Below are 72,089 nucleotides of genomic sequence, written 5' to 3' on the forward strand. Positions count from 1 at the left end.
ATGGCAGGTGACAGTGGCCTGGGCTATGCCCCAGATTCTGATGTATATCTAGGCCACCAATGAAAGTAACTTTGCAATTACCTAGAAAAAACTAATGACAATTACAGATAGATTAGATAGAATAGATAGATTAGATAGATTAGATAGATTAGATAGATTAGATAGATTAGATAGATTAGATAGATTAGATAGATTAGATAGATTAGATAGATTAGATAGAATAGATAGAATAGATAGATAGATAGATAGATAGATAGATAGATAGATAGATAGATAGATAGATAGATAGATAGATAGATAGATATTTTAAATCTAATGCCTTAGTATTCCAAGTTCCACTCATTGATAGGTCATACGTTTAAAAAAATAAATAAATAAAACAGAAATAAGGAATGGATGCGTACAAGGGAATATGTAGCATGCAAACCAGATGCTTTAGGAGGTTCTCTTGCTTACCTGGGGAAAGAATTGAACAGTTTTATAACTTCAGGGCTCACATGAAAAAAAGAGAATGCCAAAGTAACCTTCAACTACAGTTAGTGACATCTGAGGGTATGTTGGGTATCTTGATAGTTACAACCAAATAATATTGCTAAATGTATTTCTTGGTTTTTATATAGAAGTTTTTTTTTTCATGGCTAATTAAGTGTGGTTATGATTTAACTTGCATTCCAGGCATTAAAAAAGGCACATTTAGAACAGAACAATTAATTATAGTATTGACTAGGGTCAATTCGTGGGGCTTGGACTGTCTGCTGAATATCTTATTTTTCAATAGAAAAACTATGATATGCATTATTATGCAAGCATTCTCCATTAGTCTTTTGTATTATATGAGAAGTTTCTAGTAACATCTGAACTGTAGGCTAATGAAAACTGAATAGGAACCTTTGTAAAAACATGTTCTCCTCTAACTGGCCTTGCATTTCATTCTCACTAAAGCTGACCACAGATGGATTGAAATTCGGTCATTTCATCAAGGACCAGTGTCACGAAAATGCATGCATGCCTGTGGTGGCTAGCTAACTATGGGCGTGGTCCCTGACTTGAGAAAGAGAATGATGGGGAACTTATTCTAAGCAAGTAAGACTGGCCATGATACAGTTTCACAGACCACACTACCTCTGGCCACCACTAGAGGGAGACTCCACTCCAATCCAGCTGGATGACCACATACAGGCAGATGCAAATCTTACATACAATCTGGTGCACTCTAAGGTTTGAGGAGCAGTCTAGCAATTAGCACACACTACTAGGATTCTTTACAGCTATACTGCAAGTTAGAACCCTGGTGTGAATCGCTCTTCCCACTGTCCAAACACCTGACACACAGCAAATGGTAGCTGGTCACCACCCAACAGTTTGTCCACAGACTGGTCTGCTAGGCAACCACACACACACACACACAGATCTCTGTGTGGCAGATCTGCTAGTTTACAATCTGCATACAATCTGCTAACACACAGTGCAATTGCACACAGATTGTTACATTTTAGTGCCTTTGAACTTGGTTCTTAGTTCATTGACAATCTCACCAGGGATATGAGCCCTAGCTTAGCACACAAAAGTCACTTATTAATTTTATAATTTAATATCCCAAAAGTGGGCAGTGCATAAAATATATACAAAGAGAAATAATTACAAAAAAAGACAAAAAGACAGACATACACAATTGGCTAAAAGAATTTTGGATTCCCCTAATGGGGCTTTAAAGCAGCAAAGTACACCATTACAAAGGTAATTAATAAAACAATTTATTGACAAAATGTCCAATATCATATGTTCATGTGGAATCTAATCCAATGATGAATTCATATTCCATAAAACGGCAAAATGCATAACACATCATTACATTACATAGTGTAGTAAAATGCTGAAGCCCCGACGCGTTTCGACCTGTATGCGGTCTCTTCAGGGGGCACATCTGAATCTATAAAGCAATACAAATATTGAGAATTGTGGATAATTTTCTAAAAAGGATCACATTAGATAAATCATAATGATGGGTTTTACCGTTAAAGTGAAGTAGACGTGTCTAATAGGGGCATTGGGGAGCCATTGAGAGGTCCGGGCGGCGCGCAGGCCATCCCCACCCCCCCATCTGGGGAAAGAGCCAGCCCCAAGGGCTTGCAAGGAGCCACACTGATGCACGTCCCCCCGGGGGAGCGAAAGAGTGAACACCTGCAACAGACATCCATGAGTAGCCATTAAAGAAGTAATATATTAGTATATAAGTCATCGTTGTAAGTATTGATTTAGATTGTATATAGAGACTGAAAATGTGTATATATTTTTAGGGATGGTAGTTGAATCACATGAATTAAACGAATAATCAAATTGAATTAATATTGCTAACAAACCCGATGCAATGTGCAAGTAGTGCCTGGTGTGTGAGTGAAAATATGTGCTGTGAGTGGAAAAAGAGAGTCCTTGAGAAAGTGCGTAATAAGGGAAGTCATGGTGTGATAATGTGATGGACCAAGTGTTGGCGAAAAAGTGAAGGGTAAAAAACAAAAAACGAACCAACCAAATAAAGTGAAGAAAAGGAAAAATGAAGAGCCAACCAAAATGGCAGTGTGTGAAAGGAAGAGGGATGTGAAATGAGATAGTATAACTAAAAAACCATATTAATTTACCTTGTACTATGTAGAATTGTATGAGGTATGTGAAGCTAGTTGGCTTGGCAGAAACCGAGCTGCAGTTACTGAGAGAACAGATACCATCTGTCCTGGCCAGCATGGAAGTACTATTGACTGGTAAACATTTTGGTCTCCTATATATAGCTAGGCTGAGGCTAATGGGATAATCCCATGCAGGTGCCCAACTCCCCCACCCACCCAGGATCATGGCGTGTGGGCCGCCAGCTGCAGCCCACGTGTGGCTTCCTCGGCGTCCCGGAAGACCGAACGGTCCCGACCACCGTCGTCATCTCCGTCGCAAAACGCATGACGTCATGACGGCGTGCGCGTGCCGGGCCCCCGCGCACCGCGCACACCGCCATAGACACTCCGGAGGTGAACACGGGACGCCGCCGGCAGGGTGAAGCTCGCCACGGCGCCTGGTGACAGACGCCAAGCGGAGCAAGCATAGGGGCGTGCGGAATATCCACATGCCCCCACCCTGCCGGGAAGTCTCAAAGGAGCCAGGCTCCACCCAGAGGAGGGGGGGGAAATGAAACTGCACCCACCGGGACCTACAACGATCCCCATCATGACGTCATGCGTTTTGCGACGGAGATGACGACGGGACCATTCGGTCTTCCGGGACGCCGAGGGAGCCACACGTGGGCTGCAGCTGGCGGCCCACACGCCATGATCCTGGGTGGGTGGGGGAGTTGGGCACCTGCATGGGATTATCCCATTAGCCTCAGCCTAGCTATATATAGGAGACCAAAATGTCTACCAGTCAATAGTACTTCCATGCTGGCCAGGACAGACGGTATCTGTTCTCTCAGTAACTGCAGCTCGGTTTCTGCCAAGCCAACTAGCTTCACATACCTCATACAATTCTACATAGTACAAGGTAAATTAATATGGTTTTTTAGTTACACTATCTCATTTCACATCCCTCTTCCTTTCACACACTGCCATTTTGGTTGGCTCTTCATTTTTCCTTTTCTTCACTTTATTTGGTTGGTTCGTTTTTTGTTTTTTACCCTTCACTTTTTCGCCAACACTTGGTCCATCACATTATCACACCATGACTTCCCCTATTACGCACTTTCTCAAGGACTCTCTTTTTCCACTCACAGCACATATTTTCACTCACACACCAGGCACTACTTGCACATTGCATCGGGTTTGTTAGCAATATTAATTCAATTTGATTATTCGTTTAATTCATGTGATTCAACTACCATCCCTAAAAATATATACACATTTTCAGTCTCTATATACAATCTAAATCAATACTTACAACGATGACTTATATACTAATATATTACTTCTTTAATGGCTACTCATGGATGTCTGTTGCAGGTGTTCACTCTTTCGCTCCCCCGGGGGGACGTGCATCAGTGTGGCTCCTTGCAAGCCCTTGGGGCTGGCTCTTTCCCCAGATGGGGGGGTGGGGATGGCCTGCGCGCCGCCCGGACCTCTCAATGGCTCCCCAATGCCCCTATTAGACACGTCTACTTCACTTTAACGGTAAAACCCATCATTATGATTTATTTAATGTGATCCTTTTTAGAAAATTATCCACAATTCTCAATATTTGTATTGCTTTATAGATTCAGATGTGCCCCCTGAAGAGACCGCATACAGGTCAAAATGCGTCGGGGCTTCGGCATTTTACTACACTATGTAATGTAATGATGTGTTATGCATTTTGCCGTTTTATGGAATATGAATTCATCATTGGACTAGATTCCACATGAACATATGATATTGGACATTTTGTCAATAAATTGTTTTATTAATTACCTTTGTAATGGTGTACTTTGCTGCTTTAAAGCCCCATTAGGGGAATCCAAAATTCTTTTATCAATTTCTGGGTGCGCAGCTCCCTTGTTCTCTCTTATGTATGTCTCCCCTTAGCTACACAATTGGCTATTCACCATGAAAATAAAAACAGAAATAAACTTTACCAAAATGTATCCTTTGACAGAAGCATGTCAGAAACCGTCTGTAATTTTCCAGTCAGATGGACCGGCTTCATAGGAATCACCTCGTCCATTTCCATTTCTCAATTTATTGGAATATGTATGTGGGCTGGACTTTAACCCTGGGGGATTTTCCCTTCTCAGCCCACGGGATTTTCCATGTTGTAAAGTGACCAGGATTAAATGGGCTCTGGACAGTTCCGATGGCTGGGTCACAGATAGGGTGTCGGAAACCAGCGTGTCCATCCGATCGCAACAGTAGTTATTACTGCTTGGCTGCTGAACTCTCCAGGATTCTACATATGCTATAAATACAGGTTTACATGTGTATGTAGCCCAAAATGTGTACAATCAGAAAGAATTATTTTATCTCTCTGCAACTAATATTTTAGCTTTTATGAGAGATAAAAATAGATTCCTCAGATCTGTTGATATAAATCAAAGCTGGCAGACAGTTCTGGCCCTCCTGGCTGTCCCCTGCTGATTCTTGTAGAAAAAATGACTAGGACTTTCTTTGAGGCTTCAGGAAGGTGAGAAATCTATGTCTACTTGGAACGTATAATTTTATTGGCATCTAGGTGTCGACTCTAGCCTAGAAGCTTGCTCTGTTCTTTCAAATGCTAATTAAAGAATATATGTCTATGCCTGATTACTGATTTATACCACAGAATTAAACTACATCTACAATTACACTACTTCTTCCGATCACGTCAACTTCCAGCTATTATCAAAAAAAGAAAAAGAGAAGGGACTTTTGGACTTTTTAGGCACCACAAAATTGTAGATAAAACTTATTTTATTGATATCAAAAGACACGTAACAAAAGACAAAAAATATTATTAAAAACACAACATATGCCTATGCTTAGATAATTGCTATACAACACCATCTACAATAGAAGATTCTCCAGACACATAAGGAATAGCTTCAAATGTGGATCAGTCCGAAGAGGTGGCTAGATAGCAATTTCATAGTCAATTCACATGTTGAAATTGTTCGATGCTCGACATGTTTCGCGTATGGGCTACGCTTCCTCAAGAGCGATAGTGATATATGTTGTAGCTATTAAAGTATATAACATTACAGTTAATAATTAATATATATATACAAGTAAAGATCAGGCGTCTACAATGGCGCCATATATTTTGTACAGAAAAAACAATTGTGTGCTTGCTACAAACAGGGCGGTAGTGGGCGTTAGTGCCCGAGCGGTGCTAAAGGACTGCTATGGGGGCGTGCACAACATAGTTCCAGATAATGTTTAAGTAGCAATAGGATAGATTTGTGACCCAGATCAGATTTTTAGTAGCCTAGACTTGTAGGAGAAAGAGAAGGGGAGGGGAAGGGGGAGGGGGGGGGAAAGGGGGGGCGGGGGATAAAAGAAGAGAGGAAAAGGGAAGGGGGGGGGAAGAGGGAGATCGGGGAAGGGGAAATAGGGAAGGAAAGAAAGATGGGAGAAGGGGGGAAGGGAGAGGGGACGGGGGGGAAAGCAAAAGAAAAGGTGTGGATCGAGGGAGGGGGGGGGAAAGGGGGAGGGGGGGGGAAAGAAGGGGGGGGGAGGGAAATGGAAATGAGGAATACAAAGACCATCCCCAGATAGGACAGAAAAACAGTGGAAACATAATATAAAGAAAAATACTCACATTTAAAACAAATATGAAATCGTAAAGAAAGGTAATAGTCCACTAGTAAGGAGGAACCAGACAACTGGCAATATAATAATATTAAAATATGCGCATCAGGGTAAGTATATTCTTGGTATTAAGCTATTTTCTTATATAATGGACCTGTTCCTAGAAAAAGGAAAATAATGGATTTTTAGGAGAGAGGGAAGTTTTTTTAAAAAAGCATAAAGCATGTACGTTTTTAAGTAATCCTGTTCCTTCCTGTAATCTGGAACACTTACCACTATTTAACTTACAGATCGGGGTTTATAGTCTGTGTGCCTCTGAGTTCCACCATGGGATACAGGCAAACATAGACCACAGCATCAGTATTGTATTATCCAATATGGACTTCAAACACTCTCTCCTAGAGTATAAATAAATAAAGTCAAAAGAAAAAGGAGGGGGAGGGAGGGAAAAAAAGGAGGAGAAAGGGAGGAGAATAAAGCTTAGGTTAAAACTGGGAAGCTAACATCCAACAGTATACATCATATTGATAGTTGATACTGTGGCGAAAAAGTACCTGAGTGTAGTAGAAAAGAAGCCTGTGGCATGTAATGTCCTCCTAGATCTGGAGCGGAACGCACAATGTATTAGGACGCTGTCCTATTTGTGTGCCTGTCCCGTCCGTCATCGTCCAATCGGCGGCCGCCGACGTGACGTCATCCGGACCGGCCAAGTACTCGCCGTGCGCATGCGCCCCGACCAGGCGGAAGAGCCGTCAATCCAGACGGCGCTTCCAGCAGGAGGGCGGCGCACGCCCACCGTGAGCTACATCCGCTGGCTAGAATAGCCAGCCGATGCGCGCGCCACATCAGGAAAAACCGATGCGGCGCTGGGCGGCCGCATAGCAATCGAGAGTGCACCATCAGGTGGCGCCAACACAAACCGCACCTGTAGAGCTCAGCACACAAAGGAAATCATATGCATATACTTAAAAAGGATTTTAAACACACATTTATATACAATAAGGCAATACAGATATTTCTATTATTGCATGTAAATACCTCCATATCTATATTAATGATATATTTACTGTGTATAGAAGTATATATGGACCTAAACTCTAATCTATATATTTATAAGTGGACCTAAAGAAAATGTAGACCCACCTAGATTATCCTCAGAGCCTGTACCTCTAGCCTATAGCCCAGTAGTAGTCACAGAAAAGGTTTATAGGATTGCGACTCGTTAATGCCAGGGGCCCGAGTCGCATTCAACCGCTCTATCCACAAAGTTTCCTGCCTTAAAATTTGTTTGTCCCAGTCGCCACCCCGGGGACTCCTTGGAATGACTGCAAGGGCAAAAAAGGAGACCACCGAGGTGTCGAATCTGTGGTAAAGGTCCAAGTGTCTACTAACAGATGTGATCATTTTTCCTCCTCCAGAATAGTACACGTGGTCCTTAATGCGTGAACGGAAATGTCGGATAGTTTTTCCGACGTAAAAGGCTTGACATTCACATGTCATAAGGTAAACTAGGCCCTGAGTTTCACAGTCAGCATGAAAATGAGGAGTGAATATCTCACCATTGGGAAGTAAAGGTGGTCCCTGTACGAATCCAGGGGCAGAACGAACATCTTCCACATCTAGTCATTCCTCTCAGATGGAACTGTGTTCTAGAATCATTACAGAAATGACTAGATGTAAGTCTATCCCTAAGGGATCTGCTTCTCCGAAAGGTAATGGTGGGAGTAGGAGTTATGTATTTGGCCAGGATCGGGTCTTCGCGTAGTACCGACCAGTGTGCAGATAGAATATTACGTAATTCAGAATGCTGTTGGGAGTATTTTGTGATGTATCTAACCGTCGTATTTGCTTTAGGAGTACTACGTGTACTATTCTGGAGGAGGAAAAATGATCACATCTGTTAGTAGACACTTGGACCTTTACCACAGATTCGACACCTCGGTGGTCTCCTTTTTTGCCCTTGCAGTCATTCCAAGGAGTCCCCGGGGTGGCGACTGGGACAAACAAATTTTAAGGCAGGAAACTTTGTGGATAGAGCGGTTGAATGCGACTCGGGCCCCTGGCATTAACGAGTCGCAATCCTATAAACCTTTTCTGTGACTACTACTGGGCTATAGGCTAGAGGTACAGGCTCTGAGGATAATCTAGGTGGGTCTACATTTTCTTTAGGTCCACTTATAAATATATAGATTAGAGTTTAGGTCCATATATACTTCTATACACAGTAAATATATCATTACTATAGATATGGAGGTATTTACATGCAATAATAGAAATATCTGTATTGCCTTATTGTATATAAATGTGTGTTTAAAATCCTTTTTAAGTATATGCATATGATTTCCTTTGTGTGCTGAGCTCTACAGGTGCGGTTTGTGTTGGCGCCACCTGATGGTGCACTCTCGATTGCTATGCGGCCGCCCAGCGCCGCATCGGTTTTTCCTGATGTGGCGCGCGCATCGGCTGGCTATTCTAGCCAGCGGATGTAGCTCGCGGTGGGCGTGCGCCGCCCTCCTGCTGGAAGCGCCGTCTGGATTGACGGCTCTTCCGCCTGGTCGGGGCGCATGCGCACGGCGAGTACTTGGCCGGTCCGGATGACGTCACGTCGGCGGCCGCCGATTGGACGATGACGGACGGGATGGGCACACAAATAGGACAGCGTCCTAATACATTGTGCGTTCCGCTCCAGATCTAGGAGGACATTACATGCCACAGGCTTCTTTTCTACTACACTCAGGTACTTTTTCGCCACAGTATCAACTATCAATATGATGTATACTGTTGGATGTTAGCTTCCCAGTTTTAACCTAAGCTTTATTCTCCTCCCTTTCTCCTCCTTTTTTTCCCTCCCTCCCCCTCCTTTTTCTTTTGACTTTATTTATTTATACTCTAGGAGAGAGTGTTTGAAGTCCATATTGGATAATACAATACTGATGCTGTGGTCTATGTTTGCCTGTATCCCATGGTGGAACTCAGAGGCACACAGACTATAAACCCCGATCTGTAAGTTAAATAGTGGTAAGTGTTCCAGATTACAGGAAGGAACAGGATTACTTAAAAACTTACATGCTTTATGCTTTTTTAAAAAAACTTCCCTCTCTCCTAAAAATCCATTATTTTCCTTTTTCTAGGAACAGGTCCATTATATAAGAAAATAGCTTAATACCAAGAATATACTTACCCTGATGCGCATATTTTAATATTATTATATTGCCAGTTGTCTGGTTCCTCCTTACTAGTGGACTATTACCTTTCTTTACGATTTCATATTTGTTTTAAATGTGAGTATTTTTCTTTATATTATGTTTCCACTGTTTTTCTGTCCTATCTGGGGATGGTCTTTGTATCCCTCATTTCCATTTCCCTTCCCCCCCCCCTTCTTCCCCCCCCCCTCCCCCTCCCTCGATCCACACCTTTTCTTTTGCTTCCCCCCCCGTCCCCTCTCCCTTCCCCCCTTCTCCCATCTTTCTTTGCTTCCCTATTTCCCCTTCCCCGATCTCCCTCTTTCCCCCTTCCCTTTTCCTCTCTTCTTTTATCCCCCGCCCCCCCCCCCCCCCTTTTCCTCCCCCCCCTCCCCCTTCCCCTCCCCTTCCCTTTCTCCTACAAGTCTAGACTACTAAAAATCTGATCTGGGTCACAAATCTATCCTATTGCTACTTAAACATTATCTGGAACTATGTTGTGCACGCCCCCATAGCAGTCCTTTAGCACCGCTCGGGCACTAACGCCCACTACCGCCCTGTTTGTAGCAAGCACACAATTGTTTTTTCTGTACAAAATATGTGGCGCCATTGTAGACGCCTGATCTTTACTTGTATATATATATTAATTATTAACTGTAATGTTATATACTTTAATAGCTACAACATATATCACTATCGCTCTTGAGGAAGCGTAGCCCATACGCGAAGCATGTCGAGCATCGAACAATTTCAACATGTGAATTGACTATGAAATTGCTATCTAGCCACCTCTTCGGACTGATCCACATTTGAAGCTATTCCTTATGTGTCTGGAGAATCTTCTATTGTAGATGGTGTTGTATAGCAATTATCTAAGCATAGGCATATGTTGTGTTTTTAATAATATTTTTTGTCTTTTGTTACGTGTCTTTTGATATCAATAAAATAAGAAGTTTTATCTACAATTTTGTGGTGCCTAAAAAGTCCAAAAGTCCCTTCTCTTTTTCTTTTTTTGATATATGCAATTGTTAGGACGTGGCACAGTATTATTTTATGTGTATCCACGGTACCACTCCGTGCGACGATACACTTTCCCTATATTCTTCTTCATGAACTTCCAGCTATTGGCAAAACTACTCTACTTTTATGTTACATTCACATTCATGTATATGTTACAACCAGCTAATTTTTTTATCCATCTATGGCCACTCCTGTTTCAAGAGCAGGCAATCTAATAACCCACTGCACATAATCAGGCTTGTTGGAAAGTTTTGCTTTGATCAGAGCTGTTACCAATCAGCTGCAGCACTGGTTGGTGTATTCTACTGGTGGAGGAGTCCTCGCTGTCAGAATATAATGACACAGCGAGGAAGGATTTTGAGGGAATCTATTCAGCTTTTTTCGATCAGCCCACTGGCTAATCAAAACAATTTGATATGTGTATGACCAGTTTAAGACTAAAGTGCCACTGTTAGACCATGCCTATTTAACCAGGCCCACTCACAGTAAGCCACACTCAGATTTTGATACAGAGAAAGTCTTATTTCCTTTGGTGAGCTCCAGACACTTGAGTCCAACACTGATTTAGACTCTTTAAAGTGTCCATTTCTGACAAGTTATCTTTAACCTAATAGCACAAAATTAATTTCATGTTACACTTCAATATGGTTATAATCTGTAATGTACAGAACCCCACACCATTTGCTGCACAAAAATCTAATCCTAGGACTTGATGGATACTGACTAATCACAGACTATACATATATTTAGAAAGATGGATTCATTAAGGACTTTTTCAAATGTCTATAGGCAGACACTTTCACTTTGGTCCTAGTATTCTTATGCACTCTAAATTAATAAAATTCCAGAATAGAAATAATTTTCTGAAGTGGCTAGTAAAGCAATAACATTATATTTTATTCTGGCCACTCATCTGACCCACAGAATAGCCGAATAACTCAATTTAAATTTTCTAGTGAATTTGTAGAAAGCAATTTTGGTTTAATATTAGCATGAGTTAATCGGAAGTACATGAAACTGATATAAATGCATAGGCTCTTGAATAAATAAGCTGAGAAATGTAGCAGCAATGAATATCTGAATTAGGCTTTTAGTGCACTGAATCCTCAAAATATTTTAAAGATCCATATATCTATTTTAATGCATTTTAAAGACATTTTAAATGATAAATGTTTTCAGAAAGTTAACAGTTCCTAAAATCTTTCAAGATGCCTACAATGCACTGAAAATAGGAAAGATATTAATGTATGTCAAAGTAACCAAATGTTTTTGGAAAACTTCACTTAAGGAATCAGCCATGGTTTTTTTTTGCAAATACAGTATAAAACTCAAACATAGTCTTGTTGATAGTTTGTAATTTTGTCTGTAAGTAAAAGTAATGTGGATCAACTACAATCTTTTATCATAAATCCTTTAAACATTTTTTTCATTAAAGAGGACCAGGACAGTGTAAACTTTGCCAAAAAAACAAGCAGAGGGCATAGCACTAGTCCATAGTATTGCCCATAGGCATCCAGCAGCTGATCTTTCCTCCATTACTGACTTACTATGCATTACTATACTATGCTTCCTGATGTAAGAGTTGTTCCCTGGTGACTGGTGTTCTGATAACTGGTGGGGTAATATTGATGAAGCAGCAGTAGAGGTTCACAAAGCACTGATTCAAAGAATAAATATGATTTAGTGGTAAAAATCACAATGACACTATTAGTGCAACATATATTGCAAATACATGATAAACATAAAATATGTGTTAAAAAAGCAAATATATACAGTGTGTCCTGAGGAAGTCTATTTGTGAGGAAACAAATTGGGCAGGGCTACAGCACTATGAAATAATCACGCCTTGTAGGTAGGCACTTGCACACACAGAGACAGAAATGTGGCCTGTCACAGCTTGAGAAAGATTGAGCTGACATATTTTATTGTTGGGCTTTTGGCCTGTCACAGCTTGAGAAAGATTGAGCTGACATCTCCCTGAGAGAGACACTGAGAGAGACACTGACCCAATCTAACTCCATCCTCCCGCTCCGCCCTCCTCCGTCTATGCTGCTGGATCCATTTACCTTCTTCACCCCTCATAGTGGGTAACAACCGTGTTTAATCATTTGTTCATTCAAATGGTCCATCTTATCTGGTAAGAGTGCATTTTACTGATGGTGGAGGTTTTTTCACTATGAACTTTGACTACAGCATTTGGCTCATTCCATTTTATCACGTGGTGGACAACATATAATGTTGAAGTGTATGGACTTGCATTATTGCGCTGCACCTCTTTTCTTTTTATATCTATATTTTTAGGTGTTGTGGTTTACCTTCAGCTTGCAATTACTATTTTAGTTATATCTTCTTGTTTGTGTGCGCTGATTGATTCCGTTTTATACTTAGCAGAGCTTCACCTTATTCACTAAGCTTGGGGCAAAATGTCCTTGCAAAGTCAACAATCTATCTGCCTTTAGTAAATCAACCCCTTTATTACGTCAAATAAGCTGCCTATTGGTATTGTTGCACAGAATTTGCATTCTGAATTGAATTGCTGTACTGGGAGAGTTGTACCTTCTATTGAAAACTTTTCTCTCAACTAACGTTTAGCCCTGGTTCAGGCGAGGATGCTTATCTGAGCATATCCGAGCGTATCCAAGTATACAGCCCAGCAGGCCAGAAAAGGGGGGGCGGACAAGCGAGCGCCCCTCCCCCTCCTGAACCATACTAGGCCACATGCTGGAGCCATGGAAACATAGAAAAGTGACGGCAGAAAAAGACCAAGTAGTCCATCGAGTTTAAAAAAAAAAAAAATTGTTAACTTTATTGTCTGAATATAGATATATGTTTGTCTCAAGCATGTTTGAAGCCATTTACTGTTGACTGTCTCACTACCTCTGCTAGTAGTTTATTTGAAGCATCAACAACTCTTTCAGTAAAATAATACTTTTTAAGATTAGTTTTGAACTTTCCTCCAGTTAGTTTAAGGTCATGTCCCAGGGTTCTTGATTTTGGTTTCATATTGAAAAAGTTGCCTTCCTGAACCTTATTCACCCCCTTGATGTATTTAAAGGTTTTAATCATGTCTCCCCTTTCCCTTCTTTCCTCCAGACTGTACATATTAAGTTCCTGAAGTCGCTCTCAATATATTTTTTCAACCAAGCCTTTTACTATTTTTGATACTCGTCTCTGGACTCTTTCTATTTTATCAATATGTTTGTGTAAGTGAGGTCTCCAGAACTGGACACAGTATTCTAAATGAGGTCTCACTAAAGATCTATATAGGGGAATCAGGACCTCCTTCCTCCTTCTGGCGATACTTCAAGTGATGCATCCTAGAATTCTATTTGCTTTTCCTACTGCCTGGTCACACTGTTTGCTCATTTTGCAATCATCTGAAATAAGTACCCCCAAATATTTTTCTTCTGTAGTGCTGGCTAACACTGTATCCCCAATGTTGTACTCTCTCAGGGAATTATTTTTCCCTAAATGCATTATTTTACATTTAGAAACATTGAACTGCACTCTCCACCGCTTTGACCAATCTTCCAATAATGCCAAAGCATGTTCTATGTTACAGACACCTCCAGGGATATCAATCCTATTACACACCTCTGTGTCATCAGCAAAAAGACATACCTTGCCCAACAAACCTTTAGTTATATCACTTACATATAGATTAAATAGAACAGGACCCAGTGCAGAGCCTCTGTTCTGGATGAACCCCATTTACAACCACACTCTGATATCTATCCTTTAGCCAACTGCATATCCACTGAACTTCCCAAGTGGTAAGTCCTAGCTTGTACAACTTTTGTATTAAATCATTATGTGGAACTGTATCAAATGCCTTGCTGAATTCAAGATATGCTATGTCCACAGCACCTCCCTGGTCCAAAACATTGACAATATAGTTAAAACATTAAATGAGATGGTATTCTCCCTAAATCATTCAAGTGAGTAAGGAGTGCTTGTATAACATTATGCTGAGTAAGAACCAAAGTTTGAAGTTGGCCCATTGCCTTGGAGTTGGAGGGTATGGCAGACTCAGTCTCCTCTAATTGTATATGGAAAGATTGCAGATTTCTCTGATCTCCTGCATATTACTGCGGTGAGTAGCTTCATACATATTGAACATGGCCTCAATATCTGTCTTAGTGGGTAAGAGAGTGAAGCACTTGCGTAGTGCAAATGGAAGCTGTGGATCCTCTTTTTCACAATCTGAGATTGGGAAGTCAGGATCATGTAGGGTAAGGTAATTGCGGCTTGAGAGGGTCCAGAAGGTGGAGAGCACAAATCGTGTTAAGATCAGGACTGCAAGCCAGTCAAGTTCCTTCACCCCAAACTCGCTCATCCATGTCTTTATGGACCTTGCTTGTGTACTGGTGCACAGTCATGCTGGAACAGGAAGAGGCCATCCCCAAACTGTTCCCACAAAGTTGGGAGCATGAAATTGTTCAAAATGTCTCGGTATGGTATGTCTTGGTATGCTGACGCCTAAAGAATTCCCTTCACTAGAACTAAGGGGCCAAGCCCAACCCCTAAAAAACAACCCCACACCATAATCCCCCTCCACCCGTTTTAAACAATGTCATGCTCCCAAGTTTATGGGAACAGTTTGGGGGTGGCCCCTTCCTATTCCAGCATGACTGTGCACCAGTGCACAAACAAGGTCCATAAAGACATGGATGAGTGAGTTTAGGGTGGAGGAACTTGACTGGCCTGCATGGAGTCCTGACCTCAACCGGTAGAACACCTTTGGGATGAATTAGAGCAGAGACTGCGAGCCAGGCCTTCTCGTCCACATCAGTGCCTGATCTCATAAATGCACTTCTGGAATAATGGTCAAACATTCCCATAAACACTCCTAAACCTTGTGGACAGCCTTCCCAGAAGAGATGAAGCTGTTATAGCTGCAAAGGGTGGGCCTACTCAATATTGAACCCTACAGACTAATGCCCCATACACACGGTCGGATTTTCTGATGGAAAATGTGTGATAGGACCTTGTTGTCGGAAATTACGACCGTGTGTGGGCTCCATCACACATTTTCCATCGGATTTTCCGACACACAAAGTTCGAGAGCAGGATATAAAATTTTCCGACAACAAAATCCGTTGTTGGAAATTCCGATCGTGTGTACACAAATCCAACGGACAAAGTGCCACGCATGCTCAGAATAAATAAAGAGATGAAAGCTATTGGCCACTGCCCCGTTTATAGTCCCAATGTACGTGTTTTACATCACCGCGTTCAGAACGATCGGATTTTCCGACAACTTTGTGTGACCGTGTGTATGCAAGACAAGTTTGAGCCAACATCCGTCGGAAAAAATCCTAGGATTTTGTTGTCAGAATGTCCGAACAAAGTCCGACCATGTGTACGGGGCATAAGACTGGGATGCCATTAACATTCATGTGCATGTAAACACAGGTGTCCCAATACTTTTGGTAATATAGTATGTGTGTATATATATATATATACTGTATATGTATATACACAAGAGTATAATCCAAACTACAGGCTAAGATTGAATTCAAGGAGGATATAGCAGTAAAACTATACAGATACAGACTGACTGAGCCTGTTGGTCAGGCACTAAGTGGAGGTTCTGAGCTACCTTAATAAGTTGTTGACAGGGGTCAGATGTGCAGGTTACAGAGTCAGTCGTTGAAAATGTCAATTGCTGAAGATGCAGAGCAATTCCAGCAACTCAAAATGTCCTACACACCTAGCCATGAGTTATTTGTGACCTAAGGGCAGGCCTGGGCCAATTGTTAACCAGGCATTCTTGAATCAGGGTCACAGCTGGACCTTATGCACTTTAAGATACAACAAAACATTTTCAAAGATTTTTTTTTTCTTTTTTATTAACTTGATGCCCATAACCCCCCTGATCACTGCCCACCAAGTTTTCTGCTTACCTTAAAGTGGATGTAAACCCAAAATTTTTTTTTTTAAATTAAGGCTTGCACATTGTACACTATAGGATTTCATGTCATCTGTGCCCAGTCTTGACACAAAGAGTTAATCCAGCTCTGAGTAATCCTCCTATCTTTTTTCAGTGAGACAAAATGGTTAGACAGAGAAATAGATGTCTGTTTCTCCCCCTTGCTGTGAGTGACAGGTGATTTACATATCTCATGCAGGAGTGTGAGAGAGGCCTTCTGTGTACATTCTGTGTACTTCAGATCCCCTCCTCATTTTCTTCTCCAGTTCTCTCAGGATTGGCTGCTCCACACCTCAGCATGATTGGGCATGCTGAAGTCATGTGGTGACTTTCCTGGTTTTTCACTGTTAGTGATCATGGGGCATAATCCACAAGACCAGCAGAAGTTCGGTGTAAGAAATATTGATGCCTGTTCAAGGGGAGTGTAGAGGTGGGTGGGGAGTATACTGACATCATGACTCCACCCACCGAGCTCCAGACAACAGACCCACCCACAGAATCTGCAGTTTTTCGGGTCTCATAACAGACAGAGGGGAGACATTTGACAGGTAGGGATACATGCCGGAGGCATGTATATCCTTATAGATAACCACTATGGCAGTAGTTTAGAAAGGATGAGATTGGGTTTACATCCACTTTAAAGTGGTTGCAAACCTCAGACATGAAATATGAACAAGCATTTCCTTCTATAGTGTGGACTTGTCTCAACTAAGAGCACTAAGTGTCATTTTTTTCTGCTGCTTTGTTCCTCTGCTATAAGCATGAATCACTTCTGACAATTTTTTCTGACACACAGAGAAAAAAGTGACAGGGGAGGGAGCTCCAGCTGTGTGAAAGGGGTGTGTCCCTTCCTTCCAATCAGCTCTCAGAGCTCTCCTCACTGAGCTCTGCAGAGTGAAACTTCAGCTCTCCGCCCCCTTTTTTCTGACAACTTAAACAAGCTTTATAAATTCTGGAATTTAAACAGATGTAGAGAAGAGAAGAATGCAAATAAACAGGTGACTTGTGTAGGAGGATTTCTCTGTGTATCGCCTGAGCCCAGTCACTTCACTGGGCATATGTAAGGGTTTACAACCACTTTAGGCCCTGACCCAGCAATTTTCATTGTGTGGCCCCGTTTTAAGTCACACAGCCTTTCCAACTAAAAATGCCTGCTTAGCACTCTGCATGTGTTCAGTGGTCTCCTCCATCCCTGTGGAAAAGCTATATTCATGGTAGCTCAGAGTATGGCTCTCCCAAAGAAGTAAATGTAGAAGCCATTTTTTAATAGAAAAGCCACATGGCTCAATGCATGGATGTACAGTGAAGAACACTGGACTGGGGCTGAAGGAAAAAATCCGCTGGACAGCACTCGAAGAGGAAGGGCTTTTAACAAGAAAAAAAAAATCTTCAGTAATTTACAATTGTCCTTTAGGCTGGGTAACACTATTGCAAATTAGATACGGGTTTCTCAGCATCCAATTCGCGTAGCAGGAGATTGTGACCAGCTCTCTATGGAGCTGGTTCACACATCTCTAGAGCAGCTAAATTGTCTCCACTTTCATTAATCTTCTTAGTTATTGCAAGGGATTAAAGTGGGAAAGATTCTTCTGATGCAGGATGAAAAGCTTGAAGCTGAGTTCTACGCTCAATCTAAAATCAAAATGGCATTTAAAATGGGTCATTCCAGCTAATCAGCTAGCTCCCACATCTCTAGAGCGGCTAAATTGTCTCCACTTATGGCTAATTTTCTCATTCTTTCCTACACCATACTTTGCAGAAATACACTGGAGAGAAAAAGAACAAAGACGATGTATGCAAGCCCAAACTAACATTTTTAGGAACCAAAAAAAATGAACATTTTCAATCATATGTTCTTTTTAAGCTAATATTTTTAGGTGAATATTCAAAGCAGATTGTAGAAGCCTGCTTGAAAATCTTACGCTTACTATTAATGATGTAGCTTGTAGATCATATGTTTGACGCATTTGATTATTACCTCAAATACAGCTTTTTAAGGTTTTATTTTCTATCTGAAAGGTTATGAGTACAACATCAGCTGAATATAATTTTTGTGACTAAAAGTATGCCTGTGTTGTTATCACCTTGATGCTTATCTCAGCTGAATGATTCATGCAATCATGAAAGATTGTTGTTAACAGACTGGGTTTCAGGGAATGTAATTAAAATCCATAATAGCACTTTGTTTAAGAAATAAAGGAACAACATGAGCAATGAAAAGGGAAAACAGAGAACAATAGGTGTAAATCACTAAAACCAGTACCAGATCTATCATTTGTTACTCCATAAGGTCACTATGCCCTTGGGAAGCAAGCAAAAACAGTTATGATTCAGTGTTAAAAATAATTAAAAACATCATTATATTCTTACAATGGCATGAATCTATGTGACATTTTTCATTAATCTTCTTAGTTATTGCAAGGGATTAAAGTGAGAAAGATTCTACTGATGCAGGATGAAAAGGTTAAAGCTGAGTTTTACGCTCAATCTAAAATCAAAATGGCATTTAATATGGGTCATTCCAGCTAATCAGCTAATTACAATTAGGAGACAGCTAATACCTTGGTTCTGTAATCTCCTCAAGACAATCTGATGGATATTTGTAGGAGATAATGACCATTTTAAAGCTTAGTTGTGCAGAGGTTTGTGATTGGTGATGAGATAATAAGCGCAGTAGCCGAATTAGAATACAATTTAATCACATTTTTCAAAAAGACAAACTATGGAAACAAAATGGGTTTACATAGATCTAATGATCCCTTATAAGGAATATTAAAAGGGGGATTTGCAAAGAAGCATTTACAACACTGGCACGTGTTGGCTTGTACCTAGGCCAGCAAATTTATAAGATATAAACAAGGCCTGGGGAATGCCCAGGAAAAACTTCCAAGCCTACTTACCACCAGCTCACAGACAACCAAATTAACCTGTCTAACTGTATGCGTTAAAGACAGGGGTTTAGTCCGCACGCATTTGCAAACACATGCGTAAGCCACAGAGCCTTGTCACGGCACCCTGCTATTTGTGGTCCTAACACTAAAATATAAGTGTCCCCACAGTGGAGGCACATGCATTCTGATGGATAAATGAGAGCAGGTGGACTGAAGGGCAGTCCATCCCTTCTTAAAGGTACAGGAGCACACCAGACACCCAGCAAATAGCACAATGGCTGCAAAGATGCTGGTGCTTTGCTGGACCAATACAAACACCAAGGTGATCTCAAAAAACTTGCCACTACCCTCATTTATAGCTGGCTATCGTGGTAAGCAGCATTGGAGGGCTACAAACAGATATAAACAAGGCCTGGGGAATGCCCAGGAAAAAATTCCAAGCCTACTTACCACCAGCTCGCAGACAACCAAATTAACCTGTCTAACAGTATGCGTTAAAAACAGGGGTTTAGTCCGCACGCATTTGCAAATGCATCCGTAAGCCACAGAGCCTTGTTACGGCACCCTGATATCTGTGGTCCTAACACTAAAATATGAGTGTCCCCACAGTGGAGGCACATGCATTCTGATGGATAAATGAGAGCAGGTGGACTGAAGGGCAGCCCATCCCTTCTTAAAGGTACAGGAGCACACCAGACACTCAGCAAATAGCACAATGGCTGCAAAGGTGCTGGTGCATTGCTGGACCAATACAAACACCAAGGTGATCTCAAAAAACTTGCCACCACCCTCATTTATAGCTGGCTATCGCGGTAAGCAGCATTGGAGGGCTACAAACAGATATAAACAAGTCCTGGGGAATGCCCAGGAAAAAATTCCAAGCCTACTTACCACCAGCTCGCAGACAACCAAATTAACCTGTCTAACAGTATGCGTTAAAAACAGGGGTTTAGTCCGCACGCATTTGCAAACGCATGCGTAAGCCACAGAGCCTTGTCATGGCACCCTGATATCTGTGGTCCTAACACTAAAATATGAGTGTCCCCACAGTGGAGGCACATGCATTCTGATGGATAAATGAGAGCAGGTGGACTGAAGGGCAGCCCATCCCTTCTTAAAGGTACAGGAGCACACCAGACACTCAGCAAATAGCACAATGGCTGCAAAGGTGCTGGTGTGTTGCTGGACCAATACACACACCAAGGTGATCTCAAAAAACTTGCCACCACCCTCATTTATAGCTGGCTATCACAGTAAGCGGCATTGGAGGGCTACAAACAGATATAAACAAGGCCTGGGGAATGCCCAGGAAAAAATTCCAAGCCATCGCAGTAAGCGACATTGCAAATTTATAAGGAACGGACACCCAGTTTGACAATTTACATCATTTAATTATATTTTCTTTTCTTTTTTTTTGTTCCCCTCTTCTGTCTATCTGTGGATGTTTGGGCATATATTCAGCAAGAGAACTGTAGGAGAGGCGAGGCATGTTAAGAGGAGTAAAGAGCCTCTTTATGGTTTAGGAAAAGCCTATATACTTGAAAAGTAGTTCTGCCTATAGTACTTGTTAACTCCAATATGGCATCCAATAGTTTTTACTAGGTTGTCATCATGTAGATGTTTTAGAAAATTATAATTTTCTTAAATATTTCAGTTTTTTTCTTTTTTATGCTAAAACTTGTTTAGAAAACCTTTTCTTTATTCTATACTTATTTCCATGAAGCTGTCTTAAAAGCAGGGTATTCCCTCTAGACAATATTCAATATTAGATTATATATTGTATTGCTCCATCCTTGAAGATGGTATTCAATGCTTTCCAATTTTTTTGCAGAATATGTCATGTTACTATTTTCATGAAACTATGTTATGACATTACTTTTGTGTAGAATATGGTAAACCAGGGCGTGGCTTGGACAGGACCCGAGATGGCAGCCTGAAATGAGAGCTCCCGCACACCGAGGACATCAAACACCTTTCTGAGGGACTCACTGGCTCTTCCAAACATGGGTAAACCCAACAGGAGTACCTTGGCACCCTGCATTCTGAAAGACTCCGGAACACAGCTCAGTAAGAACATACCAGAGCCAACAACCATGGAAGCATGAGGCATCACAAGCCTCACAGGTCTCACAGGCCTCGAACCCGGACTCGCCTAACAGTGTCTCTGACACACTAATGGACCGCGACCGATCCCGGGATCAACCCCTGAGCCTCCTAGAACTGCAAAAAGATCTACAAAGAGACGAGATGGACATCAAACATACGCTCACATCAATATCTGACCTGAAATCGGACATTCAAAACATGACCCACCAACTCACAGACAAGGAGCAGACCTCCCAAATACAAGCGAAGGCCATCAGGCAAGTTCAAAAAATGTACAACTCCCAAATACCCTTCATTTTTTACCTCCACCGCCAGGTAGAGGACCTAGACAAGAGGAGATGCAGACATAATATCAGGGTGAGGGGAGTCCCCATGAGAATTGAGACACCAGCACTACCACAGGCAATCTGTTCTATATTTAACAACCCGCTGGAACGCCCAGCAGACTCCCCCATTGAGATGGAACGCCTACACCATGCTCTGAGACCCCCTCCTCGTGACTCTGAACCACCTAGGGTTGTTGTTTGCTGCATTGTAAACTTCCCTTTCAAGGAAGAAATACTACATAAAGCCAGAGAAAGAGGACGCATCCTGTTTAATGGCACAGAAAATAAGTTATTTCAGGATCTTTCTCAAATAACTTTGCAAAATAGGGACACATTACGCCCCCTGCTGGAGGCTCTGCGCGCTCTCAACATCCAATATTGATGAAAGTTCCCATTCTGCCTTTCTGCTTCCACTAGAGGCCGCATCGCACTCCTCCGGACTCTGGAAGATTTGCCTGCTTTCTGCAAGCAACTCGATATACCTCAGATTGATCTCCCTGAATGGAATGCCTTTTACTTCCCCCACAGAGCAGTGGAAACCGGTCTCCCACAACCTTTCACCTAAAGATCCAGATGCCGCAGAATTGACCCCATGTCTCCCAGAGACCGACTCTCCCGCTAAGATCTACCCCTACGCAGTCCAGGGCTGGTCGTCACTCCCCAACGGGAGTGCCATGATGCCTAACCCCATCTGATTCGACTTAAATCAGCGTGCTTGTAAGTGTAACCATCGCCTGTTTCTATTGACTGCTTGTTTGTCTGCACTTATAATTCCATTAAAGCACCTGATCTCCGTGAACTCCGGACGATCCGAGAAAACTTTAACCACACAGGATATTGAATAGGCCTACAGAACTGTTCTTCAGACATCTTCCCCCAGGTAATGCGGTTTCTTAATTAATCATGAAGCCCCATATGACCATCACCCAGAACTGAGACATTAGCTGTCCATGTCACCTCCACATCATATGACAGCAAATCTCCCCTAAGACCACCAAACATTTCCATTCATCCCCCATTTGAATGGGACTGCGGAAACCAGGAGATAGACAATATGAATGCGGGATTGGGCCATATGCAATGTGGGTTCCTCTCCCTGCCCCCCTCCCTTTTTTTTGTTTGTTATGATCACCACTATTTTTATCATTTCTTATTTCATGGTTATATCGCTCATATTGTACCCATACACTTTGAAATGCTTACGAATGTTGCCTGGGAGGGGCCTGTGCCTTAGCCGATCAGAAGACAACTCTATTCTCCTAGATAAGTACCCATATACACACAACATCTGTTATGTTTCATAACTACCGCTACATTGTAATAATTCCCTCTTTAACAATGTGAAAGATGCAAAAGTCTTCTCAGTGTGGGCTGAGGCTGCTCTCAGATTTTTGCCTTATGCCATCTACATCGTTATCTCCATGTGTTGCTAAACCCTTCTACAATAGAGCACACTTATAGTATAACATGGCAAACAAGGATGGCTAATAATGCCGTAGAAAAGGCAAAATCACCCCCCCCCCCCTTGAAGACTTTAGCAAGTAGATCACATTTACCTACTGGTACTGTCTTCTACCCCACTCTCCTTTGCCTCTATTACTTTATTTCCCAACGGAAAGTAAAATTTTCCCCCAATCTTAGGAATACATACACCTGTTCCCTATCTAATAATCATAGCTCTTAGCATATAGAAATAACTACCAGCACTTTCTATTTGATCTGCATTTCTAAGTGAGGATCACTGAGCAATGACAAGCCACAAACTACAATCTGTTAATACTGAATAGTGCCCTAAGGTCCACAATCCTACACGAGGGCCACTTACCAAAAACAAACCTACCTATGTAGTCAAAGACCTGCACCCACTGCAGCATTGCAGTCAGCTAAATCCTCGTTCATGATCCATCACATACGAGATAACCGAGGCATGCGATTTTCCAAAAATTAAGATATAGCCAAATAATTTGAAACCTTTTTCTCTAATCTTTATCATTTGAGGTGAGACAGCACAGTTCCAAATTCCTCAGCTCCCTGTCCCACCCAAATCAAGGATTTCCTAGCCCAATATTGCCCCAAACCAATCACCACACAGCAGGCCGAAGCCATGGAAGGCCCTCTTTCTACAAAGGAACTACAAATTGCCTTGAAACAAATTAAAGTAGGTAAAAGCCCTGACGGTCTCCCTCTTATGTATCATAACTGCTTTATAGATGCTTTAGCACTTAAGATGCTAACAACATTTAATACCCTAGCAAACCCCCAAACCTCTCTGAGTAGAATGTTAGAAGCTCACATAGTTATTCCAAAAAAAGGAAAGGACCCTACACAAGTATCCAACTACAGACCCATTTCCTTGCTCAATGTGGATATTAAACTCTATGCCAAGATGCTAGCTAATAGGTTACTCCCTCTTATACCCAATCTTATCTCATCTGATCAAGTAGGCTTCATACTGGGTGGGGAGGCTAGAGACAATACCATACACGCACTAAACCTACATCACTGGCTTACCTCCTCTGAGACCCAGGGTTTCTTCCTCTCCCTTGATGCTGAGAAGGCGTTCGACAGAGTAGCTTGGGACTACATGCAAGAAGTACTGAAAGGAGTGGGACTCCTACCTCGCATGTTTACACTTTTCAATGCATTATACACTACTCCTCCAGCAAGGGTGAAAGTAAACGGCCAACTGTCGAACATCTTGTCGAACGCTCAGCTCTAATAAAAATGATCATTCTCCCCCACCTACTTTACTTAATGCAGACGGTCCCAATCCACCTTCCCCCCTCTTTTTTTGCGTCTTACAAAAAAGCATGTTCAGCCTTCATTTGGAAGAACAATGCCCCTTGCATCAAATACACATGCCTTGCATGCACCAAAACTAAAAGGTGGAATCGGACTACCAGATCTCCACGAATACTATCTAGCCTGCCACTTGACTAGGATTGTGGACTGGAAAGTTCACAGGGTTGGGAAAGCGTGGGTCACTTTAGAGGATTCTTTCACACACACCCCAACACACATAATCCCCTGGCTGGCACCTTCCTTCTGGCCTCAGACCCTAAGGACACACTCTTTCATCTGTCCCACACTGTTAGCTTTTAGGAAGAGAATGGGCTCTGTCACAGAACGTCCCACACTCCGCTTGAGTGTTTACGTCAGTATACCACTTCCTCTCAGTCTGGATACAGATATCAGATATTCCAACTGCTCCCAAGCACAAAACAAGGCGACACCTGTTTTACTGCTAACATGGACTGTTTTTTTTAGAATCAAAATTACAAGACTTTATATGCCTTTAAAGGAGGTTCCCCCCTCCTGCTCATATTACTCTAACAATACAACTGTAATCTAATTAACATGAGCTAGTTTACTAAATCATTTACCCAGACTAGGTGACTACATCTCCTAGCTCACTGACTATTCAAAACACATTACCATAAACATCAACACAGGGTTAATTAGAACAAACAACAATGCGTGGAATACCCTTAGAACCTGTGATAAGCCAGACTAGACTCATTTACATTAAACACATTATAGCAGAAGCTAATTACAATTAACAATACAAACAGTGATCTCCCCCCCTCCTCAGCCTAGTCATCAACAAACTATAGTAGGAGTAGACTATGCCATTTTAAGCAATCAAAGACATACCCTCCAAGTCACCATATCCCATATGACATACACAGGGTCCACAGAGTCTGTGTGTCCTGGGGGACAAGGACCTAATTCCAAAGTAATACCACCTCAAGGGTCCCCAGGCATACAGCTCACAAAGAGCACCATTCCCCCAAATGTCAGGGCCCATAATCTGTCGGCAAGAGGCTTGCATTCAGTCCCCTCCAAAAGACTCTGTCCTGACTAGGTCTGTCACATTTATCCCCTTTTGGCAGCAGACTAACACAGGAGGAGACCCAAGACGGGTTGACTCCAAAGTTAGTATATAGTTCCAGTCCTCTAATGACTGTACCCACACAGTACCCCAAACAAATTGTTCCAAACAAAGCATTACTCACCCAGCCAACCTCTGCCTCTCTCATAGAACATACCCACTGCTGGGGGGAAGTGCGGACTGGTCCTTCCCCCTGGAGTCCCTTTAGCCACAGGAGAGAAGACAGGGTGGCCAGGCTCAGTCTGTCATGCTGCTGGGCATCTGGGCCGACTGCCCAGCATGCCTGGGGTATACAGGAGGAGACTGAAGTCCCATCCACCTTTACAGGAAATCAATCTTTTGTTAGTGGAGGACAGGGGCCAGCAGCGCGCTGTTCCGTTGCCAGCAGTTCAGCTGGGCGTAGGAGCTTCCCTACATCATCTGCTCCAGCTAACTGTTGGGGAGAGAGGCCAACTGCTCCAGCTCCCTGGAACTCCGCAGTTGTTGCCAGTGCTGGGCAGAGGTTGGTAGCACTCTGCCCAGTTGCCAGCACCTCTGCTGGTTTTCTGTTAGTGGAGGCCACAGGCCCATTCAAGACACCAAATCAAGCTGCAGTTGTGAGGTGATGACTGCATTCTCTCCTTGGATCCTGATCTGCAGCTCACGATAGACTGCCACCTCCTCACCCTGGGCCTCCAGAATTGCTGCAGGTGTGGGGCAGAGGTCTTGAACCCTCTGTCCGGTTGCCAGCACTTCTTCTAGGGGTTTGTTAGTTGGTTCCTCCTCTACAGAAACATCTATTAAGTCCCCAGTCTCTGGAATTGCCAAAAGTGTGGGACAGAGGTATTGGACCCTCTGTTCAGTTACCAGATCTTCAGCTGGGGAAGTTTGAAGTTTGTTGTAACTCCATAGATGCTGCTGGCAGAAAATCACATGTCCCTGTCAGTGTTGTGGGAGAAAGGCTGACTACCTCTTCTCTCAAGAAGGCCGAAGCCACTGTTGGTGCTGGGCAGAGCACAGTGAACTTTGGCTCTGATAGCAGCTCTTTTGCTGGAGGCTCATCAGGTTGTTCTTCCTCAGCAGAAAAGTCTATCAAATACCATGTCTCTGCAACTGATGTCTGGGGATAGAGGTTCACCATCTCCTGTCCATGTAACCCAGAAGATGCTATTAGTGCTGGGCAGAGGTTAGCAGAGCTCTGCTCTGTTGTCAGTACTTCAGGTTTGGGGATGGCAATCTCCGGATTTTCCGCTGCCGATTCTCTGGCATGCTGCTGAACGTGTTCTAGCAGTTTCCTGTATGCCCTTTCCAGATGCTGTTCCTTCCTTAGCAAATGGTCCAGATCAAGTTTGAGCTCTGAGACCCCTGCAAGACCGAGCATAGCCTCTCTATATTCTCGCAGGTCCTCAAGTGCAGGTTCCCCTTCATCACCAAACACAAAATGATCTGTAAGGCTCTCCACAGCAATCCAGGGCCTCCAAAGTCATATCCCTCCGGAGAGCATTCTGTTGTCTCCCCTAAATATCCCTGCTCTGCGTGCCATTGCAGAGCCCGATAATGATTGTTCAGCTCTATTTCCTGCTGGACCAGCCTGTCCCACTCAGTCACCCATTGCTCCTGGGGCCTCTCTCCCAGGAAAGCCATCCGCAATGCCCGTTGGTCACTGGCCCGTTGCTCTTGGGTTGGAAAGCACTTGCCCTGTTTTATACCAGCGAGCTGGAGGGCTCCAATCCAGAGCTCCACCTGAATTTGCTGCCTAAGCTCCAGGTATTCATCCTCAGACACAGTCCTGGTGTATGTTGAAAGGATGATCCGCAGCAGCCCCGGGAACTCTGATGCCAGGTCCATATCTCCGCTGGGGTGACCGAAGTCTGCTATCCTGATCTTGGATCCAGGTGGAGGTTCGGATGTCCCAGACTGCAGGAAGCATCCCGCTACTTGCCACCAATGTCACAGAACGTCCCACACTTCACTTGAGTGTTTCCGTCAGTATACCACTTCCTCTCAGTCTGGATACAGATATCAAATATTCCAACTGCTCCCAAGCACAAAACAAGGCGACACCTGTTTTACTGCTAACATGGACTGTTTTTTTTAGAATCAAAATTACAAGACTTTATATGCTGTTAGAGGAGGTTCCCCCCTCCTGCTCATATTACTCTAACAATACAACTGTAATCTAATTAACATGAGCTAGTTTACTAAATCATTTACCCAGACTAGATGACTACATCTCCTAGCTCACTGATTATTCAAAACACATTACCATAAACATCAACACAGGGTTAATTAGAACAAACAACAATGTGTGGAATACCCTTAGAACCTGTGATAAGCCAGACTAGACTCATTTACATTAAACACATTATAGCAGAAGCTAATTACAATTAACAATACAAACAGTGATCCCCCCCCCCCTCCTCAGCCTAGTCATCAACAAACTATAGTAGGAGTAGACTATCCCATTTTAAGCAATCAAAGACATACCCTCCAAGTCACCATATCCCATATAGCATACACAGGGTCCCCAGAGTCTGTGTGTCCTGGGGGACAAGGACCTAATTCCAAAGTAATACCACCTCAAGGGTCCCCAGGTATACAGCTCACAAAGAGCACCGTTCCCCCAAATGCCAGGGCCCATAATCTGTCGGCAAGAGGCTTGCATTCAGTCCCCTCCAAAAGCCTCTGTCCTGGCTAGGTCTGTCACAGGCTCCTTCAAACTTTCCTCACACCCCGGCCCACTGACATCCCTTATTTCTACAATAAGAATGGCCCCACAAAGATGTACTGGCGCACCAATTTTTCCATAAAGGACGCATACATACTTATGAGGACCTAGTGTCTGTGTCATGCACCAACTCATTCCCCTTTTGGTCATATAGACAGTTGAGAAATTTCCTTATATCACAAGACCCAGCGACCACATGGAACAGGCAACTCACATCATTCGAATCCCTGTGCTCATGCAATTCGCCACAAAGACATCTAATATCATACATATACACCATAAACCAAGAAGATTCCCAGCCCCCTAAAAAAAAGATGTCTCATGTATATCTTGGGGAAGGGACTTACAACTGACACTCACTGATGAAAACTGGGACGATATTTACAAACACACACACAAAGGCTCGCTGAACGTTGCAATTCAAGGAAAATTGCTACAAAATTGCAACTAAATTAAATGGCTACAAAATTGCAACTAAATAGTATAAAACCCCAGCCCGACTCCACAAATTCTCCCCTACAATCCCAAATATCTGCTGGAGGTGCAAAAAAGCAGAAGGCTCCATGCTCCACATCTGGTGGGAATGTGCTTTGCTCCAACCATTTTGGAGGGAAGTACACATCCTAATAACACGAGTCACCACGTACACTCTGGAATACAACCCTGCACAATATCTCTTACACCACACGACTCTACCTAAGCAAGACTATCACAAATCGCTTGCTATACACATGGTCAATGCTGCCAAACCGCATTCCTTTTCACTGGTGATCTACGGACATACCATCAATCAGGGAATGGCTCATCAGGATATCTAAGATAGAAGAGATGGAGGAACTGATCCATAGTTCCCAAGAACGTATACAAAAATTTAGAAACACCTGGGCTTCCTGGACTCATTTCAAGTCTACCAAGAGCCATTGCTCCTAATTTCCTTCTCTGAACACAACTACCCAGATTACCTGACAGAAAGTTCCACACCTTTACCTTAGGTGAGAACATCGGATCAGAGAGCAGCTCCCACCCCCCTGCCCTCTTACTTCACTTCTTCTACTCTACCTCATCTTACCCTCTATCCCCCCACTGTCTTTTCCCCTTTTATAGTCTCTTTATCGCTTCATATCTACATCCCCAAAAAATTTGGCACCCCACTACAATCAGTCAGGAACTCTCTTGCACAAATAAGGGTCGAGTTTAAAGACTCTACTATTACCATGGTTAGACCTGATGATATTGGTCTCAATAGTATTACCACCATTAATAATGATACTTGACTCAAACTAGATTCTGTTATCTAAAGTTGTCATATTGTCGAGTGTTCCTGTAACGTTTAAGTTCTCTTAAAAACTATTATGTTAAACAGTTCTCCACCGTTCTTGATGTCATGACTCATGTTTGACTAACAACCTATGTCATTCTGTTATATAACAATGTCATGGATTCAATTTCAATTGATATGCTGATTGTATTGTAAACACAACCACTATTTTCAATAAAACTTTTTTTATGGAAAAATAAAAAAGAATATGGTAAACCACTATTTTGTGTACTGCCCTGGGGACATGTATCAATGAAAAAAAGTTTGCAAAAAATGTCATTTTTAAATGAGCAGTGATTTATTGATGCTTAAAATGAAAAAAATCCTTTCAATATAGTGCCTGGGGGGTCCCCTTAGTCTACCTGTAAAGTGGCACAACTGTACTGTGTATTGAAGCTGCTGCAGCAATAATTGCATTTATAAAGCCACAAAATGACATTTTCCCTGCAAGCTTTCTTTATTTTTTAAGCAACGATTTGGGGAGCCAGTCTGTATGATGAGGGCACAATGTAGTGCACTGGGAACAAGAGTAGAGATTATTTTGATAGATTCTGGTGTCTCTTTCACAGACTTTGGATAGAAGTAACAGGTGTGGAAAAATTGGTCTTTGGGTGTCGGTGGCACCCTCACACTGTAACCCTATAGAGGTACTCTTGATGAAAGCAAGAATTGGCCTTGCTGTCAAAAATTGCAATGATATGCACCTGTCAGACAGGGGTGGAAAAATTGGTCTTTGGTTGTCGGTGTAAGGCTGGGTTCACACTGGTCTGACAAACGCTCCGACATTGCATGACGTGTGAAATTTAATGTTTCTCTATGGGAGCCGTCCTAACCGGTCCGACACAAGTCGTTCCGACTTTAGAAATGCTCCCTGTACTACTATGGTCCGACTTTGATCCTACTTCAGCCTATTGACTATCATTGAAGTCGGATCAAAGTCAGATCGCCGTCTCGCATGATCCGACTTCGGCACGCAACTTGTGCTCAGATGATCTTGAGGGGGAACTCCGCGCCAAATTTTAAATAAAAAACCAGCATGGGTTCCCCCTCCAAGAGCATACCAGGCCCTTAGGTCTGGTATGGACCTTAAGGGAACCCCCTACGCCGAAAAAACGGCGTGGGGGTCCCCCAAAATCCATACCAGACCCTTATCCGAGCACGCAGCCCGGACGGACAGGAATGGGGGTGGGGACGAGCGAGCGGCCCCCTCCCTCCTAAACCGTACCAGGCCGCATGCCCTCAACATGGGGGGTTGGTGCCTTGGGCCCCCCACCCCAAAGCACCTTGTCCCCATGTTGATGAGGACAAGGGCCTCTTCCCGACAACCCTGGCCGTTGGTTGTCGGGGTCTGCGGGCGGGGGGCTTATCGGAATCCGGGAGCCCCCTGTAATAAGGGGGCCCCCAGATCCCGGCCCCCCCACCCTATGTGAATGAGTATGGGGTACATGGTACCCCTACCCATTCACCTAGGGAAAAAGTGTCAATAAAAAAAACACTACACAGATTTTTAAAGTAATTTATTAGACAGCTCCGGGGGTCTTCTTCCGGCTTCGGGGGTCTTTTTCCGACTTCGGGTGTCTCTCCGGTTCTTCTCCGCGCTCTCCGAGTCTTCTGCCGGGCTCCTCCGCTATCTTCTGCTCTTTTGCCGCTCTTTTGCTATAGCGGAGGAGCCCGGTCTGCTGCCTTCTTCTCTTCGGGGGTCTCTCCGGTTCTTCTCCGCGCTCTCCGGATCTTCTGCCGGGCTCCTTCGCTATCTTCTGCTCTTTGGCCGCTCTTTTGCTATAGCGGAGGAGCCCGGTCTGCTGCCTTCTTCTCTTTGGGGGTCTCTCCGGTTCTTCTCCGCTCTCTCCGGATCTTCTGCCGGGCTCCTTCGCTATCTTCTGCTCTTTTGCCGCTCTTTTGCTATAGTGGAGGAGCCCGGTCTGCTGCCTTCTGCCTTCTTCTCTTCGGGGGTCTCTCCGGTTCTTCTCCGCGCTCTTTCCGGATCTTCTGCCGGGCTCCTTCGCTGTCTTCTGCTCTTTTGCTATAGCGGAGGAGCCTGGTCTTCTGCCTTCTGCCTTCTGCCCTCTTCTCTTCTTCTGATGTTGACACGACGCTCTCTCCGGCTGGAATGCACTCTGGGCGCTCTGCTCTGATTTATATAGGCGGTGACCCCGCCCCCTTATGCCATCACAGTCCCTGGGCATGCTGGGACAGTACCAGCATGCCCAGGGACTGTGATGGCATAAGGGGGCAGGGTCACCACCTATATAAGCCATAGCAGAGCGCACAGAGAGCATTCCAGCCGGAGAGAGTGTCCTGTCAACATTGGAAGAAAAGAAGAAGACAGAAGGCAGAAGGCAGAAGTCCGGGCCACCGCTAGCAATAGAGCTGTAGAAGATAGCGGAGGAGCTGGCAGAAGATCAGGACACTGGGAGGAGACGCCGTAGAGACCCCGAAGTCGGAAGAAGACCGCGGAGCTGTCTAATAAATTACTTTAAAAACCTGTGTACTGTGTTTTTTTATTGACACTTTTTTCCCTAGGAGAATGGGTAGAGGTACGATGTACCCCATATTCATTCACAAAGGGTGGGGGGCCGGGATCTGGGGGCCCCCTTACTAAAGGGGGCTCCCGGATTCCGATAAGCCCCCCACCCGCAGACCCCGACAACCAATGGCTAGGGTTGTTGGGAAGAGGCCCTTGTCCTCATCAACATGGGGACAAGGTGCTTTGGGGTGGGGGGGGCCCGCAGCGTGCCCCCCTCCCCCAAGGCACCAACCCCCCCATGTTGAGGGCATGCGGCCTGGTATGGTTCAGGAGGGAGGGGGCCGCTCGCTCGTCCCCACCCCCATTCCTGATCGGCCGGGCTGCGTGCTCAGATAAGGGTCTGGTATGGATTTAGGGGGACCCCCACGCCATTTTTTCGGTGTAGGGGGTTCCCCTCAAGGTCCATACCAGACCTAAGGGCCTGGTATGCTCTTGGAGGGGGAACCCATGCCGGTTTTTTATTTAAAATTTGGCGCGGAGTTGCCCCTCAAGATTCACACCAAGACATCCGACATTGTGTTATTTCCTGCCCCCTGCTGTAGCCCCTCCCATTGTGTTAGTATACTTGTCCTTTGACCAATTAAAACTATCTGAAAAGTCGGATCAAAGTAGTATCCTGTTCATGAAAGTCGGATGGATGTAGGACCAATGTAGGATCAATGTAGGACCAATGTAGGACTGATGTCGCAGAGCAAAGTAGGATGAAAGTCGTACTACTGTCGTGTAGTATAGTGTGAACCCAGCCTAAACCTATAAGAAGTAATCTTTATGAAAGCAAGAATTGGCCTTGCTGTCAAAAAATGAAATGCACTTGTCAAACAGGTGTGAAAAAATCGGTCTTTGGGTGTCGGTGGCACCTTCACACCATAACCCTATAACGATACTCTTGAGGAAAGCAAGAAATGGCCTTGCTGTCAAAAATTGCAATGATATACACCTGTCAAACAGATGTGGAAAAATTGGTCTTTGGGTGTTAATTGTGCCCATGAAACCTACACCAAAAACATTCTTCCAGATTAAATCAACAAATCAACACCCCCAATGCTAGGCAGCCTAGAAGTCCTGCAAAGATTTCATGTTCCAAAAACACTTAATCAGCAACATCGTCATCAGGGGCTTCATAGCTGCTGGTAATCCTGGACTGATTCATTTTAATAAATGTCAGATGGTCCACGGAGTCTGTGGACAGACGCATTCTATTATCATTAACAAAACCTCCAGCAGCACTGAATGCCTGTTCAGAAAGCACACTGGATGCAGGGCATACTGGGCAAGTTCTGGCCAGTGGTCCATTCTCATGACCCGGTAAGCCAGTGGATAGTCGACTGGAAATCTCTCCATCTCTGTTTTCGCCCCTAAATATTCATACACCATGTGATGCAGATGCTGCCAATGGGATGTGGAAGCTGACATCCCTGAGTGGCGATGACTAAAAAATTGTGAAATGCATCACTTAGGTGGCCACCTTCTCCATCGTTCCTCCCTTGACCAACAGAAGCCTCAAAACTACATTTTACACGACACTGTAACCTATTAGAGTCAGTAAAAGCATTTCAATATCATCCTCTTTAAGGTGTCTTCAAGAGATTTCATCTTCTACACTCTCTGTGGGGACTGGATGAGTTCTGAGACTTTTCCCTTGTAACAGTAATCAAGGAGGGTTGCCAACCAATAGTGATCCTGCTCCTTTGCACCACATATTCTTGGGTCCTTTCGCAGGCTTTAAAGTTTGAGGGAGCCCATGCACTGCAAATTTGCAGAGGCATAAGAAGCAGACTCCTCTGGGTCACTGAGAATTATAGTATCTGGAATGGCCTCCTCCCAGCCACGTACTACTCCCAAGAGTTCTGGGGATGGAAAACCATCTCTTACTGTTTGACGTATGTCTTCCTCTGCTTCAATGCCTCCAAAACTGACAGAATTCTCCTCTTCCTCCTCCTCCCTCTTCTCTTGTGTGTTCTGTGGTGTAGGAACAATGGTGTCTGCATAAAGTGGGCCTTAAGAGGAAAAGAAGTCTTCCTCTTCCTCCCGCTGCTCTGCCTTGAGTGCCCTGTCCATAATGCCATGCAGAGTCTGCTCCAGCAGGAACACAACAGGGATTGTGTCACTGATGCATGCATTGTTATGGCTCACCATCCTTGTGGCCTCCTCAAATGGTGACAGTTCAGTGCATGCATCCTTCCGAGCCGACCTGAGCCTGTTGTGCCATACTCACACAGGTACTCGTTGACAGCCCTATGCTGCATGTGAATCAAAGTCGAGTTCCACCTGGTGGGCATGTCACAAATCAGGCGGTTTGCGGACAGGTGGAGTTCCCTCTGAATTTCAGCCAACCGAGCACTGGCTGTGTATGACCACCTGAATTGGCTACAGACTCTTCTGGCCTGCTTTAGCAGATCTTCCAGTTACCCATTTAGGAAATGCTGCACTACCAAACTGAGGACTTTCCCTGTCTAAGGACAGAAAGGGGGTTTGTGCCATTATCGCACACCACTATTCCTGGCTACAGCTGGCATAGCGTGAACCACTTCTGGGCCTTCCCCCTGCAGAGCTGCAAGAATCTCTGCTCCAGTGTGGTTCCTGTCCCATAGACACACCAGCTGAAGCATTGCATGGCACCTTTTAGCCTGACTCATTGAATAGCTCCTTGAACTATTAGGAGTACTTGTGGTTCATAGGACAACTTAGCAGAGGAGGGCATGGAGGAGGAGGAGGAGGGGGTAGAGCTGACAAATCTTGCATCATCACCACTAACTGTATGGAGACTAGGGATGGTCTGGATGTTTGAGTCAAACGTAAGTTCTACTCGAAGATCTGCTATTCATTTGTTCGCAGAACAAACAAACATATGGGGCATTTACAGAAAATCTGAGCGCCGCGGAGCACCCCATAATGCAGTGCAAGATCACAGTGCATTGACGGCTGTTGATTGGCCAAAGCATGCACCTGACCTGCATGCTTTGGCCAATCACAGCGCGATCTGCTATGAGAGCTATGATTGGCCAAAGGCAGGGTGCCTTTGGCCAACCATGGCTCAGGGGGCTAAGTCCACGCCCCCACATTATATAAGGCTGCTTACACGGCAGCCATATGTAGTGTGAAAATGTGGAAATTGAGAGAACTTGAGCTAGATTAGGCAGGTTAGTTAGTGGCATGCAGGCAGTTTTATATATATATATATATATATATATATATATATATATATATATATATATATATATATATATATATATATATATACATACACACAATACAATATCTCACAGAAGTGAGTACACCCCTCACATTTTTGTAAATATTTTATTATATCTTTTCATGTGACAACACTGAAGAAATTACACTTTGCTACAATGTAAAGTAGTGAGTGTACAGCTTGTATAACAAGTGTAAATTTGCTGTCCCCTCAAAATAACTCAGCACACAGCCATTAATGTCTAAACCCCTGGCAACAAAAGTTGAGTATACCCCTAAGTGAAAATATTCAAATTGGGCCCAAAGTTCAATATTTTGTATGGCCACCATTATTTTCCAGCACTGCCTCAACCCCCTTGGGCATGGAGTTCACCATTGCTTCACAGGTTGCCATTGGAGTCCTCTTCCACTCCTCCATGACAACATCATTGAGCTGGTGGATTTTGGAGACCTTGCGTTCCTCCACCTTCCGTTTGAGGATGCCTCACAGATGCTCAATAGGGTTGGCCAGTCCATCACCTTTACCCTCAGCTTCTTTAGCAAGGCAATGGTCATCTTGGAGGTGTGTTTAGGGTCGTTATGTTGGAATATTGCCTTGCAGCCCAGTCTCTGAAGGGAGGGGGTCATGCTCTGCTTCAGTATGTCACAGTACATGTTGGCATTCGTGGTTCCCTCAATGAACTGTAGCTCCTCAGTGCCGGCAGCACTCATGCAGCCCCAGACCATGACACTCCCACCACCATGCTTGACTGTGGGCAAGACACACTTGTCTTTGTACTCCTCACCTGGTTGCCGCCACACACGCTTGACACCATCTGAACCAAATAAGTTTATCTTGGTCTCATCAGACCACAGGACATGGCTCCAGTAATCCATGTCCTTAGTCTGCTTGTCTTTAGCAAACTGTTTGTGGGCTTTCATATACATCATCTTTAGAAGAGGCCTCCTTCTGGGACGACAGTCATGCAGTCCAATTTGATGCAGTATGCGGCGTATGGTCTGAGCACTGACAGGCTGACCCCCCACCCCTTCAGCCTCTGTAGCAATGCTGGCAGCACTCATACGTCTATTTCCCAAAGACAACCTCTGGATATGATGCTGAGCACGTGCACTCAACTTCTTTGGTCGACCATGGCGAGGCTTGTTCTGAGTGGAACCTGTCCTGTTAAATCACTGTATGGTCTTGGCCACCATGCTGCAGCTCAGTTTCAGGGTCTTTGCAGTCTTCTTATAGCCCAGGCCATCTTTATGTAGAGCAACAATTCTTTTTTTCAGATCCTCAGAGAGCTCTTTGCCTTGAGGTGCCATGTTAAATTTCCAGTGACCAGTATGAGAGAGTGAGAGTGATAACACCAAATTTAACACACCTGCTCCCCATTCACACCTGAGACCTTGTAACACTAATGAGTCACATGACACTGGGAGGGGGGAATATGGCTAATTGGGCCCAATTTGGACATTTTCACTTAGGGGTGTACTCACTTTTGTTGCCAGCAGTTTAGACATTAATGGCTGTATGTTGAGTTATTTTGAGGGGACAGCAAACTTACACTGTTATACAAGCTGTACACTCACTACTTTACATTATAGCAAAGTTCATTTCTTCAGTGTTGTCACATGAAAAGATATAATAAAATATTTAAATGTGAGGGGTGTACTCACTTTTGTGAGATACTGTGTATATATATATATATATATATATATATATATATATATATATATATATATATATAGTGCAGTCAGTGTACGGTATATAATACAGTGCAGTCAGTGTACAGTATATATTACAGTGCAGTCGGTGTACAGTATATAAGTGCAGGCAGTGTACAGTATATAATACATTGCAGTTGGTGTACAGTATATAATACACTTCAGGCGATGTACAGTATAAAATGCAGTGCAGGTGGTGTGCAGTATATAATACAGTGCAGGTGGTGTACACAGTATGTAATACAGTGTGTAGAGTATATAATACATTGCAGTCAGTGTACAGCATATAATACAGTGCAGTCGGTGTACAGTATATAATACACTTCAGGCGGTGTATAGTATATAATACAGTGCAGTCGGTGTACAGTATATTATACATTGCAGGAGGTGTACACAGTATATAATGTAGTGTTTATAGTATATAATACACTATAGGTGTTGTGCAGTATATAATACAATGCAGGCAGTGTACAGTATATAATATAGTGCAGGCGGTCTACACAGCATATAATACAGAATGTACAGTATATATTACACTTCAGGTGGTGTGCAGTATATAATACAGTGCAGTCAGTGTACAGTAAATAATGCAGTGCAGGCAGTGTACAGTATATAATACAGTGTAGGCGGTGTACACAGTATATAATACAGTGTGCACAGTATATAATACACTTCAGGCGGTGTACAGTATAAAATACAGTGCATGCAGTGTACAGTATATAATACAGCGCAGGGGGTGTATACAGTACGTAATACAGTGTGTACAGTATATAATACATTGCAGTCGGGGTACAGTATATAATACAGTGCAGTCGGTGTACAGTATATAATACAGTGCAGATGGTGTACACAGTATATGATACAGTGTGTACAGTATATATTACACTTCAGGCATTGTACAGTATATAATGCAGTGCAATCGGTGTACAGTATATAATACAGTGCAGGCGATGTACACAGTATATAATGCAGTATGTACAGTGCATAATACACTTCAGGCTGTGTACAGTATATAATGCAGTGCAATCGGTATACAGTATATAATGCTGTGCAGTCAGTGTACAGTATATATTAAAGTGCAGTCAGTGTACAGTATATATTACAGTGCAGGCAGTGTACAGTATATAATACAGTGCAGTCGGTGTACAGTATATAAGTGCAGGCAGTGTACAGTATAGAATACATTGCAGTTGGTGTACAGTATATAATACACTTCAGGCGGTGTACAGTATGAACTGCAGTGCAGGCAGTGTACAGTATATAATACAGTGCAGTCAGTGTAAGTAAATAATGCAGTGCAGGCAGTGTAAAGTATATAATACAGTGCAGGTGGTGTACGCAGTGTATAATACAGTGTGTACAGTATATAATACACTTCAAGCAGTGTACAGTATATAATACAGTGCAGTTAGTGTGCATTAAATTATACGGTGCAGTCGGTGTACAGTATATAATACAGAGCAGGGGGTGTACACAGTATATAATACAGTGTGTACAGTATGTAATACATTGCAGTCGGGGTACAGTATATAATACAGTGCAGTCGGTGTACACAGTATATGATACAGTGTTTACAGTATATATTACACTTCGGGCGGTGTACAGTATTTAATGCAGTGCAATCGGTGTACAATATATATTACAGTGCATGTGGTGTGCAGTATATAATACAGTGCAGGCGATGTACACAGTATATAATGCAGTATATACAGTGCATAATACACTTCAGGCAGTGTACAGTTTATAATACAGTGCAGTCGGTGTACAGTATATAATACAGTGCAGGCAGTGTACATTATATAATACAGTGCAGGTGGGGTACAATGTATATAATACAGTGTGTACAATATATAATACACTTCAAACAGTGTACAGTACATAATACAGTGCAGTTGGTGTGCAGTACCTAATACAGTGCAGGTGGTGTACAGTATATAATACAGTGCAGGCGGTGTACACAGTATATAATACAGTGTGTACAGTATATAATACACTTCAGGCAGTGTACAGTATATAATACAGTGCAGGCAGTGTACAGTATATAATACACTGCAGGCGATCTACACAGTGTATAGCACATAATGTACAGTATATATTACATGTCAGGCAGTGTACAGTATATAATACAGTGCAGTCAGTGTACAGTAAATAATACAGTGCAGGCAGTATGCCGTATATAATACAGTGCAGGCTGTGTACACAGTGTATAATACAGTGTGTACAGTATATAATACACTTCAGGCGGTTTACAGTATTAAATACAGTGCAGTTGGTGTACAGTATATAATACAGTGATGGTGGTGTACAGTATATAATACAGTGCAGTCAGTGTGCAGTATATAATACGGTGCAGGCAGTGTACACAGTATATAATACAGTGTGTACAGTATATAATACACTTCAAGTGGTGTACAGTATATAATACAGTGCAGGCTGTGTGCAGTATATAATACAGTGCAGGCAGTGTACACAGTATATAATGCAGTGTGTACAGTACATAATACACTTCAGGTGGTGTACAGTATATAATACAGTGCAGGCAGTGTATAGTGTATAACACAGTGCAGGCGGTGCACACAGTAATTAATACAGTGTGTACAGTACATTACACATTGCAGTTGGTGTACAGTGTATAATACAGTGCAATCAGTGTACAGTATATAATACAGTGCAGTCGGTGTACAGTATATAATACAGTGCAGTCGGTGTACAGTGGATAATAGAGTGTAGTGTGCTGTGAAAAAAAAATCCCCATCATGTCTGGAAGGCCTCTAAGGAAAGGCAGACGCTCACAGGCTTCTAAATAGGGCAAGCAGCCTCTGTGTCTACAGTAAAAAGAGGTGGCCACGGATATGGTGCATCCCCTGCAGGTGGGGCACGCTTGTCCTTTTTTTCTGCTGCTGGCTGTGTTATTGAGCCACAACATGCAGACGAGTTGGTGGAGTGAATAACTAAGCCCTCCTCATTCTCCTCATCCTCTGTCACCCAGGCTCATACTAGTTTGCCTTCCAACACAGCTGCCAAAGCAGACTATTCCACCGGCTCCTTGACCACAGTTACTCCTTCCGTAGCCCCATCATCATGTACAGAGGAGTCACCAGAATGTTTCGATCATAGTGTCAGTTACATGCTGCTGGAGGATGTGCAGCAATTTGAAGGCTCCAATGTTCGTTCCCAGGTTGAGGAAGGGAGCAACGTGAGCCTAGAGAGAGGGGGTGCCACAGAAGGACAAGAAACTATCAGTCATGTTCCCCCAGCTGCAGAATACTGCCAAGTTTGCTCCAGTGATGAGGAGAGAAGGGATGATGAGGTCACTGACTGTACTTGGGTGCCTGAGAGAAGAGAGGATGAAAGTAAGGAGGAGGCACAACTCCAATGAGGCAGGATGTCCTCCAGGGGCCAGTTTAAGGGCAGCCACCCTATTGCATCACACCACAGAGCTCCACAGGTGCAGGGTGCTACTGACTCCCCACTGACTTCCAAAAGTTCATTGGTGTGGGATTTTTTCAACACATGCAGAAGATCGCACCACTGCTGTTTGCAAACTATGTCTGAAGTGACTCAAGCGTGACCAGAACCCCAGCTGCTTGGGCACCACATGCTTGACAAGACATGTGATGACCTGCCATGTAGTCCATTGGCAACAGCACCTGAAAGGCCCACATCATAAAAAAGATGGTCTGCTCCTTGCTCCTCATCTGGGATCTCAACCCCTACTATACCTTAAGTCCTCTCAAAAACCTGCACTGAGAGGAATGAAGGTATAGCAATAGGTACCACAAGTACTTGCAGCCAATCTGCTAGCAGTACACCAGCTGTTGATTTCAGCAGGCAAATTTTTCTACCCCAGTTGCTGAACCGTAAAAATACTGTCCCAGCCATCTACATGCTCAGCGTCTAAATGCTAGCTTGGCCAAATTTCTAACACTACAACTGCTTCATTTTCAGCTGGTAGATTCTGCCCCCTTCGTGAATTTCTGGAATGTGCTATACCACAGTGGCAGGTTCCAAAAAGAAATTTATTTTCATGTAAGGCCATTCCAGCTCTCTACCATTATGTGGAAGGCAATGTTTTGGCCTCGTTGGACAGGGCGGTCAACAGCAAGGTTCATATTCCTGCTGACTCATGGTGCAGCAGGCATGGTCAGGGACGTTAACTTTCCTTCATGGCACACTGGGTAACTCTACTGGCAGCTGGGAAGTATGCAGGACAGGGTTCAGAGTTGGAGCTTGTTCTGCCACCACTCCAAAAAGCTGGTGGTGTTTCTGCCACAACATCTGTCTGCTCCACTCCTTCCTCTTCTTCCTCTATGGCCTCTTCTGCTGAATTCTCCTCTGAAACAGCAGTGCTCCCTAAGCTTTCAAGGGGCTATGCAAGCAGTCAGGCTAAAAGATGCCATGAGGTGATTCAGTTGGTCTGTCTAGGGGACAGGAGCCACCCTTGGGCAGGGATTCTGTCAACTCTGCAGGGGCAGGCATAGAGGTGGTTGACGCCACTGTAGCTTGAGCCAGGAATGGTTGTATGCAATGGCACAACCTTCTCTCCGCCCTCCGACAGGGACACTTGACACATGTTCCATGCTTGGCACATGTCCTGAATTTGGTGGTGCAGCATTACTTGACCAGGTACCCAGGCTTACGAGATTTGCTAAGGCAGGCCAGAAAAGTCTGTGGGCATTTCCGGCAGTCATACAATGCAAGTGCTCGGCTGGCTGTCATTCAATCGGAATTCAACTTGCCCACTAACTGCCTCATTTGTGACATGCCCACCATGAGTAACTCAACCTTGGCAATGCTGCAGCAGCTGCACACACAGCAGAGGGTCATCAATGAGTATCTGTGTGAGTATGGCACCAGGACAGGCTCAAGGGAGCTTGGCTTATTTTTGCCATGCAAATGGCAACTGATAAAGGATGCATGCACTGTCCTGTCACCATTTGAGGAGGCCACAAGGATGGTGAGCATCAATGACACTGTCCCTCTAGTCTTCCTTCTGGAGCACACACTTTGTGGAATCATGGACAGGGCACTTGAGGCAGAACAACGGGAGGAAGAAGAGGACTTCCTTTCCACTCAAGCCCCCCTTTATGCAGATAGTATTCCTGCAGGGCCGCCAAACACTCAGGAAGAAGGGGAGAAGGAAGAGGAGGATTGTGTAAGCATGGATGTAGAGGATAACACGCAGCAGTCTTCAAGGGATGGCTTTCAGTCCCCAGAAATTTAAGGAGTTGTACGATGCTGGGAGGAGGTAGTTACTGACAACGTCATCCTTAGTGACCCAGAGGACTCAGAATCTCATGCATCTGCAAATGCTGCATGGGCTCCCTGATTGTGCAAAGCCTGCGAAAGGACCCTGGGATTCGTGGATTCAAGGAAAGGGATCATTACTGGCCGGCAACCCTTCTTGATCCACGTTACAAGGGTAAAGTTGCAGAGCTTATCTTGCCTTTGCAGAGGGAGCAGAGGATGAAACATCTTCAGGAAGCCTTGTGAAAAGTATGTGTAACACCTTTCCAGACCCTGGGAGGTTACCATTTCCTGGTGCTGAACAGCGTGTTTCTGAGACTTTGGTCAGAGGAAGAGCGTTGGAGAAGGCGGCCAGCTGACCGATGCCTTTAAACAATTCTCTAGTCCTCAGCGCCCAGGGCTGATAGGTTCACGCAACCATCGACAGCATCTGCATTATAAGTGCAGGAATATCTAAGGGCAAGAGCAGACTTGGAGACCTTTCCAACTGAGCATCCACTGGATTACTGGGTCTTCAGGATGGACCACTGGCCAGAACTTGCTCAGTATGCAATCAAGCTACTGGCCTGTCCTGCTTTCAGCATGCTTTCTGATTTAGACATTCAGTGCTGCTGGAGGGTTTGTAATGGATCAAAGAGTGCGCCTGTCCACAGATTCTGTTGATTGGCTCACATTTATAAAAATCCTGGATCAGCAGCTATCAAGCCCCTGATGCTGATGTAACTGATTGAATTTGCTAGGGATCTGGGATCCCTTTTAGACTGAATATGCTGCCTATCCTATTGCTGAATCTTGTTGATGCTAGTTTCCAACAATATTTTTGATTTAGGGCATCACCAACACCCAAGGCCAAATTTTTCTACACCTGTTTAACATGGGCATGCAATTTTAATTTTTTAAATAATTTTTAACAGCAGGGCCTGTTCCTGCACCCAACAAGAGTAACTGTGAGGGGTTACAGTGGCCCCAAGGCCCAATTTTTCTTCACCTGTTTGACTGGGGCATGCAATTTAAATTTTTTGAATAATTTTTTACAGCAGGGCCCATTCCTGCGCCCAACAAGAGTAACTGGTGCAGTGTTCTGGCAATAGTTACTGTGGCACAAGAGTATTCTGGCACCACCATTTTTCTGCAAAGTATATAGTGCAGTCTGTATAGTATACATACTGCAGTTCAGAGTATGTAGTGCAGTCCGTATAGTATATACTGCAGTTCAGAGTATATAGTGCAGTCAGTAAAGTATATATAATACAGTGCAGAGTATATAATACAGTGAATTGAAGTGGTTAAGGGGAACCCTATGACAGAATTAACCACTTCCAGACCAGCCGCTGCAGTTCTACTGCAGCAGGTTGGCTCGGCTGGGCAAATCATTGTTACCTTATGTCGCTTTGCCTTTTGGCCACTAAGGTGCATGCCCCCAGTGTGTACGCATGCCCCCAGCGTGTACCCAGAGCTGCCGGGCACCCGCAATCGCTCATGACAGAGCGAGAACCGGGATCTGTGTGTGTAAACACACAAATCCCGCTCTTTCTGGGCAGTAGAGACAGATTATGTGTTCATACTAAGTATGAACACCAATCTCTCTCTCCTCCTAGACAGTCCCATCCCCCCACAGTTAGAACATACACTAGGGAACACAGTTAACCCCTTGATCACTCCCTAGTGTTAACCCCTTCCCTGCCAGCATTTATACAGTAATCAGTGCATTTTTATAGCAATAAACGCTGTATAATTGTCAGTGGTCCCAAAAATGTGTCAAAAGTGTCCAATTTGTCCGCCACAATATCACAGTCCCAATAAAAATTGCAAATCGCTGCCATTACTAGTAAAAAAAAAATAAGAAGAAGAATGCCATAAATCTATCCCTTATTTTGTAGATGCTATAACTTTTTTGCAAATCAATCAATATACGCTTATTGCGATTTTTTTTTTACCAAAAATATGTAGAAGAAAACATTTTGGCCTAAATGTGTTTTTTTTTTAAATGTGGGATATTTATTACAGCAAAAAGTAAAAGATATTGTGTTTTTTTCAAAATTGTCGCTCTTCTTTTGTTTATAGCGCAAAAAAATAAAAACCGCAGAGGTGATCAAATACCACCAAAAGAAAGCTCTATTTGTGGGAAAAAAGGACGTTGATTTTGTTTGGCTACAGTGTTGACCATGCAATTGTCAGTTAAAGAGCGCCGTATCGCAAAAATGGCCTGGTCATTGAGCAGCCAAATCTTCCGGGGATAAATTAATGAATTAATGAATGAATGACTTGTATAGCGCTGCAATTGCGAACTGAATCGCCTCAAGGAGCTAAGTCCATCCTGTGTTGTCCAGCTTCTTAGAAGAGGTGGGTCTATGAGTTTTTCCTGAAGGCCTGATGGTTTTCTTCCATACGGATGTTGGTCGGTAGAGTGTTCCATAGTCGTGGTCCTTGGACTGCAAATCTTCGTTCTCCCTTTGATTTGTAGCGGGATTTGGGAATGTGGAGGAGGTTTTGGTTGGTTGATCGAAGACTGCGATTAGGTATGTAGCGTTTTATTTTCTTGCAAAGGTATTGAGGGGCATTTCCTTGTAGGCATTTGTGGGTAAGGCAGAGGGTCTTGAATGTGATCCGATCCTTTACGGTTAGCCAATGTAGGCTCCTCAGCGATGGGGAAATGGATTCCCAGGGTTTTTTTCCTGTTATCAGTCTTGCTGCGGTGTTTTGGATGAGTTGTAGGCGTGTAATCTGGTGTTTAGGTAGTCCTGTGTAAAGTGAGTTTGTGTAGTCGAGTCAGGAATTAATGATAGTTCCAACTACTGCTGCTTTGTCCTCTTTTGGAATGAAGGGGAGGCGTAGCAGGCGTAGCAGGCGACAAAGATGGTGAGATCCACTGACTACTGATCCAATTTGTGCATCCATTGACATTTCTGAGTCAAAAATGACTTCAAGACTTTTGGCTTTGGTGCTTGGGGTGATGGTCTGTCCAAAGACGGTGGTCAGTGTCCAAAGGTTCTTGTTTTTTGTATTTTGGTTTGCGTGTAGTAGAAGAAGTTCTATTTTGGATCCGTTGAGTTTGAGGTAGCTAGTGGTCATCCAGTCATCTATCAATGTGAGGCATTTTTCTAGTTGCTGATGATGGTCTTTTTGTCCAGTGATGCGAAAGTAGAGTTGCGTGTCGTCAGTGTGGTGGTAGCAGAGGTCCGATTTTCTGATGAGTTTGAGGAGCGGACAGATGTAGATGTTGAAGAGCACTGGTGATAAAGGTGATCCTTGAGGGACTCCATATGAAATTGTGCAGGTTTCAGAGGTGAAGGCTCCTAGTTTCACTGTCTGAGACCGATTTCTTAAGAAGGATGCGAACCATTGTAGCTCTGAATCTGTGACTCCTGCTACTTCTGTGAGGCGGATGAGTAGGGTGTTGTGGTGCACTGTATTGAATGCTGCACTGAGGTCCAACAGTGCCAGGAGACTTGATTCTCTGTCATCTGCTGCTTCAAGGGCATCGTCCCATACTTTGAGAAGTGCTGTTTCTGTCCCATGGCCTGGACGGAAGCCTGATTGCAGAGAGTCCAAGACTTTGTGTTTGTCCAGGTGGCGTTGTAGCTGTTGTACGACTGCTTTCTCCATAACCTTGGAGATGGTATTTAGGCTTGTTATCAGTCTGCGGAAGTTGGGGTCTTTAGGGTCAAGGTTTCTTTAGAAGGGGTTTGACGATGCCTTGCTTGAGGGCGATCGGAACAGTCCCTTCTTTGAATGACTGATTTATGAGATGTGTTATAGTAGGAGCCAGGATGTCGGAACATTCTTTCAGGAGTTTTGTGGGAATGATGTTGTTTGGTGATGTGCTGTCTCTGAGACTTCTGATGATGTTTTTGGTGATGTCAGTGGTGATTGGGATTAGCGAAAAATTCAGTGCTTGTGTGATGTTTGTATCGATTTCCTCTTTTTGCTTTGGTTGAATGAGGTTGGTTGTTTTTTCTGTTGAATTGTTTTCTGGATGTTGTTGATTTTGTCGATGAAAAAATCTGATAACTCATTGCAGAATTCTTGAGTTTCGTTTGCCTCGGGCTCTAGGCAGGTTGGGTTCATAGTCTGGGCGACTATTTTGAAAAGTTCCCGAGGGCGGTTTAAGGCTGTTGAGATGGTGTTCAAGAAATGTTCTTTTTTTGCTTTAAAGATTGCTTTGTGATATTTCTCGGTGAGTGCTTTGTATTTTGTGTGGTTTTCCTTAGTAGAATGTCTTCTCCAGGCTCTTTCAGCTCTTCTGTGTTCATGCTTCAGTAGAGTAAGTATGCCAGTAAACCATCCCGAGTTTTTTTTGCTTCTATGTTTTGGAGCCACTGAGTCTGCTGTTTGTAGTAATGCCTTGTTTAAGGAGTTGAGTGTTTGTTCAGTTTTTTTTTTTTTTTTCTCCACTTCAGCGAAAATTTTCCGAGAGACATTATTTCAACTTTATGTGTCAAACTTTATCTCTTCTCCTTTTTCACATCATTGTGGATTGTTTCCGTCACATCTTTATTATTTTTCCCTTCTAGGATATTCTTAAATATTTTTAAAAACCGGCGACAAACCGCCTTCTATAATTATAAACCCTATTATTATCTTATTCTCTCTCAGTTCCTCTTATTTCCCCCCACCCCCCCTCCCCTGTGTCTGGTCCGTTCCTTTATGTTATTTATTTATCCACTTGGCTCTGCACCTGTTCTTTCTTTTATCCTATCTAAATAAATATCCGAGACTTTGTAGTTTTTCCAACTTTCCCATCTACTATTATCCCCTTTCTCTCCTCCTTCCATTTTGTAGTGATAATCTATTTCCTTTAGCCAGTTTCTAATGTCTGGTTTTCCACTTTTTAGCCAATTCTTGGGAATTAAGGCCTTGGCCGCATTCAGGAGGTTAGGTATTATTGATTTTCTATATTGTTTCTTAGGTTTATTGTAGATATGGAAGAGGCATGTCCAAATATTTTGTTCTATTTCTTCTCCAGTTATTTCCTTTATGTTGTTTAGCACTTCCTTCCAGTACTCCATTATTATTGGGCATTCCCACCATATGTGTATGATCGTTGCTATTTGGCCACATTTTCTCCAACACAAGGAGGTTCTATCTTGATGGAATCTGTGTATTCTTACTGGGGTCATATACCATCTTGATACTAGTTTATAATTCATTTCTATGGTCTTCATGTCCCAGGCCTTATTATATCCCATTTCTATCATTTTTTCCACTTTTTGGTTATCTATTTTTAAATTCATTTCTTTTTCCCATTGATTTATATATTCTGGTCTTTCTTGTGCTTCCAAATCTGTCAGTATACTATAAATTTTTGATGTTCCGTTTTTTAATGGTGTTTCATTGCTACATAGCTTTTCCAGTGCAGTTAATTTTGTTTCATCTCTCAGTGGGTGTGGTATTGTGCTTACTAGGTGCCTTATTTGAATATAATTCCATTCATTCATCTTCCATCCATTCCTTTCCTCTATTTCTACTCGTGTTCTTATTTTGCCATTTCTAGTGATATCTTTCAGTCGTGGGTTACCTATTCCTTGGATTTCAAATATTTCCCTCCCAGGGGTGAAGAGATTCGATCCTGTGAGTGCTAATAGTGGTGAATTATATTTCCATTCATTCTTTAAGTGAATGGTGTCCCAAATTTTAAATACATTTTTTGTTATTTCGTGCGTGTCGGTGTCCAATATTCTATATTTCCGTGGAATCCAAATATTCTTATGTAGTGTGGCTCCACTTATTGTGTTTTCCATTTCCACCCATTTTTTTTCATTTTTCTCATTTGTCCACTCTAACATTCGTGTTAAAACTATGGCTTTATAGTACCTACTTATATCTGGGACGGCAAGACCCCCATGCTCCTTTTTCCTTGTGATCAGCGTGTATTTAATTCTTGGTTTTTTATTAAGCCATATGTATTTTAGCAGGATTGTTTTAATTATTTTAAAAAAGCTCTGCGGGATTTTTACTGGTAACATCTGTAATCTGTAATTTATTTTAGGTAATATCGTCATCTTAAACATATTTATTCTTCCAATCCATGAAAGTGGCTGTATTCTTAACTTTTTCATTTCTTCTTTGACCTCATTGATCAGTGGAATGAAGTTTGCCTGATAAATTTTTTCGACTCTAGGAGTTATTTTAATTCCAAGGTAATTGAGTTCTTTTACCCAAGTGAATGGGAATTCTTTTTGTAAAAACTGAACTTCCTTTTCCTCTAGACCTATGTTTAATATTTCCGTTTTTATTGGATTAATTTTGAAGTTTGACAGTTCTCCGTATTTTTTAATTTCTTTCAGTATGTTTGGGAGTGACACTCTTGGGTTGGATACGTACATCAAGATGTCGTCCGCGTAGGCAGCGATCTTATGCTCTTTTCCTCCTAGTTTCGCTCCTTCTACCTCTTTGTTATTGCGGAGTGTTACTAATAGTGGTTCTAAGGCCAATACATATAATAGTGGAGACAGTGGACAGCCTTGCCGTGTTCCATTCTGCATCTTAATTTTTGGAGAGAGTCTACCGTTTACTTTTACGACTGCTGTCGGGCCATTATACAAATTTGTTATCCACTTCATCATTTTTGTCCCAATACCCAAGTGCCGCAATGTATCCATCATGAAACCCCAGTCTACCCTGTCAAATGCTTTTTCTGCATCCAATGACAGGAATAGAACTGGGGTCTCATTCTGCACCTTCTTGTGCAACATCAATAATGATTTTAGGCTGTTGTCCCGCCCCTCTCTCCCCGGGACAAAACCAGTTTGGTCCGGGTTGATCCACAGTGGGATTAGTTTTTTTATCCTAGTGGCCAGGATCTTGGAGTACAGCTTCGTATCAGCGTTCAATAGGGCTATTGGCCTGTAGCTTGAGCAGTTAACTTTGTCTTTCCCTTCTTTTGGTAGTATTGTAATATGAGCTAATAACGATTCACTTCTTATTTCTTCATCTTCCCCTAAGGAATTCATATATTCTAATAGTTTTGGAGTCAGCTGTTCTTCAAATTTTTTATAGTATTTGACCGTAAACCCGTCTGGTCCTGGGCTTTTTCCTACGGGAGTTTCCTTTAATGCCAGTTTTACCTCTTCATGCGTAATATTTTTTTCCAATTCTTCTAGTTGGTCTATTTTTAGTTTTGGTAAGTTTGCTTTTTTTAAATATTCTTGTATCTTCTTTGTTCTTGTATTCGCTTCTTTCCAACTTTCCTGTCCTTTTATTGCATAAAGGGAGCTGAAGTATTTTTGAAATGTTATCGCTATATCTGTGGTTTTATTTACCACTTCTCCTTTTTCATTTTTGATCTTCTCAATGTAATTCAAAGACTTCTTTTTTTTTACCAGATTTGCTAGGTATTTTCCTGGTTTATTAGCCCATTTATATTTTTCTTGTACTACTCTGTTGTAGTCCTTCCTTTCTTCTTGTTCCATCCAGTCTTTTAATTGCTCTCTCTTTTGAGATAGTAGGCCGAAGATTTTGTTGTTTACTTGATTTTTGTGTTTTCGTTCCAATTCATAAATTTCTTTAATTATTTGTTGCATGTTTGTTTTCCTTTCCTGTTTTTTTCTTGCCCCTATAGCTATTAACTTGCCCCTAATAACAGATTTATGCGCCTCCCATATTGTTGCTTTCGATACTTCTGGTGTATCGTTTTCTTCAAAATATCTTTTAATTTCTTCTATGATGCTTATTTCGGTCTCACTGTCTTCTAATAAAGTTTCGTTGATTCTCCATGGACCCCTTTCAAGGACTTCTCCTTTTATTTTCATTCTCAAGATTACTGGGCTGTGATCTGAGGCGGTTATTATGCCTATTTTTGTTTCTTCTATTTCTTCCAAGTTTCTATGTTCGACCATGATGTAATCCAATCTGGAGTAAATTTTGTGTACTGTTGAGTAGAATGTGTAGTCCTTTGTGCTGGGGTGCTGAATTCTCCAAGGATCTATTAGTTGTTGTTCATATAATGTTCTTTTTAATTTCTTTAGTTGATTTACCTCTTTGTCCCTTACTCTTGAGGTACTGTCCATTTTATTATCCATGCTGAAGTTGAAGTCTCCAGCTAGTATTAATTTTCCTTGCTTGAATTCCATTAGTATTTTAATTATATCTATCAAATATTTTTTAGGGTTCTTATTAGGACAGTAGACATTGGCCAATGTATATTTTACCCCATGTATAGTTCCTGTAATAAAAAGATATCGACCCTCCGGGTCTATTTTCCTTTGATCTATTAGAAAACGTACATTTTTCCCTATACCGATGGCTACTCCTTTGGCCCTTCTTATTGGCGAGTCTCCTTGATACCATGTTGGTATGTTTCTTGAATAAATTTTGGCACTTGAGTTTTGGGTTATATGCGTCTCCTGTAGGAAAATTATTTCTGCTTTACTTTTTTCTAGTTCTCGGAGGATGATGTTTCTCTTCCCTGGGGAATTTAGTCCTCGGACATTGTAAGAGATTATTTTTATGCTGTTTACATTTTCCATTCTTGTGCCTTTTCTTCCCCGCCCGTCCTCCGGCCCTCCCCCCCACGCGGTCCCCCTAGGAGACCGGATGGAGGGGACACCCAGCGGACGCACGGGGTCTCCTCATCTCTTGTCTCAGAATAGGTGTGCCTATGTAACCACTCATGTGACTCAGACCTCTCCTTCCCCTCCCTCCCTCCCCCTCCCCTCCCTCCTCCCACCCTCCCCCTCCCTTTTTTCTGATATGGGTTTTTTACCCCCATATTCTCTAGAGCTGAGAGCATTTTACTTTGTTTTGTGGGGCACGCTCTGCCCCCTCTGCTCTATTTATTGTGAGGCGGAGCTCTGTAAGACACCCTATTACCCCCCTGCCTAAGCACTAATAGGGCGACCCCCTGTCCACTCCGTGAGTCCCTGTCTCCCTCTCCCTGCGTTTTTGTTGTGTTTTACCAATCCTTTCACTTTCCTTTTTTTCCCATCCCATCAACCCCAGCCCCCCCCCCCCTTTCCACTCTAAGGCCCCTTGCACCGTTGTGTGGTATTTTCTCAGATATTAATTTCCTCGAGAGTCCACATCTTGATGTCTGATCCTTGAATTTACTTGCCACTGTAGGTCATCTCTTGCCGTTATTCGCTCCTGACTATTTGCGTATTTTTCCAGTTCTGGGGAGGGGATTTCTAGTTTGTTGCAAAAGTCCGGAATCTCCTCCACATGTCTTAGCCTCGCACTTATTCCGTTTTTCCTTGCTATTAGACATGCTGGAAAACCCCAGTTGTATTGAATTTCTTGCTCCCGGAGGATTTCTAATAATGGCTTTAGTATCCGTCGTCTTTTCAACGTTTCTTGAGATAAGTCTTGAAATATTTGTAATTTACCTCCCGCAAACTCTATTTGTGTTTTCCTCTTTAGGTTTATCCAGATCTGTTTTTTTTCTTCCCATTTTTCAAAGCGTACGATTACATCTCTAGGTGTTTCCCTTGCAAACCTTTGAGGTTTTTTTACTCGAAAGACACTTTCTATTCCTATTGTGTTAGTTGTTTCCTTTCCCAAGATTTGGTTGAAGAGATTGTTCATTTTTTCTATTAGATTTTCTGCTTGTTCTGTTTCCGGTAACCCACGTATTCTCAAGTTTTTCTTTTTATCTCTATTTTCTTGCTCTTCTATTTTATATGATTGTTCCTGTTGTTCCCGTTTTAATTTCTTTATTTCATCTTCTAGTTCCTTTATGTTTTTTCATGTAGGTCTACTTTGATCTCTACTTCTTCCACTCTGTTTAACATATATCCCATATCTTTATGGAGTGTTGACATCTCTGCTTTTAGGGAATTCTCTAGTGCCGCAAACATTTTTTCCATATCCTGTTTTGTTGGCAACTGTGGCCCTTGTTGTCCTTCCTCCTTTCCTCTGTCTTCCTCTCCCATTTCTGGCTCCATTCTGGGTTCTGAGAGGTGGCTGGTTTCTGTTTGTACTTTATACTGGCCTTTTTTATCCTTGTTGTCCTTCTCTTTTGTATCTATTTGTCTGCCCTTTGAACCCACTTGTTTCTCTCCTTCTCCGATTCCTTGCTGTATATACCTGTTCATAGGGCCTGGACTTGGGCCTAGGCTGGTCCTAGGTGATTTCGGTATTGCTCCCGCACTTCTTGTTGTTTTCCCCTTCATGTTTGTTTCTATGGCTGGATTTATAAGATCTTCAAAGCTGCCTTCCAGAATACCCCTTGATTGGGATTTCTTAATGATGAAAAAATCTCCCAGCCTTTTTAAATTGACTTATTTTTACTAATATTTCTTTTATTCCGTTCTCATACCCGGCATCCTCCCCACAATCCAATAATAGAAATAAATTAATGAGATATGAGTGGTCCCCGTTTTCCAGAAGTTATGTTACTACCTTAAATACATTAAGCATTCCTTAGTGCTGTTCAATTGTTTAAGCTTTCTTAAGCTGGAAAAAAAAAAAAAAAAAAAAAAAAAAAAAAGGGCTCAAAAACGCTCAAAAACGCTATTGCAAAAATGCTGAAAAAAAGCTGGAAAAAGTTAAAAAAAAAAAAAAAAAAAAAAAAAGTCACTGCAAAGACACCGGCGTCTTCACAGCGCTTTTCCAGCAGCCCGTGTGCATGGGGGCCCAGGTGCTCAGCAAAATAATTCAAATGTTTTAGCGATATAATGCAATCTAATTCAAGTATTCAGCAAGATGATTTATATATTCAGCAGTATAGTTCTAGTATAAGCTTATTTGTTCCACATTTTGTTACTATGGAATTTCTTCTTATTCTATAGTTTGTACTATCAAGCCTATAATTAGTACCCTTTGCAAAAAAAAAAAAAAAAAAATAAAAAAAAAATTCACAAGAAAGGGAGATACTGCAGCAGCAGCAGCAGCAGCAGCAGCAGCAGGCAGGTGGGGGCTGGGAGACAACTCTTCCGTTGACTTGTCTTTCTTTCACCTTCTCCTTCTCTTCTCCCCTGTTCCCCCCCCCCTGTTTTTATTGTTTTTCTTAGCTCACTTGATTCTACTTTTTCAGCTCTTTCACCTTTTCCCCTGCTTGTTCACTTCAAGACAATTGCAATAGAAGAGCCAAAAGAGGAGGAAAAAACAAAAAAAAAAAAAAAACGCTCCAAAAACGCTCAAAGACGCTATTGCAAAAACGCTGAAAAAAGTAAAAAAAAAAAAAAAAAAAAGTCACTGCAAAGACACTAGCGTTTTCACAACGTTCTCCCAACAGCCCATGTGCATGAGGGCCCAGGTGCTCATAAAAATAATTCAAATGTTTTAGCGGTATAATGCAATCTAATTCAAGTATTCAGCAAGATGATTTATATGTTCAGCAGTATAGTTCCAGTATGAGCTTATATGTTCCACATTTTGTTACTATGAAATTTCTTCTTATTCTATAGTTTATACTATCGAGCCTATAGTTAATACCATTTGCAAAAAACAAAAACAAAAAAAAGACCAAAAAAAAAAAAAAAAAAAAAAAAGGATCACAAGAAAGGGAGCTACTGCAGCAGCAGCAGCAAACAGGTGGGGGCTGGGAGACAACTCTTCCGTTGGCTTGTCTCTCATTCACCTTCTCCTTCTCCCCTGTTCCCCCCCCTGTTTTTATTGTTTTTCTTAGCTCACTTGATTCTACTTTTTCAGCTCTTTCGCCTTCATTTACTTTCGCTTTTTATTCCATTTTATTTCGTTTTATTTCAATATGTTCTTTCCCTTTCCCTTTCTCTTGCTCCATTACTTTTCCTTTGCCTTTTCACTTCAAGACAATTGCAATAGAAAAAAAGCCAAAAAAAAAAAAAAAATACGGTACTTATCTTTTAGTTGTTGTTGAATTTGGGACAAAAAGGGACGCTCACTACAGCTTGTTGCAGTCAGACGCAGGTACAAACTTCCTCTGGCTTACTCCACAAGACAGCTCAGTGAGTGATGAGCAGGGGGGGCGGGGAGGGAAGCTACCTACACCTTCTCATCAGGCTGATCATTCCTCTCAGCTGCAGGGAGAGGGTTCTCAGGATCCTCACGCCGTGCACAGAGCCATTACCAGGCTCCTCCCTCCCTCTTTTGAGTGTTTGTTCAGTTGAGTGGTTTACATTTTTTTTTTTTTTAGTGTTGCTATTTTGTTTGATAATGTGGTTTTGAAGAGTTTGGAGTGTAGTTTCTTCTGAGATCTTGACCAATATGTTGTTATTGCGTGATTCCATTTTTGGAGGGTGGTGTTGGTGGCGATTTTAAATTTGATAGCGCGGTGGTCTGTCCAGGGTAGCGGTACATTGTTGAATATGTTGATGTCCATATTTTGTTTGAAATTGAGGTCCAGAATATGTCCTGAACCATGTGTAGGAGCGTTTATCAGTTGCTGGAGACCTAGTTCTTCCAGTTGGTTAATGCAGGCGGTGGAGATAGGGTCTAGGGTGGAGTTTGCCCAGAGGTTGAAGTCCCCAAGTACCAGAAAGTTTTTGGTTTTCAGGGTGTGTATTGAAATGAATTCCACGAAGGGTGTAAGGAGATTAGTCTTCGGTCCTGGTGGTCTGTAGCATAGTAGTATGTGAATGGTGTCTTGGGGTGTTGTTTGAAGATGAAGGGAGAGTGTCTCCATGAAAGGCACTGAGTTCTGTAAAGTTGGTTTGGTGAGTTCAAGGTGAGATTTGAAGATCACTGCTAGGCATCCTCCTTTTTTTCCTATTCTATGCTCAGTTAGGATCCTGTAGTTCTCAGGCACCAATTTGGTTAGGATGGCGTTGCAGTCGGGTGTTAGCCAGCTTTCCGTGATGAAAAGGCAATCTATGTTGTTTTCGATGATGAAATCGTGGATTTTCAGTCTGTGCTTGACTGCAGATCTGGTGATGATCAAGGAGCATGCTAGTTGTGGTTGAATAGGTGTCTTCCTCTATTTTATGGTCGATTGGAGGTTGGTCTTTAGTATTTGTTCTTTTTGTAGTATTTTTTAAATGGAGGTTGGTAATGTTGAGGTGGTATTTCTTAGCCTGTGGAGGGCCTGGGTATTTGAAGTTGTACATGGTGAGAAAAAGAGTTGCTGAAGGTAGGATGATCTGATGATGGTACTGATGTAGCAATGATGAGCTTGCTGAGAGGATGAAGGTGCTGATGGCTGCCGCTGCTACAGGGGTGTGTAATAATGGTCCGGATGATGGTGCAGGAAGTTCTGGAGGTGGTGATGAAGCAGCTGCTGACCTAACAACCCTCCTGTTGATCCAGAGGAATGTGAAAAACCCCTAGCTGAGCTGGCCAATTGCTGCAGCAGAGGAAAAAAATTCCTTCCTGACCCCCCTGAGGGGTGATCGGACTCGAGGACCCTGGATCAACTGCTAGTTAGTGATACCCCGGTGAGCTTACCTGACCTGGGATGGTCTAGAAGATAAAGAGAAGATGGAGAGGAGTGATGGGGGGCGGGGGAGCTGTGCAAGGAGGGAGAGGGCTCTGGGGGGCCTAGGTCACTACTTATTGGTACTGGTATTGGTACTGCAGCCGCGTCTGGAAGGATCAAAATGGACGCTGGGCAAGGCCTGAGCCGTGGATATCCTGGCTCTCTGTGTCACCCCGTGCCCCTGCGGTGAGGTCCGGTAGCGAAGAAGGAGGTGTTCCAGGCATAGGGAAGGCACGGAGGCCTGCTGAAACAAAAGTGTGGGGGAGATAGGAGGTGGCCGGCTGGCTGGAGCTAGGCCGCACCTGCGGTTTGTCCCCTGAGACTAGCGACTAGAGACGGGGCAACCGGAGACAGCGGCTGTGGTGGGTGCACTGATGAGCTGGGCTAGGAGGGGGGGTCCGCTGGGACCGGGTCCTGGTAGGGGTTCGGAAATGATCTCTGGGCGGCCGGCAGATCGCTGTGGCCTTGTAAGGGAGGACCAAGATGGCCCCTGGCTAGGCGTGAGCCACGGGCTGTCCGAATACTCGGCTCTCGGTGCGGCTAACGGTGGCATCCAAGGATGGTCAGGATGATGATGGTGAGGATTGATCCAGTAGGAGGGGGTGCACGGGCCTGCCGATCAGGATGCCGATCGGGCTGGGGAGGTGAAGCAGCAGACCGACACTGACAGGAGCTAGGCCGGAGCCGCGGAGTGTCCTGTGAGATGGGCCTATGTGGCTGGCAGGCTGGAATGAGGCATTCAGATGGTAGTGGACGGCACGATGATAGGTGGGGGTCCCGGTTCAATTCCGCTGGGGAGTCCGGGATGAGTCCTGGGTGGCTGGGTGGCCGGATGGTCGGAAGGCTGGAGCTGCTGGAGCTGCTGACACAGACGTCTGTGCTTCAGTGCTCTGTGCTGTTTGAAAAACTGTGTGGGATGAAGTGGTTAAGAAAAAAAATGGCATGGGGTCCCCCTAAAATTTATACCAGGCCCTTCAGGTCTGGTATAGATTTTAAGGGAAAATCCACGCCAACATTTAAAAAAAAATTGGCGCGGGGTCCCCCCCAAAATCCATACCAGACCCTTACCCAAGCAAGGTCAGGAAAGGGGGGGACGAGCGAGCGCCCCCCTTCTGAACCATACCAGGCCTCTTGCCCTCAACATGGGGAAGGTGCTTTGGGGTGCCCACCAAAGTACCATGCCCCCATGTTGATGGGGACAAGAGCCTCTTCCCCACAACATTTCCATTGATTGTTGGGGTCTGTGGGTGGGGGCTCATCAGAATCTGTTAGCCCCCTTTAACATGGGGCCCCCAGATCCCAGCCCCCCCCATGTGAATGGCTATCAGGTACATTGTACCCCTACCCATTCCCCTCAAAAAATGTCAAAAAGTAAAAACAGACAGTTTTTGACAATTCCTTTATTAAAAAAAAAGTGTCGGAGGGGCAGGAGGCGGAGCCTAGCGGAGCAGACATGCATTGTTAGAGCTCCACACCGCTGAGGAGAGAAGAGAAGGACAAAGCGGAGCCTGCAGGCTCAAAAGGTATCCATTTGAACCTTTTTGCCCCAGGGAACAAACTGTGAAAGTTTGGGCAGGAAATATGGTACTGGGAGGAAACCGTGGCAGAAATAAAAATCACCTCACAAAGAGCTCACAGGCACTCACTGCAGCTGAAGCAGCTCCAGTCACCTCACAAGATACAGCATCAGGGCGCTCTCACAGACAGAAAATGTCACAGCAAGACTCTCCATTTGAGTCAGATACAGAACAAATCCTCTCACAAACTTCTCCACAAGCCTCCTCAGTATCCCCAGTAATATTATTACAATTTGAAAAGATGCTTCATAAGGCTTTAAAACAAACCTCAGACCAAATAACAAACAGCCTAACCAAAGAAATAAGAGAGCTGGGAAACCGCCTTAGAAATAAAAATGGATGAAATTGAAATTACAACCCAAGAAAATATAACAGAATTGGAACAATTAAAAAAAGAGAATTTAATACTTCAAACTAAGCTTGAAGATTACGAAAATAGAGCCAGACGTTCAAACTTGCGCATAAGGGGAATACCTGAAACTGTGACAGACCTGCAATCTACTATTACTGCTCTATTACAAGAACTAAAGCCAGATATCCCTATTGAACGTTTAGAACTGGACAGAGTACACAGAGCCCTCACATCCAAAAAGAAAGATGGACCCCCACGTGATATAATCACAAAATTTCATTATTACAGAATGAAAGAACAAATACTAATTGCTGCAAGAGAAAAAAAGGAACTTAATTTTCAAGGACACAATTATCAAATTTTTGCTGACCTATCCCAACTTACTATTACTAAAAGACGATCCATGAAACCCCAACTAATGGAACTGCAACGCCACAACATTATGTATCAATGGGGCTTCCCCTTTTCAGTCAGATTTAACTACCAAGGTACAATTTACAGAAGCAGATCAGCAGATGAACTAAAACAAACCCTTTTAAAATTAAATCTGACAGAACCCACAAGCAGCAACACTCCCACACGCAGACGAATGGCATCATCTTCACCTTCAGGCAACACCCAGAAAATTCCAGAACAAAACGGGAATCATCATTCTCACAAAAGAGGCCGTTATGCCACATCATCCATGGACCAAGAAGATTCAATGGACTGACATCCTAATTCCTGATATCTCTTCATTTATTATACTAAGAGATGGTTCTCTATAAAAAACCTATATTTTTAACTGAATGTAACTGCATTCTGATAGTCACACACTGTGTGGGATCATGTTACATTCCAGTTATATTTCTTATTACTTCTGATTCATATAGCCTTAGAATATATAAGTGAAATAAGGAAATTCTTGTTCAGTTATATATTATCAGGTAATAACAATAGATGTATTACTTTTTAGGACAAATATGTTCAATAGTCCAGAAGTAATGGAAGCTTTTTTTATTTTTATTTTTTTCTTTCTTTTCTTAAAACAAATATATTATTACCTAACTAGTTCCTAGAATTATGTTTTTGTTTATTCTAATCTGAAGCAATACAACCTCAATTTTATGAGTTAACATATCTAAACAGTTACATATGAATAAAATATGTAATTGTTTACTCTAAAAGGGTTAAAATCCCAAAATAATTCAAACTATCCTCATCAATACCAAAGTTATTAACAGTACCTTTCTAACTGAATTATTTAGCCTAGGGCAAGACTAACCATATACAACCACCCTGGAATAAATAATTTCAACAAAAACTATATTCTGCACTTCAACTAATGAAACATCATTTTGATGTCTTTTGACATAGCACTTCTCTCCTGTAAGCGGAAGATCCGTGTACCCCCATTAGCCCTCCTCATTCTCCCAACCATATTATGTGGGAGTGTGACAAAGGCACTTATTCCCCTGAGAGAGATATTTATTCTCTTTCACGGGTAAATTGTGATTACTTGCAAAAAATAATTTATACAATGTATCATCTAATCTCATATGTTTTTTGTTTACTCTTTACTCCAGAATTCACTGGTTTCTTTTCTATCTATTCATCTCTTCAGTCCACACAGGTTGACCTGCGCAGTCAGCTCTGCATAACAAAAAGTAAGTCAAAACTATTTGATCTATTGCCATGGCACCACTGAATATACTTTCCCTGAATGTTCAGGGAATAAATGTCCCTCAAAAAAGGACCAAAGCCTTCCGTACTTTCCATAACAAGAAGGCTCACATAGTATGCCTCCAAGAAACACACTTCACCAAAGATTCTACTCCAAAATATATTTCTCCTTTTTATCAACAAATTTACACGGCTTCTGCCTGTACCAAGCAAAGGGGAACTCTAATTGCATTTCACCGATCCACACCATTCACCTTATCATCAGAAATTAAAGACCCAGAAGGTAGATACCTGATACTCATGGGTTATATAATGGATACAGCAATCACGGTGATTTCCTACTACGCTCCTAACAAACAACCTACACCATTCCTCTCACATATATTACAAGTGATTAATACACACAAAATAGGAACAGTGATAATGTGTGGGGATTCGAACCAGGTCCTCCTCCCATTTCTAGATAAATCACCTTTTACACCATCCAAAATAACCTCTAGATTACCTTTTTCTCAACTTCTTTCCAAATACAATCTGGTAGATTCATGGAGAGAAAGTAACACAATGAAAAAGAAATTCACTTATTTCTCGCACCCTCATCAAACCTTCACCAGAATAGATCATATTTTTCTAACAATAGGAATGATACCAGAAATTATTGCATCAGATATAATTCCGATTCCGTGGTCTGACCATAATGCAGTATACACTACTATAGCCTCAGCCATACCAAAAGCGCATGACCCAACGTGGTACTTACCGGACATAATGCTCAAACACCCACTACATCAGATGGCCATTGAACAAGCTTTAAGGGAATACATATCAATTAATAATACAACAGACATCTCCCCAATAACACTGTGGGAAGCTCATAAGCCTGTCTTGCGTGGTACAATACAAAGACAAATGGCACTATTTAAACGGGAACGCAAAAATCTAGCAAAAAAACTAGAACTCAATTTTAATGCAGCCTACATATCATTTCAAGATAATCCATCTCAGAGTACAAAATCTCATCTAGAAAAATCTAGATTGGAATACGATCTATTTCTCACTGAGTCAGTTGATAAATCCCTCAAACGCTCCAAACACAATTTCTACATGAATACAAACAAACCAGGTACATATTTGGCTCGGGCATTAAATTCAACTAACAAATCTTTCAAACCAATACGTTTGAAATTATCAAAAAATGTTTACACTTGTAATCCAGTTAAAATAGTCAATAAATTTCACTCACATCTCGCAACTTTATACAAGACAAACAATGAATTTAATCCTACAGAGGCTGAATCCTTCTTCTCAAAAATAACCTTACCTGAGTTATCTCAGAATCAAAAAAGCAGTTTGGATGAGCCTATAACTATAGATGAAGTTGCTAACGCCATAAAAGACCTAAAACTTAACAAAAGACCAGGCCCAGACGGCTACTCGGCTTTATACTATAAAACATTCTCAGAAATACTCTCTCCCATTCTCACTGAAACTTTTAACAAACTTCTAGATGGACATTCTTTTCGGCAAGAAACACTAATGGCAATTGTTTGTATGATCCCAAAACCCCTTTCTGATGATACTTCCTGTGTGAATTATCGGCCTATCTCTCTGTTAAACCTTGATATTAAATTATTAGCAAAAATAATAGCAAAACGCCTCAATAGCATTATAGGAAAATTAATACATAGAGATCAAGTAGGCTTCATGCCAAATAGACAGGCAGGCGATAATATACGCAGGGCAGTGTTATTGGCACATATTGCTAAAAAACGGAAAATCCCTTTATGTTTTCTATCTCTCGATATTAAGAGGGCATTTGACACAGTATCCTGGCAATATATGCAATATTCATTACAAAAATGGGGTTTTGGACCCCACTTTTTAACATGGATCAAAGCATTATATAATAAACCCAAAGCCTATATAAAATATGCTGGATACAAATCTGAAGCCTTTAATATCGAAAGAGGTACCCGACAGGGTTGCCCATTATCTCCCTTATTATTTGCCCTTATACTCGAACCCATGGCCCAATATATCAGAACAAACCAAACTATAACTGGCATTGAAGTAGGAGGTATTACACACAAATTATGTATATTTGCAGACGATATATTACTTTTTCTATCATCACCACAGGTCTCTGGTCCTAACTTAATACCAGCTCTTGATGGATTTGCAGCCCTATCCGGCCTTATGATTAATCCTAAGAAATGGCTTGAATGGAGGAGAAGATTCGGATGCCGCACACCGGATGTAGTCAAAAAATTTTCACTTTATTGAAAAAATGGGATCATCAAAATAACAAGACTGTCATGCAGAAAGTACAGATAAGCTGACGCATTTCGCACTCAGGACTGAGTGCTTACTCAGCTATGAGTAAGCACTCAGTCCTGAGTGCGAAACGTGTCAGCTTATCTGTACTTTCTGCATGACAGTCTTGTTATTTTGATGATCCCATTTTTTCAATAAAGTGAAAATTTTTTGACTACATCCGGTGTGCGGCATCCGAATCTTCTCCTCCATTCAAGCCTGCTTTGCCTAGCATTCAGCCAGCACCTGGAGCTCTTCTGAAACTTCTACTTACACCTGGGTCAGTGTCAGCCTGAGCAGTGGAAATATTTTCTTTGCTTGCCTAATCCTAAGAAATGCCTAGTGCTTAATATTTCACTCACAAACATGGAATTGATCCCGGCTAGGGCTGCACTCCCATTCACATGGGCAGAAAAATCAATCCCATATCTTGGAATTCATTTAACAGCCTCTCATTCGGACTTATTCTCAACCAATTATCCTCCTGTATTAAGACAGATCACAAATCTAATAAAACAATGGTCGCAACTTCCTTTATCCTGGATGGGGAAGATTAATGCAATCAAAATGACTATTCTACCCAAATTGCTTTATCTATTCAGAGTCCTCCCTATTCCAATTCCTTCCTATTTTTTGAGAATAGTACAAAAAAGAGCAACTTCGTTTATATGGGGCTCTTCTAAACCACGTATACCTATACACACACTACATCTTCCCAAAAATAAAGGAGGCCTGGGATACCCTAATTTTACTAACTACTACAGAGCGGCACATTTGGCCAGTCTGTCCAAATACCATGCAAAACAGGAAATCCCATTATGGGTATTTATAGAGGCTTCAGAAAATGACCCTCTATTAATATCAAATTTATTATGGCTTGATCCTAAAGACCGCTTTAAAATTCATAATCCCATAACTAAACACTTCTTATCTCTCTGGGATAAACTAAAAACCAAATATCAGTTACAATCTCCACACAATCCTCTCCTTTCTTTTATCAGAAATCCGGCCTTTTATCCGGCATGGATCTACCCAAATTCTTTTAAAGCTTGGACAACATCAGGCATTCAGACACTAAATGACTTCATAGCATCTAAATAATTCCTTTCATTCCCATCGCTTAGAGAAAAATATGATCTACCAAACTCTGAGATATTTAGATATCTCCAAATCAAAAATTTCTATACACCATTCCTAAAGGGGGATACACCATTATCCCAATTATCCATTTTTGAATCAATCTGTACAAAAGATCCATTTGCTAAAGGTACAATTTCATCACTTTATAATCAATTATATGGAGTAGCAAATCTTAATAGACCCTCTTACGTTCAGAGGTGGGAGGAGGACCTGGGACGAACTTTAGAAGACACGGACTGGTCTAACATATGGTTCACATCTAAGTCATCTTCACCCAACATCTTAGCACTGGAGACAAATTATAAAGTCCTAACTCGCTGGTACCTTGTACCCGCTAGAGTGGCAAAATATTCACCTAATACTTCAGCTCTTTGTTTTCGAGGATGCCCAGAAATAGGCACATATTTACACATATGGTGAACATGCCCAGTAATCCAAACCTGGAAGGAAGTCTTCGTGATTGCATCTAAAATATTTAAAAAAATAATACAACCAGATCCATATTTAACTTTACTTAATCTAAAACCGGAATGGTTAACACTCTCTCAATTCAAACTTATGATCCAACTAATAACGGCTGCAAAACAAACAGTGGCCAAGGCATGGAAATCTCCTACATTGATACTAGCAGAAACAATTCACAGAATGAATAATACAATGTCCCATGCTAAGATGGTAGCCATCGATCAAAATCAAATTCCAAAATTTGAAAAACTTTGGCATCCTTGGATAAAACAACAGTTCCTGTCAAACTTCAATGACTCTGTCCTGTTGCCATGGTAACAGATTAAATGACTTACAGAGACGCCCATTCTAAGGCTTCAAAGAGAACTAAAAAGAATAATAAACTGACGAGCGGGACAACCTTGTGGACCATACCTCTACCTTTCAACCCTTTTTCTTCTTTCTCTTTCCTTTTCTCCACCTTACGATTAAAGCTCATTATCAGAATTTATTTGACCTATATACACTCTACTTGTAAACAATATGTATAGTAGGTATAAATCATTTAAATACCTACAAAAGTAACTAAGGAAATGATATATATCTTTAATTTAGGTTTACGTGAACCCAATGTTTAATATTTGAAATTTCATGATATTTACCTATATAAACCCTACTGTAAAACAATGAGCTTACTTTATAGATCCTTGTAAACTTACTTTATGTATCTTTATAACATTGTATACTCAATAAACTTCTTTTGACAAGGAAAAAAAAAAAAAAGTGTCCAGAGATGTCCATTTATCTTCAATCACGCCGGGCCGACGGACCTGAAAAATCGAAAAAATAAAAAAGCTTAGCCTCAGCTGTTATATAGGCAAGGGCAGGGCCACCTGGTGATGTAATGGTGTGACCCCGCCCCCTTCAGACATCATGTGACGTCAAACGGTGGTGGGGTCATCTGGTTACCTGGGTGGGTGGCCCGCCCTTGCCTATATAAGAGCTGTCCAAGGGAAAAGACAGCCAGGCAAGCCCTCCCATGAAGGGGAGTTTTTTCTTTTTTTTTTCTATTTTCGGGTCTATCGGGCGGCATGATTGATGATGGATGTACATTGTAGGACACTTTTTTTCTTTTTTAATAAAGGAATTGACAAAAACTGTCTATTGTGGTTTTTATTTATTGACACTTTTTTGCTGAATGGGTAGGGGTACAATGTACCCGATAATCATTCACATGGAGGGGTGGGATCTGGAAGTCCCCTTGTTAAAGGGGGCTTCCAGATTCCGATAAGCCTGCCCGCCTGCAGACCCCAACAGCCAATGACCAGGGTTGTCGGGAAGACGCTCTTGTCCCCATCAACATCAAGATAGTCACGTAGAGACGACAAACTGCCCTGACTACATAGGAAGTGCTGGCAAGATTGTGTCGGACTTGATGTCACCCTTATTCAAAAAGGGGTACCATTTATATTTGGACAATTACTACACGAGCGTGCCACTATTTAGTCACCTTTTTGATCATCAAATTGGAGCATGCGGCACCGTGCGACCTAATCACCGGGGCTTTCCCCAGCGGCTTGTAGATTCCCGTCTTAGGCTGGGGGAGAGAGCCTGCTTGCGGTGTAATAATTTGCTCGCTATGAAGTGAAGGGACAATAAGAATGTTTTCGTTCTTACCTCCCTTCATGCAGACACGACGGTCCAAATTACTACGGCGACTGGTGTTGTGGAGAAACCCCTCTGTGTCCATGAATATAACCGAAATATGGGAGGGGTGGACCTCAACGACTAGTTGTTGGTGCTGTACCTAGTTGCCCATAAGGCCAGACGCTGGTACAAAAAAGTGTCTGTATACTTATTTCAATTGGCTTTGTTGAACGCTCATGTGCTATACAGAGCTTCAGGACAGACTGGATCCTTCCTTAAATTCCAGGAAGAGATCGTCAGAGCCCTTCTGTTTCCAGACGGTGCTCCATCTCACCTTCCTCAACCAAATGCTGTATGAGAGGCATTTTCCTTATGTCCTCCCGAGAACTCCTACCCAACGAGCCCCCCAAAGAAAATGTCGTGTCTGCAGAAAGCGCGGATATAGGCGTGACACCCGGTATTATTGTCCTTCCTGTCCTGACAATCCTGGTCTATGCATTGGTGAATGTTTTGAGCGCTACCATACACTAGTTGAGTTTTAGCGTAGGGTACAGCATTGCACAGACTAGGACACACTTTCACAGGGTCTCCCAAGATGCCATCGCATTTTGAGAGACCCAAACCTGGAACCGGTTACAGTTATAAAAGTTACACTTATAAAAAAAAAGTAAAAAAAAAAAAAAATACACAAAAAAAATATAAAGTAAACAACAAAAATAGTTGTCGTTTTATTGTTCTCTCTCTCTCTCTCTCTATTCTCTCTCTATTGTTCTGCTCTTTTTTACTGAATTCTATTCTGCAATGTTTTATTGTTGTTATGTTTTATCATGTTTGCTTTTCAGGTATGTAATTTTTTATAGTTTACTGTGTTTTATTGTTAACCATTTTTTTGTTTTCAGGTACGCCATTCAGCTGCAGTGCGGATTTATTTATCTTGACAGCAACAGCGTTTGCTCCCAATATACATAAAGCCATGAGTCCAGCTCTGTCGGAGGTGATTTCACCACCACAGATACATACTTCAGCATATATGCCGAAGCATGGGGGCAGCAGTGGGCGGAGGAGCGATTTGCTCCTACCTTTTGCGGGAGGATGCCCCCATGCTTCGGCATATATATATTTTAGGCACAGGTTGCGTTAAATGTTTTATTTTTTACTATGTTTTTTTTTTATTTGCTTTGCAGGTATGCTAAGTCTTACTATTATACTGTAATGTTATTTTGTTTTATTGTTAAACATCATTTGCTTAGCAGGTATGCCATTCAGTTGCAGTGCGGATTTATTTATCTTGACAGCAACAGCGTTTGGTCCCACGATACATAAAGCCGTGACTCCAGCGCTGTTGAAGGTGATTTCACCACCACATGCCCATCATTAGAAGTCGGTGGATGAAGGGAGGTATTCTAATGGTGGGTATACCCACCGATCAATCTCTTTTTTTTGTTCAGCCCACAGGCTGCATGAAAAAAAGTTTACAATATATGCCCAACAAGGACCAGCAAGGTACTGGTATGTTGCTGGACTTTAAGTGGTTATACCAGAATGATGCCTGCAGGTTTAGGTATCATCTTGGTATTATTCTTTTCAGCCAGCAGTCGGCTTTCATGTAAAAGCAATCCTAGCAGCTAATTAGCCTCTAGACTGCTTTTACAAGCAGTGGGAGGGAATGAACCCCCACCGTCTTCCATGTTTTTCTCTGGTTCTCCTGTCCCAACAGGGAACCTGAGAATGCAGCGGTTGATTCGGCCAGCTGACCATAGAGCTGATCAGAGACCAGAATGGCTCCAATCATCTCTATGGCCCAAGAAACCTGAAGTTACGAGCATTTTATAACTTAGATTTCGCCAGATGTAAACAGCGCCATTGGGAAATTGGGAAAGCATTTTATCACACCGATCTTGGTGTGATCAGATGCTTTGAGGGCAGAGGAGAGATCTAGGGTCAAAAAAATTAAAGTAACAGTTTAAAAATAAGATAAAAAAGCAAAAAAAAAAGAAAGAAAAAAAAAAAGCACCCCTGTCCCCCCCCACTCTCGCGCAAAGGTGAACGCAAGTGTCGGTCTGGCGTCAAATGTAAACAGCAATTGCACCATGCATGTGAGGTATCACCGCGAAGGTCAGATCGAGGGCAGTAATCTTAGCAGTAGACCTCCTCTGTAAATCTAAAGTGGTAAACTGTAAAGGCTTTTAAAGGCTTTTAAAAACGTATATAGTTTGTCGCCACTGCACGTTTGTGCGCAATTTTAAAGCATGTCGTGTTTGGTATCCATGTACTCGGTCTAAGATCATCTTTTTTATTTCATCAAACATTTAGGAAATATAGTGTGTTTTAGTGCATTAAAATTTTAAAAAGTGTGTTTTTTCCCAAAAAAATGTGTTTGAGAAATCGCTGCGCAAATACTGTGTGAAAAAAAATGAAACACCCACCATTTTAATCTGTAGGGCCCTGCTTTAAAAAAATATATAATGTTTGGGGGTTCAAAGTAATTTTCTTGCAAAAAAAATAATTTTTTCATGTAAACAAAAAGTGTCAGAAAGGGCTTTGTCTTCAAGTGGTTAGAAGAGTGGGTGATGTGTGACATAAGCTTCTAAATGTTGTGCATAAAATGACAGGACAGTTCAACCCCCCCCCAAATGACCCCATTTTGGAAAGTAGACACCCCAAGCTATTTGCTGAGAGGCATGTCGAGTCCATGGAATATTTATATTGTGACACAATTGTAAATGATATATTGCTCAAACATGTCATGGGAATATGTGAAATTACACCCCAAAATACATTCTGTTGCTTCTCCTGAGTTCAGGGATACCACGTGCGTGAGACTTTTTGGGAGCCTAGCTGCGTACGGGACCCCGAGAACCAAGCACCACCTTCAGGCTTTCTAAGGCTGAAATTTTGCTGTAAATTTTTGATTTCACTCTTCACTGCCTATCACAGTTTCGGAGGCCATGGAATGCCCAGATGGCACAAAACCCCCCAAATGACCCCATTTTGCAAAGTAGACACCCCAAGCTATTTGCTGAGAGGTATGGCGAGTATTTTGCAGACCTAATTTTTTGTCACAAAGTTTTGAAAATTGAAAAAAGAAAAAAAAAAATTTTTCTTGACTTTCTTCCTTTTTGAAAACAAATGAGAGCTGCAAAATACTCACCATGCTGCTCAGCAAATAGCTTGGGGTGTCTACTTTCCAAAATGGGGTCATTTGGGGGGGGGGGTTGTGCTATCTTGGCATTTTATGGCCTACAAAACTGTGATAGGTAGTGAGGAGTGAAATCAAAAATTTATGCCCTTAGAAATCCTAAAGGCAGTGATTGGTTTTCGGGGCCCCGTATGCAGCTAGGCCCCCAAAAAGTCCCACACATGTGGTACCCCCATACTCAGGAGAAGCAGCAGAATGTATTTTTATGGCAAAATATAAAATATTCCATGGACTCAACATGCCTCTCAACAAATAGCTTGGGGTGTCTACTTTCAAAAATGGGGTAATTTGCGGGGGGTTGTGCCATCTGGGCATTTTATGGCCTTCAAAACTGTGATAGGTAGTGAGGAATGAAATCAAAAATTTACGCCCTTAGAAATCCTGAAGGCGGTGCTTGGTTTCCGGGGCCCCTTACGCGGCTAGGCTCCCAAAAAGTCCCACACATGTGGTATCCCCGTACTCAGGAGAATCAGCAGAATGTATTTTGGGGTGCAATTCCACATATGCCCATGGCCTGTGTGAGCAATATATCATTTAGTGACAACTTTGTGCAAAAAGAAAAGTGTCATTTTCCTGCAACTTGTGGCAAAATATAAAATATTCCATGGACTCAACATGCCTCTCAGCAAATAGCTTGGGGTTACTACTTTCCAAAATGGGGTCATTTGGGGGGGTTTGTGCCATCTTGGCATTTTATGGCCTTAAAAACTGTGATAGGTAGTGAGGAGTGAAATAAAAAATTTACGCCTTAGAAATCCTGAAGGCGGTGCTTGATTTTCGGGGCCCCGTACACGGCTAGGCTCCCAAAAAGTCCCACATGTGGTATCCCCGTACTCAGGAGAAGCAGCAGAATGTATTTTGGTGTGTAATTCCACATATACCTATGGCATGTTTGAGCAATATATCATTTAGTGACAACTTTGTGCAAGAAAAGAAAAAAAAGTTTGTCATTTTCCCGCAACTCTTATCAAAATATAAAATATTCCATGGACTCAACATGCCTCTCAGCAAATAGCTTGGGGTGTCTACTTTCCAAAATGGGGTCATTTGGGGGGGTTGTGCCATCTTGGCATTTTATGGCCTTAAAAACTGTGATAGGTAGTGAGGAGTGAAATAAAAAATTTACGCCCTTAGAAATCCTGAAGGCGTGCTTGGTTTTCGGGGCCCCGTACGCGGCTAGTCTCCCAAAAAGTCCCACATGTGGTATCCCCGTACTCAAGAGAAGCAGCAGAATGTATTTTGGTGTGTAATTCCACATATGCCCATGGCATGTTAGAGCAATATATCATTTAGGGACAACTTTGTGCAAAAAAAAAAAAAAGTTTGTCATTTTCCCGCAACTTATGTCAAAATATAAAATATTCCATGGATTCGACATGTCTCTCAGCAAATAGCTTGGGGTGTCTACTTTCCAAAATGGGGTCATGGGGGGGGGGTTTGTGCCATCTTGGCATTTTATGGCCTTCAAAACTGATAGGTAGTGAGGAGTGAAATCAAAAATTAACGCCCTTCGAAATCCTGAAGGCGGTGCTTGGTTTTTGGGGCCCTGTACGCGGCTAGGCTCCCAAAAAGTCCCACACATGTGGTATCCCCATACTCAGGAGAAGCAGCTAAATGTATTTTGGGGCACAATTCCACACATAACCATGGCATATGCGAGCAATATATCATTTAGTGACAACTTTTTGTAAAAAAAAAATTATTTTTATTTTTTTATCATTATTCAATCACTTGGGACAAAAAAATGTAATATTCAATGGGCTTAATATGCCTCTCAGCAATTTCTTTGGGGTGTCTACTTTCCAAAATGGGGTCATTTGGGGGGGTTTGTACTGCCCTGCCATTTTAGCACCTCAAGAAATGAGATAGGCAGTCATAAACTAAAAGCTGTGTAAATTCCAGAAAATGTACCCTAGTTTGTAGACGCTATAACTTTTTCGCAAACCAATAAATATACGCGTATTGACATTTTTTTTACCAAGGACATGTGGCCGAATACATTTTGGCCTAAATGTGTGACTAAAATTGAGTTTATTGGATTTTTTTATAACAAAAAGTTGAAAATATCATTTTTTTTCAAAATTTTCGGTCTTTTTCCGTTTATAGCACAAAAAATAAAAACCGCAGAGGTAATGAAATACCATCAAAAGAAAGCTCTATTTGTGGGAAAAAAAGGACGCAAATTTTGTTTGGGTACAGCATTGCATGACCGTGCAATTAGCAGTTAAATCGACTCAGTGCCAAATTGTAAAAAGTGCTCTGGTCAGGAAGGGTGTAAATCCTTCCGCTGGCTGAAGTGGTTAAATAAATCTTTAATTTTTATTGTTTCACTTTAAGCATTATTAAAATCACTGTTCTTAAAGAAACGGTCATTTTAAAAACGTTTTTTTTGCATTGATGATATATGTCCCCTAGGGCAGTACCCGGGTCCACATACACTTTTTATGGCAATGCTTTGCATATAAGCCTTTAAAATTAGCACTTTTGATTTTTCATGTTTATGTCCCTTAGGGTATAACCACTTTAGCCCCAGAAGATTTTACGCCCTTCCTGATCAGAGCACTGTTTACAATTTGGCGCTTTAACTGACAATTGCGCGGTCATGCAATGCTGTACCCAAACAAAATTTGCGTCCTTTTTTTTCTACAAATATAGCATTCTTTTGGTGATATTTATTCACCTCTGCGATTTTTATTTTTTGCACTATAAAAAAACAAAAACAAGTTTAAAAAAAACAATATTTTTTACTTTTTGCTATAATAAATATCCCCCCATTTTTTAAAAATTTCTTCATGCTTCATCAGTTTAGGCCAATATATATTCTTCTCCTTATTTTTGGTAAAAAAATCGCAATAAGTGTATATTGATTGGTTTGCACAAAAGTTATAGTGCCTACAAACTATGGAAAAGATTTAGGGCATTTTTATGGCATTTTTATTATTATTTCTTTTTTTTTTACTAGTAATGGCGGCGATCTGCGATTTTTAGCAGTACTGTAACATTGCGATGGACAGATCGGACATAAGACATATTTTTGGGACCACTGACATTTTTACAGCGATCAGTGCTATAAAAATTAAATTCGATTAAGGAATTCAATTTGTGTTCCCTCAGTGTGTTCTAACTGTATGGGGATAGGACTGAGTAGGAGAGGAGACTTATCACTGTTCCTACTTACTAGGAACAAACGACATGTCTCCTCTCCTCTGACAGCACAGGGATTTGTGTGTTTACACTGTGTTCCGTGATACCCTTTGCAGAAACCTTTCAGTCCTTGCCTCTGACTATTTATATCTGAGTCCATCACTTTTTCTCAAAACACAAATGGGACCCGGACATTTTAAGGGCCAACGTGATTTACACATTCCTCTCTAGCCCAAAGCCTCAAAAGAAGATTTCTTTGTTCTAGAAAGGCATCTGTTTGATTGACTACATGGGAAAATGAGCTGGACCTTGAATACCATGATCAACATCTTGTTGTATGAAACCTTGGGAAGCTTGCCAAAAATAATACATAGATGGAACCTTACCCCTTGCAAAATCTCCAAATTTGATCCCTCACATTGTGCTGGGGAGGATGTGGAGAAGTGGGCTCTCTCTACCACATATTCTGGCTCTGCCAATTCCTCTGCTCCTACTGAAACCAAAACTTCTACCTAATCTCTGCTTTTACAGGTACTCCTGAAAAAAAACTTCTACTACATTTGGAGACTGATCATTAACAACCCCCCTCCTCCACCTGTGTATTCAAAACGATAGTAACTCAACTCTTGCTAGCCACTGAATTGCATTACCACTGTGAAATTATGCACACGTTTTAACCAAACTTACTCAACACTATTAAGAATCTAAAATTCAAATTTTTAATGAACGAGTGATTGCTCTGAAGCATCACCCTAACAAACATTTCTCTATGTCCTGGTCCACCTGGTGAACAATCCTAATAGTTCTGATTACTAACACTCAATCCTTAATAAGGCATACTGGTCTTACTGTAAATTTCTCCCTGTATTTATCACCTATTAGTTACCCTCTATTTTCCTTCTCTTAAAATTCCTGCTTGGACTATGATCCTGATGTCACTCATACTCTAAACAGGGTATTTAAAGTGGTTGTAAACCTCAGACAAGAATCTGAACAAA

The sequence above is a fragment of the Aquarana catesbeiana genome, linkage group LG05, assembly GCF_042186555.1.
Source record: "Aquarana catesbeiana isolate 2022-GZ linkage group LG05, ASM4218655v1, whole genome shotgun sequence".
NCBI lineage: Eukaryota > Metazoa > Chordata > Amphibia > Anura > Ranidae > Aquarana > Aquarana catesbeiana.